Source organism: Diadema setosum, chromosome 15, assembly GCF_964275005.1.
Source record: "Diadema setosum chromosome 15, eeDiaSeto1, whole genome shotgun sequence".
NCBI lineage: Eukaryota > Metazoa > Echinodermata > Echinoidea > Diadematoida > Diadematidae > Diadema > Diadema setosum.
The window spans coordinates 3,814,268-3,886,356 of record NC_092699.1 but is presented as its reverse complement, the minus strand read 5'-3'; the positions used below and the strand labels follow the sequence as shown (position 1 = coordinate 3,886,356).

The following is a 72,089-nucleotide window of genomic DNA, read 5'->3' as shown; positions in this document are numbered from 1 at the left end:
CGCAGTTACGAATATTCTCGTCGCCATGGGGGATTCAGCACCAACGTACAGATACCAACACACCCATCAACCCCCTCCCCACACACTCACACACAAACACACGCACACATACAGCATGCGCACATACACGCATATTCGCATACGTATTCCAGCATTTATAGCGAAAGTTCAAAATACGTCACCCAGAAAATGAATGGTAAAAGTTGTTTCGTGCATAACTTTTATTACAGATAACAATTTCCGAGGTCAGATATTGCAGTGAAACCAGATATCACTAGATACAAATTTAATATTGCAGGATATATTTCTTTCTCTAATGTTCTATATTTCTTCTATGTATTTTTATGTATCTCTTTGCTGTTCTCTTTCTTTCCATCTCTCTCATTCTTTTTTTTTTCCTTTTGATTCGCTTTTTACAGCACATTATACTCGACTGCCATTGACAAGGTGTCGCAATCGTTTCCGGAATGGGGATGAGAAAATTATAAAGAAAATACTTTATTCATGGTGTTGGTTAACAAAACTATGAAAGTCTGATACCCCCATACTTCCGTAGGTGACGACAACGTAAGTGAGATATAACTTGCTCGCTCAGGAGCCGAGAACGTCTACATCGCAGCAAAATTATGAGTTCGCGAAATCCGACGAGTTCCCCCTAAAACCGTCGAGAGGTGTATCCGGTGCTTCTTTAGTGTGTAGATTTATGTGGATGATGAGTTCCTCTCTTTGGAACCAGATACGAGTGAGTTAAAGAAAAAACCAATACCCAGATCTTGGCGCTTTCTTGAAAAGCCCGTTCTAATTCCACAAAATCCCTACGTTGCCTTTGTCGGCTATTCAAGTTACTCCAAAAAGTGCGCTCCATATGCAGTTGTGACGTCAATCAAGAGTTTCCGCTGTTCTTCGTCTTCTACCACCCAAACCCTTATTATTCCCTACATGCAGGGCATTCATAATGTAGAACATTATTGTCCAGCACGACCTCTTCTTGTCCATTCTACAGGTAGTGGCGCGACGGCAACGTATTTTACTTTTTATTATTTTGTTGTTTGTTTGTTTGTTTATCTATTCATTTGTAACACAAAGATGTTCATAATGCCCAATGCCGATCTCGTCGTTTAGCCTATCATCTATCAGCTATGAGTTATCAGTCCGCAATCTATTACAAGGATTACTCCACCCTCGGGCGAGATGGAACCACATTAATATCACATCATTATCCTCTCTCAACAAAATACTTATTTCGACACACCTGAAAGAGCGCGCAAGAATCAATACCTCATTAACAACCTGTCTCTATAGAAGATGGTCAAATGATAGCGACACTAATGCATGTGCCCTTGCTGGGGAAAAAAGGTAAGTGGGGTGTGATTTGCCGGCGACTTTTCGACAAAAGTCACAGTACTGTAATATATGTAAACAGGATTACTACCACATAATGATGATGGCTCATAATTGAGGATTGTCTATTATCCGTAGACTGCTACTTGCTCAATTATGTCAATTATTTCGTTCACATGATGGAATGTAGTGACAGTTCTCAGGGACCGAGGCAGGATAGCGTCACTTGTCATCAAATCGAAGCTGTGGTAGCCAGGAGGTGAAGGGATTGGTATGAGATCACGTGCTTCAGAACGTCTTGCATAAACAGTTGTGAAATTAGATATCAGAGTTTGTTTGTTTGTTTGTTTGTTTGCCTGTTTGTTTGTCTGTCTGCTTGTTTGTTTGCTTAGAGTTTGATAAGTTCTAGCACTTAAGGGTCGAACATCATAAATGATATAGTACTTACTCTTCAAGATAGAAAAAGTGGCAGACTATAGAGACAGACGACAGACAGACAGACACACAGACAGATAGGGAGAGACAGACAAACAAGCAAGTGGAATCTCCATCTTTTCTCGAGCACTCCGTGAATATGTTAACTATTACCTCTTGTCCATCCCCTCACGCTGTCTATCTCTTTCTTCTTGGCAAATTGATGAACCAAACCGTTCTCGAAATCACACAAAGACCCGTGCCTGAAAAACACCCTGTATACTTTCGTTGGAAATGAAATGCAATGAAATGACATGACATGACATGACATGACATGACATGACATGACATGACATGACATGACATGAAATGAAATGAAAATTGAGCTTGACAATTTGTTCTGGCTACAGTAGCTCCACTCCGTGTTTCTGTTGGGTTCTATATGTGTGTATGTATGTGTGTGATACATTATAGATCTGATTTTTTTTTTTTTAACAGACATGAAGAAAAAAAAATTATCCCACTGGGATATACATCAAACATATATTCATCTAAACACAAAGTACATCATAATATTTCAAATAAAGTACTTTAAAAACAGACAATGAAATATCGTGACTCGGACCATATCAAGAGAACAGTTGTCTGAACACACACTATTTTTTTTCTGAAACACTTGCAACTTGTGATTATTTTTTGCAATATTTTTTCCTTGTCATAGTATTCCCTTATACTATCTCTATTTAAATCAAAACGAGGTATTATTCTTTTTATTTTACAAACATACATTTCATATCTCACAAGCATAGTAATACAAATCAATGCCGAAACCAAATAGTTTATTTTCGGTCGTAAATGTTGTTTATAACCTCGCATAAACATTGATCCATTCTCTTACTTCAACCCACAATCTATCAACATATTGACACTCACTCTAAAATGTATTAAAGGGGATGGCTAGTAACCGATTAGTGGGAATCAGTGGGAATGCTGAGGGATGATTGTTCCAATCCTTGTGGGATCCATTTAAGAGTACACTATATATCTACTGTTGTGTGAAAATCATTTGCTTCAGAACAGTCTCATATTCAAGTAATGTGCAGATTAATGCCCTGTCACTGACCAGGCACGTTAACCTGGAAACATTAAACTGCACATTACTTGAATATGAGACCATTCTGAAGCAAATAATTTTCACACAACAATAGATATATAATGTACTCTTAACTCGTTGAGGACGGTTTGATTTTGCTACAACACGCATTTCCCACAGACACCTGCCCTTCGAGTATACTCGGGACTCGTCCTCAACGGGTTAAATGAATCCCACAAGGATTGGAACAATCATCCTCCAGCATTCCCACTGATTCTCACTGATCAGTTACTAGCCATCCCCTTTAAAGTCTCAGCATACACATTGACAAAACGGACATTCGTTTCTTTTAACCAGCCCAATTCTACTTAATATCTTATTTGTATATAAAATTGTATTAACTATTTTAAACTGAAACCACAGTAAATTAACATCCGCCGTGCTCTTGAACGGGGCCAACGAAGAAGATTGCCATCTCTTTTCCTCAAGTTGTATTAATTGCCGACATTTTAAAAATCCTTTACATTGATATGCATGTACTCTATTCTCTAACAAATTGGAAAGGAAACATGTTTGTGATCATAATGACGAAAAGGGAAACTGGAAGAGGGGGCAGACGAAAAGCCAAAAGACGAAAAGAAGAATAACGGAGAAACAGTTTGAGAAAACTATCTGGTCTGGCGCTTTTCTCTCTTACGTTTCCATGGCTACGCGACGCCAAGACGCTTCCTAACCCTCTTACGTACGCTATCCATCATTCTTCTCAAACTTTTCTTTCTTTCGTCAGATATAGCTCATTAGCCGCTTTCATTGGACACAGATGAGACTTTTGTCATGTGATACTCGTAGTAGAAAACTTGAGACGAGAGATTAGACAGAAAACATAAGAGAGAGAGAGAAAAAAAAAACAGAGAGAGCTTGTCTGTGTGTGTTTGCATGTGTGTGTGTGTGTGTCTATAGGAGGGAAAGCGATGAAGAGTCAGAGGGCGGATGAAAGAAAGAAGGGAAAAGACTTGAGCAGTAAACCTTGGTGCATTTTACTTTTAGTTGGGAGAGAAAGAGAGAGAGAGAGGTAGATACTTTATAGAGATATATATAAACATAAAGAGATAGAGTTAGAGAGAGAGAGAGAGAGAATACAGTAGAAGTCCTAAGTGAAAGTTAAAGTGACAGGAAAATTGTTTTGCATGGATCACTGTTTGAATGGAGTAAATTCCTCGTCGTGTGTGATTGTTGTCACGGCAATTTTCGGCTCTTGTCGCATTTTCTCAGGCGCCCCCTGTCGGTCTCTTTCATTGAACAACAAAGGATAGCATCAATACATCATGGTTATCAAGCGGGTATGACTTACATAACCTCACATTCTTAGGTGTGATAAATCGGGATGCGACGGCTTAGCCTAGGCGTCGGTTACCATTTCAATGAATGATACAGGCAGTGATTTCACGTTCTATCTCTTCTCAACGGTGGAATAAAAAGGGCTTTTTACACTTGTAAATTTTTGCTTAGCCCCGGACTATCGGTGGGGCTAAGGGGGGGGGGGGGGGGGGGGCCTTAGCCCCACCGATAGTACGGGACTATCCTTAGCCCACTTTCTGTTTACACTCGTTTTTGCCAAAGTGGGCTAGCCCCACCGATAGTACGGTACTATCTGGCCCTGCAAAATAGCAGGGGTTAGCACCGCAATTGCGGTGCTAGCACCGCAATTGCGGTGCCAAGCAAGTGAGTGTAAACAGAACGAAAAAATAATCCTGGGCTAAGCGACGGAGACGAAGTGCGACCCTCACTGACCAATCAGAAACGAGGTAATCAAGTGCTGCCGGTGCGTGCGTGTACGTGTACAGTACACAGCGTAATTATGAATATTCATGTGGTTTGGAAAGTCCGGGGCTAAGAAAGACGAGTGTAAAAAGGTCAGTTTTCTCCTTAGCCCCGGACAAGAGATAGTACGGGACTAATTGGCGAGTGTAAAAAGCTGAAAAAATTGGTACGGGACTAACGATAGTCCTGGGTCAGAGAAAGTCCGGGGTTAAGAAACACAAGTGTAAAAAGCCCTAAAGAAGACACATACACAAATCGCATTTGCCTCTGCCTTTTCTTTTCTGTGTCACACTTACAGAATAAAAATCGACAAGTCTCAGCCCTCTGTTAATTTGACTTGTTCGTGATTTGATAGAATATACCGTATGCCCCCCCCCCAAAAAAAAAAAAGATACAACGGGACCCTCCGTAATGATAACTTTAAACATAGAATCGATCCAAATACAATTTCAGAGTATGAAACTATAACTTATCACCTGCATCTTACAGAAAAATCCATCCGATTTGCTTCAGTGGTCAAAGGGAAATCTTGTACAGCATGTCAAGAATCCCTTCCCTCCGAGTTCTGTCCAATGTGTTCACACATTAATGTGCAGTTCCAAGTGCATCCAATTGCTATACTTGGAAGAAACAGATCCATGACATGCTTTACAACGACCCACATTTCTCTTTGACCACTTAACCAAATTGAGGGGGATTTTCTGCAAAATATTGGCAAGATGTTGTGTTTAAGACCCTGAAAATAACATTCAGACAGTTTGATCATAACATTAAATGCTATCTATTTGGAAATCTGATCGTATTTTTTTTTTTTGGGGGGGGGGGCATATTGTAGTGTGCACGATGTTTGAATACACCCAACTTTGAATCTCTTGTGCGATATGGAGAAAAAAAAAACATGTGGACACCAACGTATACTCAGTTTTCCTCACTTCTTCATTCACCATTCCTATTGCACTCAGTTTTGAAAGATGGGACGAGTTTGTGAAATGAAATTATGATACAATCATTTACTTCGAAGACCACCGGTCTTTGTGGGTAGTTACAATTACCATGAGGTTTGAAATGTTCACTTTTATTTTCAGCACACAATCATTGGAATAATTCCCTACTTATAACTCTTTGTGCATGCTTCTTGTTTTATCTCTTTTGAATTGTATTAGTGTAGAACAATTTCCATTGATACACATGTAGGTTGGCTGAAATTAAACATGTTTGATATCAACCGGACTGCCTCATCAATTGTTGTTGAAATGTTGACAAAACGTTATACACTAAACTAGGGAATATTAGCGAAAAATTGACGAAAAGATATCAACCTGAGATGATAATGCTATCTGTCTTCTTCTTCTTGGGGTAGAGCACACAGAATTATGCTTACCATTTCAGTGAACTCTTACCATTATGTTTTGTTTGTTTGCTTGTTTGTTTGTTTCATTTCAATAGCCGTAGCTGTGGAGCGTTGATGTAAACCAGCAATTGATAAAACTGTGTTAATTTGAAACCAGACCTAAACGCAAGAGTTGAAACTACACCCATTCTTTATTGTTTTACCGTTAGGTTTCGAATCCATGAATCAGAATCCTGGCCACAAACATATAGGCATATTACCTTTGGACCACAAAGTCACCAACGCAGGGAAAACGCCATGACCGATTATAGTGTTATCGGTATCGTCTTCCAGCATCCCTTGCGTAGCGGGGGGTCTTCGGCTCTGCGCAAAACACAAAAAGTCGGCGAAATAGTAAAGAGATCCCGCACAAAAGCGCACAGCGATGCAAGAGTGTTGAAATATCCTTTTTGTTCGCAGAGATCGAGTCGGATAATCACGTGAAATAAATCAGGGTTCGATGTCCATTGTGTGTTCGAAGAGAGACGCGGGAGTGAAAGCGAAGCCGGCCAACGTGATTATCTTGGGTACAATGTGGCAAAAGATGCACATTTTGTGCTTTATTTCGATAGAAAAAGGGCAGTTCGTTGAACCTTGATGCCGGTAACTTCCACAACACTACTCTCCTTTCGTTCTGCGTTTACCTTCGTCAGATTATCACAGCTCTCTATTCACGTTTTCTGTCCCTTTGCCAATCACTACAGGAGAGACAGAAGAAAAGGATCGCTGTCTTGACTTTAAAAAAGAAAAAAAAAAAGAAAAACAACACTTCAATAATCGTGTTAAGGTAGAGTGCGATCAGACAGACAGAACATTGACAATCTAGTGAAATCGGAAAATAGAATCGGAAAGTTAACGATCTACCGATTTTTATATGTTTTCGGGGAAAGAATGACTCAGTTGAGATTACTTTTATGAATTAGATGACCTGGCGGTCATTGCCTCACAAGACTAGTATACTGTTGGCTATAATGAACACTTTCACTGATTTTTCTTTTTCTGTTTGCTATGAATGAAAAAGAAGAGAAGGATTGTATATATTGTATGGAATTTATGAAGAGTTTATACCAGTTAGCACGGATGATTTTTTTTTTCTTTTTTTTTTTTTTACTGGGAAGGGGAGGTATTTCGTAAAATCTCTCAACAACAAACAACAACAAACAACAACAACAACAACAACAACAACAACAACAACAACAACAACAACAACAAAAATATGGAAAGTTGTGCGGCGATAGCATTATTCTTGATTGTCACCAATGTAATTGTTTGTGAAACGAACTGGAACGTTTCTGGTTTTTCGCTTTCAATGAATCTCTGTGTAGCACACCCTATTATCGCTTGATACAGAATGCACATAATTTATTCTACTCCAATGTGTACGTTCTCCTTTATTCTTGGGATGAGTCAGGATCATTCAATAATCTGGAATCTTTCATACCCTCACATATTCTTCTTCTCTTTTCTGCTTCATCTTATAAATACCATCATTATCACTGGTATTATCAATCTCATAATTAGCGTCATCATTCCCTGACTTGGCACTTCGTGAAAAATTTACAATGATTTCAGATCGACGTATTTGTAGCTTGTACGCAAAATTTCACCTTCCGCGCAGTCTTGTCTGCCACGGTGCGATGCAATAAACGTATTAACTATAGTCTTCGAACATATATATGGCTCCTCCCAATCACAACCATGCAGGCCTATGTGAAATATGATACTAGTATGCAAGATACAAAATGTAAGGAAAATCTTAGCACTATGAAAAGAGAACAAATCGAACGAAATGTGGCTTGCGATTGTATTTACCCCGTATAAGCAGAAGAATGAAGAGAAGTAAAAAGATAAAGAAAAGACGGAAGAAGGGGGTAACAACTCCAAGCATAATCACATGTATCTCGGAAAAAAAAAGAAACATAAGTTCTATAGTCTCCCTTTAAGCATGCCAAGTATGCACATTATCACAAATCAATTTTGTAGTATTGCAGAAATGACTGCGAAAAAAGGACCAACGCAACTTAAGCAGGGACGTGCGCTCATTGTCTGATAATCAGCTCAGACCTAGAACAGAAGAGTTGATAAGAAGCAAATCATACCATGCCGTTCGCTCATTTACAATTAACCAACACGTTTCGTCCTCATGTCTGGAACAGTGTCTTTTGGGTCGTTCTTTTCGTAGTTCAGATCTGCACGGTTTGCGGCCATTGTTTCGTCAAACAAGTGCGACTCTGTTGCCCCCAAAATTGCGTTTTTGTCGTTAAGTTTAACTACGTGCTATTGTACAAAAGATTGCTATCATGCGTCTGACTTTTTGAATGGCCTTTTTTCCTTGTGATCATTCTTATGCATGACTCCATCCCAAAAGATAGAAACGAAGAGAAAGGGAAAAAAGGGACAGAGAAAAAAAAAATGAAATGAGATAGGTGGACATGCTTCATGCACTCAGTTGTTTGCTAATGGTGACGCTTTCCCCAAGATATTAGCGCTTAAAAATTAAGTGAACGTGAACAAAGGGAGCCACATGACTCATTATATGAAATCGTTTGGTTAAATAACGTTTACTTGCTTTAAGATATACAAATGAAATGGTGGCATCGTTGTCATAATAGAACCTGATTGGACACGGTGTTGATTACACGTCTCTATTATCATCCGCATGGTTACGGACCAACTAGCGTCTCTTGAGATAAGAATGGAAAGCATTCACGCAAGACTTACTCCGTCAGAAAGCGTGAACACCATGCACAGTGGTAGAGGGGTGAAAGACACGACGCTCTCTGCAGTAGGGCCGCTGCGACAGGCGCCGAAAATTAGTGTAGAGGATTACTATCAAAGGAAACCCAAACCCAAGGAGAAATGTAGATTGAGTGAAAGCAGCAACATTAGTAGAACAGATTAGTGAAAGTTTGAGGGAAATCGGACAATCGATGCAAAAAAAAAAAAAAGATTTTTTTTTTTTTTTTTTTAAAGTTTTGGTGTTGGAACCGCTGGATGAGGACTCGAACTACAGGTTACGACGTCATTGTGGACAACAATATGAAGAAAATATAAAGGGAATTCCACCAAAAAAAAAAAAATAATAATTTTTCATGAAAATTACACATTGGATACTGACATAACAAAGAATGCTACAGGTATAGTAATTATTCCTCTTGCTTTCTGAAAGCGGTTAGTCAAGTGCTCTTTCCTTATGCTAGAAGAGCATGTTGGATTTCATTTACATTTTCTTTATATTGTTGTCCAAACATATGTCATAAACTTAACTATTCTCCTCATCCAGCTGTTCCAACACCAAACCTTAAAAAATTCAGTCACAACTTGTGATCTGATCATGGGCCTATCCACCTCTCGCCTGCGAGGGCGCCGTCCATTGGACGTCTTTGTAAATGAACTAAAGAAGCAAAACCTTCCAACGATAACTAGCGATGACGCAAAAAACACATGATATTTGTGTTTTTTTTAATTGATTTCTACAGACGATAAAACAAAAATATAACGTATTTACAAAAGGTCAAGCGTAAACATCTGTTCTAAATCTTTGAAACCCTTCTTTTCACGACCTACGAAATACCACCCCCCAAAATGGGGGTGATGTTTGTTATTTCGAAAGTTCGTTTATCCAAAAATAGATAAAGTTCATTATTCCGAAAGTTTATTACTCAGAAACACACAAATTCGGTATACCCATATTCGTTAATCCGAACATTTGTGTTATTATTCCGAAGGTCAGTTATTCCGAAGGTGCATAATTCCGAAAAATATTCCGAAGGTTCGTAATCCCAAAAATTTAATCCTGAAATGAAATAAAGTAACATAGTCCCCAAAAAAGAGCGTTTCAACGTACCTTTGGAATAACGAACTTATTAAGGAACCCTCGGAATAACGATCCATACATGTATTTTACCTTTTGTTTGGGGTTAAAGAATATGGAACTGTACTCCCCACCCCCTCCCCAAACCTTCTCCCGTTGATCTCTTGCCCACGCAAAAAGTGCGAATGCTTAACCTTTTTCCTACAAGATGGCGCTAGAGCTATTCTGTAGCCAGGGTAGTAGCCGGTGGCGTAGCAGTGGAAAGTGCCCCCTGTGTTGCGCGCCCGCCCTTACAAGACGGATTCCTCTGGCACGGCATGGATGCCCAGAGCCTGGTACTCGTGAAAGATGTGACTCTCCAAATTAAGTTCAGACTTGTGCTTGCTCTCTGAAAGGTTACTGTTAATTCCCTCTCAGCGACAACATGTCTTACACAAGACACCTTTTTCTGAACCCCCCCCCCGGTTCTGTCGCAATTTAATGCTTGGTAAACTTGGTTTATACTCAGTACTTGGTCGGGTTGGCCGTCTTTTTTATGTTTTCAGGATTTGGCTTCACACAATATTGCTTCTTCCTTCCTAGAAAGTTCCTACTGCTTCATAATTTCTGATGTTCTGTGTCAGTTGCAGACATTGTTATTAGCTCTTCTTTGTATCATTCTGTGGTGTGAACATGTATCTTCTCTTATTCCCCTCTTTTATTGTAGTTTTTTTTTTTGAATGAATCATTTGATCAAATATTGTTGTATGCTGAATGTTTTTTGTTTTCTACAGTGAGAAATGGGGAAGTCCAGTATTCAAACACGTTCAAACTATTTTCCAGACTTTTTTTTTCACAAACGTTTTTTTTTTCCCTTTGTGCATCAATTTATTTTTCTATTTGACATTCTGTACCTGAGGGGCCCACATTCTACAAGCTTTGTCTTTTTAGGGGGTCCCTTCATTTTTCGAAGTTTGCGTATTGTTATTATTCGTCTTTATCACTTCAGTTCTCACGACAACTTATTATTACTACAAGGTTTCACAATCATTATATTGATTTACTTTGTTTTGATTATGCAACCTTATTCTCTGTTACCAAGGAAAGTGAAATGTTTATGTTCTTTTTGAAAAAATGAAATAAAATTTGAATTGAGTTGTTGAAATTTTTATCATCTATACGGTGAGCGCCCTTGACTATAAAATCGCGATCATGTTTTGGTAGGAGAAGCGTAACTGCTTTTGAGAGATTATGTCTAATGTAGCCTAAAAGAGTATGGATTAGGTTACTAATTTTGATTAGGCATATGCCTTTTTTTAATAGAATTTATTCATGGAAATAAATGAAATAACAAAATATTTTTGCAATAATGCAAATTATATTCAAGCCCTCTCTTCTCTCTCTCTCTCTCCCTCTCGGCATTAAATACATCATAACAATACGGTTACTCAGACAAAAACTAAATAACTCATTATTTTCGTGTTTGTAGTTATATTTTTGTCGTAATTTATTTGGAACGTCATGATAGTATTTACACAACATTGTCATTCTAAAAATAATGTGCTCATGTTAACACAGTTTCGAAGCACAAAATACCACATCAACTTAGTAGTACTTCGTAGCTTTGTCGTTACGGTTTGTGCGGACACTGTGGCAATGATATTAATTTTGTATCTTGGTGTACGTTTGTTATAGCGACACCAACGATGCCATTGATATCAGTGTCAATCAAAATAATCTAGTAATTCAAATGATCTACGTATCTCGTCACCTAAGGCTTCCAGTAGAACTGGAATCGTTACATGAAACCTGAGTTGGGTGTTGTTGGTCCGTCCAATCATTAAAAAAAAAACAAAAAAAAAAACACGAAAATGACACCACAGAATGTTATTTAAATTGTTGTGACAAAACGACTGGCAAGTGAGGCTTTTCATCTCTTTTGCGAATTAACATCTTTGAACAATCTAAAAGCGTTGAACTGATTGTCAAGGTAATATTCTTGAATTTTTATGTGACGTCATCGCAAGTAGAGCATAAATCTTAAAGCAGTATCGTTAAAGATGTCGTAACGAAAAGAAACATGACAGAGTTTGGAGAAGACAAAAATGAACTGTAAAACAAACGCAAGTGAGAGAATAAAACTGTGACTGTCACTAACCTTTTTATCAATTGATGATTCTTCATAACCCCCCTCCCTCCCCCATAAAACAAACAAACAAATAAAACAGATAAAAAAAAAAACATCGCTGATGACAAATGTCATTGGGTAAATGTTAAAAGTCAGACACTTAATTAGACCTTAGACGCTAATTTGATGGCAGAGGGAGTTAATGACGAAAGAGCGCCCGCTAACGTTCAAAACCGCCCAGATGGCAAGTCTTGCTTTTTATGGCTGTGGTTACAGTCATGACTCTAAACGTTGACAAGTTTTTGGAAAGTCCTCTACTAACTACTGATGGAAAGTCGTGCTCCATGTTACCAGGAAGATTGATGGATTTTTTGATTCTGTGTTTTCCGCATAACAAGACCAGACTTCAAATTTTCACGCTTCAAACTTTCTACCCTATTTCTAGAAATTTGAACTACTAGATTCCATTTCAACTGCAAATGTGTTGCTAGTTTGGGGTTTTTATTTTTTTTTTTTTTCGGACAGTCATTGTTCTGTTAGCCATACCCTTTTCACCCCCCCCCCCCATCTTCTCTCTCCCCTATCCCCTCAACTTGCACTAGATGATGAAAGCTCTTGGTAGAATGTATACAATAAACGATGGCGTATATTAACTCTTTATGTGCCACGTTCGCACGTCCGACTCAGTCGACGGCGCGCCAACTTCGCATATTCTGCTCAACAAACAAAGCCGCCAAAACCGATCAATAAATCGCTAATCACTGCTAATCCCGCGGTACAATGAGAGCGTTTCTCGTGCTTTTGTTCCTCTCATATACGGCTTGCATTCTATGTGGTGATCGACTATCAAGTGGTGTTCTAAACTAGATTTGCTCGTACATTCTAAGTTTCTGTCACGGCTTTATGTGCAAAAAACATGCCTTTACAGTAATGTAGCAACTGGTCATTCAAAAGAAAAATTGAAAATAAGTTCTTCATACAATTTATGTCGAAACAAAGCTTGGCATTCCTCTTTAAATTTTCATACTATTATGCCTATCTTAACGGAAATTTGTAGAAGTTATACAAATTGGAAAACAGAATTCTTTCTCAAAGCATGACTACCTTCGCGTCTCAGAATAACGTGGCACACAGGGGGTTTCTACCATGGCACATAAAGAGTTAATAGGAAAGAAACCATCAACCGTCATTTTGCCTTGGCTTCAATTTGACTGTCTGTCATCCTTACTCCTTCCTAGTCCGTGGCAGTTTAAAATTCATGAATTCTATGGTGTGCTTCCATACCTGGCAAGCAACATGTTAAGACACTGATACAAACAACTGAAGAAAAGGATTTCCAGTTTGCCCTCTCGTCGATGACGAAATTGTCGTCAATGACTACAGGAGGTCCAGGTGTGTTCAGAGGCTGTCGTTCAACCCATTAAAGTTGTCCCCTTGACGGTCGACCAGCGCGAACTGCATCACCACGGCGTCGTGGCCGCCCGCGGTCACGAGCTGGTGGTCGCCGCCGTGCAGGAACTGGATGGCCGTCACGTGTGAGCTGTGGTGCTTTATGTCCATCGATCGAGCCTATCACGTCCAAGACACCAAGGAAATCAAGGGTTATTGATTAAAATTGTCTAGATTTTTTTTTTCTAAATTTCCCGACTACTCTTATTACAATGATATTCAGTTATTATGATGAATGAAACTCCTGATATACATACATGCAGACATAATAGATTCATAAATTGAGTGGGTACCTCCACTTTTTTTCGCAGAATGTATGTCTGTATGAAAAATACCTAACTTTGTAATGATTATTGACAAATGTTATTCTTTGCTATCTATGTATCATTCCTTATCAAACGCATGTCGAATCTATATTTTTTGTACATTCTGTTGAAAAAAGTGAAAATAAAACCTTTGAAATGAATTGAATTGAATAAATTCAAAATTATGCCAGTGTACGGACTGGTTATAACGACCGCTTTCATAAGTTTATGATATGCAACATATCTATGGGGATTTTATCACATTCAACATTAAGTGTAAACGAAAAAAAAAAGTTTAATTCGCTAATCCCACTAAGATTTTGCTGTAACTACTGGTAAATTCACAGTCGTTGTGACGTCACTGGTGTGCTTTATCATCCGCTTAGTTTCGTGGCTTTTATGGTTTTAATTCATATCTCCACCCTTGCCCCGAGCCCTTGCCAAAAATAATATATATACATATATACTATTCCACATACTCAAGAGTAAATCGTACCTTGACAGAGACGCAGGGGTATTTGTATGTGGAGATTGCCCCCAGATTGTCTCCAGCCACCAGGATCCTGTTGCTAGGCGACCTCGCCACCGCATCCACATCCGTTCCCTTGTCTCGCTGCGGCCAGATGCCTGGAAAAGAAAGGGAGAAACAATGCAAACACTGACTGTAATGTTAGAATGAACACATTTTTGTGACTTCTATACCTTACTGCTAAATGACAGCAATACCGTATTCAGTAACTGATCCTTCTCCGTAGGCTTACTGTGTAGGAAAGCATACAGTTATCGATTTGTAACTGCCACAGGTTTTACCTTTAATATTTTTCTCACTTTCGGCTCTGTTTGTGTCGACTATACCGAAACCATGTCCTATAATGGATCAAATAATCCTAAGTACCATTCCTACTCTGTTTAGTTGGTAATACTGTCACCTCACGTGTATCCAGTGTGAAAATAATTTCTTGTCATTGCTTCTTGTGGACAGTAACAACTCATTTCACTATCCCTTGTATGGACCTTTCTTCGGGGACTTTTCTTTTTTTTTTCTGGAGGGGAATGTGACATTGAAAAATATGTTGTTAAATGCATGTTTAAGTTCATGCACCTTGGATAATTGTCCCTCGGAAATGACATAAAATTTGACGTGGGTGAGAGAGTCACAACTCACTCATGTAAAAGATCCCTCTTCATTTATTCATCACAAAGGGCAGGCATGGCAGGGTGCATAACCCGGTGAAGGGTCTGCCTCACAACAAACTGGAGCCCATGGAAAACCAGCGGGTGCAGCTGAATAAGGGCTATCCAGGCATCTTCACCGATAGAAAATGAAAGAAGCAATCAATCAAACAAACAAACAAACAAACAAACAAACAAACAAACAAACAAACAAACAAACAAACAAACAATCGCATGTGTGTTTGTAATACTATTCTTACCCATTACTGCATATCCCAGAATGCAGCTGTGTGTGTTCCATTCCACGTCCCTCGTGATGCTATTCTTAACCCTCTGCATGCTGTCTACGTCCCCTGTAGGTATGAAATAATCGTCATTAAACATCATTAAAAAGAACCCACCAAAACGCGTTTTCACTGTTGTCATTCTTTTTTCTGTGTGTGCATTTTGTAATTTTGGTCGCACACATTACATGTATCTTTATCGACCGTCAGCGAGGTATGTGAGTATTTTGAGTTTTTAGGAGCTCTGCCTGCTATCAGTCAGTTATCCAGTACAGGTGTATCTGTATCTAATTGTAATGGGCAATGTTAACAATGACAACTTGATATAGTGCGTGTGTGTACATTCATTTTTCCTGCTCTTTTTCATGGATGTAAACCTAATGACATGTGCGTACACTGAATATACGTGTTTAACGTGGAAGAGTGTGCCAGTGTATAATTTCATATACACTTGTAGGTGAAAAAAATGAAGTGAACTTGAACTGAATAGTATTAAATTTCCATACGACGAACACACAATTACACAAAAGCATTTTCAGAGAGCAAATTTGTGTAACAACGAATGTTATGAACAAATTAAGAGAACAGAACATTGTTTTGTATGTAAGCCGCTACGGACGTTGTTGGCAGCGTCTGTTGTTGCTTCACTTACAGAAGAGGAGATCATAATTCCCGGAGACGCTCTGGAGGTAGGCACCGTCAACAGACCAGTCCAGGTGGGTGACGAAACTGGCATGACCCTGCAAAATGAACAAGCCATTTATATCAGAAATTGAGAGTGGGTTTAATCTTTATTTTAGACGCATCTAAACTCCTTCCTTCTCATCCTCCTCCCATCTGACTATACTTTCTTCTTCTTCTTCTTCTTCTTTTCGTCCTCCTGTTTCTTCTTCTTATCTTCATCTTCGCCTATGTACATTCTCCAGATCATTCCTATAGATTTAACAATTTCGGCGCGTGTCTTTTTTTTTTCCATCGATCTCATTCTCTCTCTCTCTCTCTCTCTCTCTTCCTAATAATTGTGTACAGTACTTAGTGTTGAAGCATTTATTTAGCACCAAAATATATCAGCAAGAACACCTTGCGATAACGTGTTTTTTTTTTAATCGTTCATACACATTCCTTGTACGACGGCTTTGAAAGCGTTATTTATTTCGATTATAATTCTCTTGCTGTGAGTACACCTATTCCTAAGTGTATCTCGTGAATATCCTCTTAGAAGAAAAAAGTTATTTCGTTTCGCTTTTTAAATGAACAGAATCGAAATCATAATAAGAGGTTTGATCAGATGCGAATAAGCAGCAGATTATTTTGTTTTTGTCACGTTGCGCTTTTGAGAAGATGTGAGTTCACTGACCTCCAGTACCCCCAGCTTCCGGTAGACTTGACCCTCGTCCATGACAGAGAAGACGTAAATGAAATGATCATGTGACCCGAGAGCAAGAAGAGATCCGTCTGTGGAAATGTCATTATATTTATCAAATGTATTCGATTATCATTTTCATTCTTAGGCATTGGTGAATACACATCTCAATGTCAATTTTACCCATTTTCATATTTCTCAAGAAATTGATAATATAGGTATACAACAGGTACAATTACATGACAAAATACAAATTACATGAAACTTTCACCCGAATTTATAACTGCCTCCACGTAAAAATGAACATAAATATTCTGCTCTGTGAGTAGTATTGGACAACTATTTTACAAAGTAGGAGAAATATGAAACAAGATTGCCGTTAAGCTAGGAATTACAGTAGAACTGATCATTCCGCTGTACATTAATTCATCCTTCTTTATAATCTTTATGCAGTTACTTAATCTTTACTGCTATGTATTGTATCTCTCATTGCGTTAATTTATCGATCTAATGATAATGATAATACATACATACTTACAATTTCTATTGCGCCATTCTCCACTCTGATTAAATGCTCAAGGCACTTTACATCAAAACCAAAAGACTGAAAATGCATACACCATAATCTACCAGTTTATCAAGCTATATTCATTACATCAACACACCATCGGGTCTTTGGGGAGTATAATGGACTTTATATATATATATATATATATATATATATATATATATATATATATATATATATATAAAGAGGCGTATAGCACTTAAAAATTGTGAAATCCTAGTTGACATACTAGTTAGCACACTCAACCTTGTCTATCCTGTAATACCCTTACCCGCCGAGTACTGGATGACGTCAATTTGTTCCTTGCCGACCTGCACCGAGCTCACATGCATACCGTCGGTGGCGCTGTGCACCATGAATCGCCCAGCAGTCGTGCCCACGGCCAGCACGCTGCCCGTCGGGTTGAAGGCACAGCACACGCAGCATTTCTGTGTAGACGTCAAAGGTTAGGCGAGTCAGGGCACAGGGTATCCACGTGCACAGATTATATAGTTTTACTCTCGGAAGTTTTAACACGGTATCGTTTGTCCATCCTATCCTGTAGATGGGTATTATATTTTGGTCAACTATCAGACGAGTGATAAGAAAGACCGCATCCTTAATTTCATAGAAATGCAAATCTTACCCAACTTATGAAGTGCTTGGTATTAGTTTGGTTTTCAGAAATCCTCAAATTATGAATAAGATTTTCATCAATCGAATCGTCCAAATGTAATTGCAAATCCATTCATTCATTTGTTTATTTATAACATAGAAACATGACCGGTTGTCTACACTTGAAATCAACAATCTTCAATCTTGCGTGTTAAGTCGTCACCTTTAAGATGCCTGCATGTGGAAATTGCTATATAACTTATGCATAATATAATGCATCCGGGTCCTATGGGGAACCAACCAGGTAAGGTAAAGGTCACTCACCTCTGCATGTACCTTCCAGAGCACCTTGTGTGCATCGGCTTTCCACGTAATGACGTACTGGTCGTAGCCCGCCGTGGCAAAGATGGGTTTTGTGGGATGCGCCGCCAACGACCAAAGTTCTTCACTGTGACCCTGTGCAGTGACGAAAGTATGATAAGAGGGTTCAGCACCAACTGTCTTATGAAGATGTGAACATACGAATTTTTGCTTATCTGTTAGATTGTATATTCGTTTGTTTTCCGCTGTGGTCTGTCCTCTCTATGCGAATAGAAGAATGTGTCTAGCTTCTATTTTGATTGCAGTATGCTTTTTTTTTCGTGTGTGTCATGTCTGTTGATTGATTTTGTTGTTGTTGTTGTTGTTGTTTTGGACTGTTGTACATTTTAGTTCGTCTATATTGAGGGACACTGAGTAGTGTGCATGACAAAATAATACACGGAATAAGAAGAGAGAAATCAACTTTTTACGGAAAAGTTTTGATTAATCAAATGAATGGAGGCTTAACAAACTTACAAATATTGCTGTGACAAAAGAAAAATAAATCCCGAAATAAACTTATTGAAAAAAAAAAGAGTCGACTACATGAACGACAGAAAGATTTCGTCAGTACTAACTGAAAGGTGAACGGCTGCTTGTATTTGTGTCACGTAGGTATGTATTTCTTCATGTCTTCAAAGTTATGAGCAAGCATCGATGTTACTTAAATCTTGATGTAATTCAGACAACCAGGACGTGCATCACAAGAAAATATCTAACCAACCTGTAGAACGTATATGAATTTCGTCTGTAGTGACCCCTCCATGATGTGATTCCGGGTCGTTCCTATGACGATCTTTCCGTCCGGACTACCCGGGTTGACAGGCGCGATGGTCCGGATGCCGCCCGCACTGTCGGGGAACTGAGAGGGCGAAAACATAGATTCGGTATAACGATTTGAATTACCGTGATTGAACTGAGTGTGGTATCAAGATGACGAGAAATTAATGCGACGGTGTAACATTGTCAACACTACGTATCTTCATACGACCCAAGTTTTCTAATACATGTAGGCCTATATCTCGATAATTGTAAAGATTTTTTTTTTCTCTATAATACTAGTTGTCATGTGTGGGCATCACGATAGTCACTTATATTTGGCGTTTCGTACACAAGATCAACCTGGAACCCCTCTCTCAATCATACAGACATGATTTTTTTTTTTTTTTTGGCATAGTACGTATGGCTGTGACGTCAAACGGAAATCTAGGAAGCAGAGTTCCATGTCACATCAACTCTCTTCTGTTCCACACATGGTGCTTAAAGCATCGTCGTTTGATTGGTTGAAAGAAGCCGTTATCTGCTTAAAGATTGTTAGATCAAAACCGAATCAATAAGAGTGTAGTGATCTTTTAAGCCTATCTTTCGTCAAATAACTGTTTTTTTTTCTTCGTGTGTGTGTGTATATGTGTGTCATCCGTTTTAAAGTGTCGATTTTAAAGCATTTAAAGGACAAGTTCACCTTCATTAACATAAGGATTGAGAGAATGTAGCAATGTTAGTAGAACACATCATTGAAAGTTTGAGGAAAATCAGACAATCCGTTCAAAAGTCATACTAATAATTTATTTCACGAAAATAATATTTTGAAAATTTATGACCTTTATCGTTTGCAGTTAGGACAATTCATGTATAAACTCACCAACCATTCTCTCCCCCTTGTGTTTGATTCTATGTTTTTAAAGAATGAAACTGTTCATGCATATCCAACCCGTCAATCCCATGAATATCATTTGCCTTTGACTAGGACGGTTTTTGCAAAATCTTCATTCTCCTTTTCTGGACCAAAATTCTGGAATTCTCTTGATAATAATATAAAAGAAGCTTTAAGTTTCAATACATTTTCTATAAAGTTAAAGAAAATGTTTAATAATGTTTGATAATAATATAAAATATAAAAAGAAAATGTTTAATAATGTTTGATAATAATATAAAATATAATATAAAATATAATGTTTGATAGTAATATAAAAGAAGCTTTAAGTTTTAATACATTTTTTTAAAAGTTAAAGAATTATTTAAAAACTTCGTATGCAGCATAATGATTCATTCTTTTTCTTTTTACTTTTGATTTTCAAAACTGTTGTTGCTCGGTAATCTCACTACTCTTTGTTTATCAGTGAGCCCGAGCTTCGGTGCCTCCAGTGCCCTGGTTATGACCCATCGTTTCCCTCTCCTCTCCCCCCCCCCCTTCTCCACCTCGGACTTACTACCTTCCTCACTATCTTTCTATCCTCTCATCAATCTTTCCTTACAAGAGAGCCGCCTTGTGCTTGTCAATGTGCGTTGGTATGTGTGCATGTATGTGTGTATTACTCTGTCTTTTTTTTTTTTTTTTTTACTACCGCTTAGGGAAATTGTTGTTGTTTTTACTACTATATGTTTTTTTTTCTGTATGAGGGGACTGCATTCTACAAGCTCTGCTTTTTAGCAGTCCCCTCCATTTCCAGCAATATTGTTTATGCATTTACCACAGTGACATAACAGTTATTTTTTGTATCTCTGTTGATAATTTACCTGTATCTTTTTTACAATGTTATTTCTGTTCATCGCATTGTGGTACTGATTTTCTGACATCTGTGTATATGAACGTTTCATTGTACTTCCAATTATTTTGTATGTTGGAAATGAAATAAATCAACTTGAACAACTTGAAGTAATGAATTTTTGAAGTTTTTGTGCAGTCACCGCTGGATGAGAAGACTACTGCAGTGTATGATGTCACATGCGTACAACAATATAAGGAAAATAAGAGAATTTCACAAAATTTCATCTTTTGAAAAAAGTACACGTTGAAGAGGCTGTGGTGACAGTTTAAAAAACAGCAGCACAAAAACAAATATAACTATCCTTTAGTCTACTTACCAGCCGCTCGACATTTGAGAAAGTGTACCCGCTCAGGGAATCCCAAGCTAGTAGTCTCCGGTCAAGACCGCCGCCTGATATGAGAGTGCCGTCTTCCAGCATACAGAGCGCAAAGACACTGCGCTCGTGCGCGTGCTGCACCTTGTAGCGGAGCTTGAACGAGCTGTCGTTGTCTGCAAAGGAAAGAACAGTGATGAGTTTAATGATTAATGTGATATCATCGATTCATTCAAAGCTGAACATTATCGAAAAGTAAAGAATTGAATGGATTGTTAAGTAAGTGCATAACTTCGGGTAATTTGAAAATGAGCATTCGAACATTGCTGTCAAAATATGGCAATAGCACACATAAAAAGAAGTGCATAAAAATCCTGACGGCATTCAGTTTTCGGCTAAGATTTTGATTGTGCAGATATTTTACACAAATTGAACTAGCGGCTGAGTGAGAAAGCTGCTTCTGAATGCATCGTATGATCGGGATCATCCTACGAGACAGACACCAATTCAAATGAGTCATACAGTCCACGAGTCATACAGTCCATGAGTTCGACACTAGGCGAAAACAGCCGGAGTTCGACATTTACAGCACAGAGCTTAATGTGTCGGTCTCGTGGGTCGTGTTTGCTTAGTGTCAAAGACATAGGTTGTTTGACTCGTGGGCTGTATGATATGATTCGTGGGTGTCGAACCGTAGGAAATAATTGACAGCGTTTACTGTCTCAGTGGGTTAACTGACTCGCACTCAAAATCAATACAACGCACTCACAGGAATGGAACACACAGTGAACAGAAGTGTCAGAAGGTGCAATTTACCCTTTTCCCACACGGTTATGTTCCCGCTGGAATCTCCGGTAAGCACGTCGCCCGTGTGCGAGAATTCCAGACAAGTGACGTACGCAGGCTTGTCGCTCTGTGGACACAACGCATTGAATCAGTCTCATTGTTACATCACGTTTTTATGAATATTATTCAATCTTCTGATGTGATGTCATCACATCATATCATAATCACACCAACGCTCCCTCATCACAAGCCTCTCAGTTATGTCGTCATAGTAACGGTATAATATATAATCATCATCCGCAAAAATTCGTAATAGCAGAATAATTGGTGTAGCCATGGTCAAAACCAATCAGCTCAAAAATAATTCTCCCCGTCAAATCTCGTAAAGATCACTGGCATCATCAACTTCAGCCACATCTAATGTCACCACCTTCAACATTGTCATGATGTGATCATTCTATCGTCATTGCTATCTTCACATCTGTTATACTACTTCCTCCTCTTATAAGTCCTTATAGATCTATTCTGATGTTCATCATCTCTACCATGTTGCAGGCCATAATCGTTATCATCATGTCGGATTGTAAATCTTCATTTTGTGATCACCATAACAACCAAAAAAAAAAAGAAAAAGAAAAGAAAAAAGCCCACCCCAACCAACAACCTCCGTTACATGGAATACAATTTTACATCCCACTTTCATTTGTAATCACTTTAACTAATATCCTTTTTTTCTGTCAACGGAAACACAATTGCAACCATTGTTGGTATAATCACCATTGTATCCACCCCTATCATGACTATGATCACAATATAAACCGTCTCCTTTTTCAATCTCCTTCGTGATTTTCATCGTGACGGGCAAAGCTTTTATCTCTATCATTAGTCAATAATGCATTGTGTGAACGTTTCCAAGATCAGCGACTTCGACTTCGGAGACCATATGCCAAAGTCGTCATCCTGACGACAATCCAACCAATGTAGCGTCGAGGAGTACTCGTATGGTCCTCATAAAGGACTATTTTTTTCATTCAAGAACAAGTTCGTTCCATGGTAAACCGCGAATCAACTCTGCCTTATTTCCTTAGTAGGCACCACTGAATGTCATCAGTAACATTAACGCAATTGTCATCACCACCAACATCAACAATTGCACCATCACCACCATCGTACTTTCATTCATTCATTTTCATGTTCATTACCAAGCAATGGACATGTATATTACAAACAACAAAATAATGTTATATTCTTATAATCTTATATTGCAACATGATATATGTTATGAATATACATGTAAATCACCATTATCATCACCTTCATCATTATCATCATTGACTGATTGATATTGATTGATCATCGTCGTCATCCCCATCATCTTCGCCATCGTCAACAGCAATGACGTCATCATCATAACTAATCATAACCATCAGCCACCAGAATAAAAACATCTTTTTCGTCATCATCGTCATCATCATCCATACCTAACTATTCAACTATTTATTCTTTACCACAAGCTACACTTTTGTGGTGTTTTATACAATCATTATGCTCCACTCACTGTTTTTCTTCATTCAACTGCACCCACACCTGCGACTGCACTCAACCCATCTGATGACTCAATTTCCCCAAACAGAGGTGTGTTGCTGGATAGTCTTTTCATGAGGCTCCATCCACTTCAAGCTTAATCGCTAACTATGGCTGTCTCCTGCATTCGATTATCTCTGTTATTTACTGGAAATATTTACTTTTTATCTTAATGTGAAATTGTATATGTTTACTGTACAACACTGTTCCTTATTCTTATCTATTTGTGAAGTATTATGTTATCATTTTCAATCACAGCACTTGCTATTCTTCGTCTTTGTGCTTTTGAAATTTAATGTATATTTGATTGAATGCAGAAATGATAAATCATATCAAACGAACAATATCTCCGGCAGTCAGTTTCTATAGCACATTGTACTCACATCCCAGACGCCGCTTCTCTTGTCCCGCACGAGCCGGTTGTCGAGGAGCGTCCAGAAGTAGAGATGATGTCGACCGGCCGTCACCACCGTGGAGTCGTCGAACGGATGGAAAGCGCCGCATACGATCGCATCCGTGTTTGCCTGGAAGCCGATAAAGATTTATCATTATTATCAAATCTTTTTAAAGAACCTTCCATTTTTGTTCTCGTCCTCCTTCCTACTTTCACTATCCCATATCACCAAAGATACTACTGTTTACCACTTCTCACTGGACAGTGACAATCTAACTCTAGCGACAGGTTTACTTTGTGGACCAATGGCTTCATAGTTGATTAACGATACAATCGGCTCTCGTTTACCTCAATTCAATTCAATTTATTTCCACAAAATGTCGCATCATAGCATAAAGGTACGTGAAAATTTACAAAACGTAGACTTTATATCTAAAGAAGTGGAGGACTCAACATATAGGCTAAAAGCAGCCTTTCAAGATTAGTCTCAAAGAAATATCTTGTAACACTATGCCAATGAAACATCTTCACTGGAAATCTTAGAGGGTGTCACTTCATTATTCTCCCCTCCCACCATCTTCAATACCGCTGTAATCTCAGTCTTGTGACGAGTTTACTCAGTGAGTTATAACTTCGATTGTATTTTTTGAGATATCAACGGTTTCTAAAAACGACATAATCTCAACACAATCGATTGCCGACGGCAGCCTCGCGATATTGGGGTGATATTGGGTAGCAACCCGTTGAAGACTAGTCCCGAGTATAGTTTGGCAGGTATCTAATGGAAAATGTGTGTATCAAAATCAGCTCATCCTAAAGGGGTTAATGAGTCCGTCCAGGTCCATTGTAGGTGAATCTAAATGGTACAACAGTGCGTGTGTTTTTGTTCGTTCAGTAACAGTTCCTCCCCTGGGGCACCCTTAAAGTGCAATCATGACGCATATCATAGGCCTACTAGACAAACTTAACCTGTCCCAATAAAACAGTGAGTAGAACGAACCTGTGTTGATGCTGCGTCGTGTAGTTGGTACTCCTGAGAAAATAGCAATGCGAAATGAAAAAGCAATACTATAATAATTACGTATGATCACAACTTTTTATAACGGGTCAGTGGCGTTTGGTATTATACGATCATCCATACTCCTCAACAAAGGAAAAAGCGAAACCTATAGAGAAGTGGCAGAAAAATAAAATGAGACCACCTGACACACACAGAAACAGGTCAAACCACGAACATAATTGAAGAGAAAGGTGAAAATGACTCCACATTCCAAAATATCCAGCACATTCTATACATTGGGTTGTAAACCTTATTTGATTTTGTTATGACAACAGCGGCATTGCAGATTATCATCAACATACGATTAAACTTTTTCCCATACAGAATATCCAATATCTATCATTTTACTCAGAAAGCTGTAAATACTATCAATGGAGATGACTACGATGATGATGACAAGAGTTGCGGTGATATGGTGATAATACTGATTATATCTTTTTATATGAAAGACATTCGCTGAAGTTTATTGACAGTGGTGAAAATGCGCGTACTGCATTGTCATACTGTCGTAGCAGTAATGAAATAGATGAGGAATACGTTTAGAATAGGATTATGCTGACAACTGGTATAATTAGCCTCCCTATAGAGCAGATACTCCGTTTTAAAGGGATAGTATAGTGTTGGCGTAAACGGGACTGCAGATTTCCAACTTTTTGTGTGTATTTGTGAGATGATGACAAAACCTCTTATGAAATACGAAAGAACATGTACAGTAATTCTTAGAGGAACACACAGTTTATTTGATGAAAGTTGGTCTTAAAATGGCCGATATCAAAAAACGATCATGATAAAATGTAACATATTAGGATCTCCTTGTTTCACCTTGCTTTTGGATATCTCAGACATTTTTAAACCAATTTTCATGAAATAAACTTGTATTTGTAATTGTATGCTCCTTAATATTACATTGAGGGGTTTCTAAATATCTCGCCAAACGTTACAAGCTGAATCCTCACCTCAACCAGTACCGTACAGTCCCTTTAAATGAGCAATTGATGAGAGAGAGAGATAGGAAGATGGAAAAGGGACCAAGACTCACGTTTGACTTGGTGTGTATTCTGTCCTCTTGCCAATGCCAGACACTGATCACGTGATCACCTCCTTGCTCGACCGCCAGCAGCCATTCACCATTATTCTGGTAAACAAAATCGCAAAGGTGCATTTTTTTAAAACATAGTGTAAAGCAATAAAATGCGGAAGTAGCATGTGGTAAATCATCAGGCAGTAGTCATGAGGATTGATTCCTAACTCGTCAACCCCGCGTGAGAGATATCATTAAAATAAACATTGAAAAGACAGAACATTGATCATCGGTGCAAATATAATATCCAGAATTGATCTAGCTCGAAGTTGAAGGTCCAGCGTACCCTAATGTACGTTGAGAGTGATGTATTGTGGTGTTCATGGAGTTTCCATCAAATTCGGTGTAATGACTGATTGTTTGTTTGTTTGTTTGTTCTTTTTAAGCTTTGGTCATTATGTTTCATATCTATAGTTGTTTAGTCATGATTATACCGTGTTGTAACTACAGTCGCCATGATGATATTTAGTAGAACATACTCACTTCGTTCGAGAAGCTGAGACAGGCGATCCCCTCGGAGAAGAAATCCAGACCAAGGATGGCGTGCGTGCACAGCGATTGCACCTCCCAGACTCGCACGTGTGCCTGCAGGTATGACCCGGAAGGAAATGCGGTGACTCGTGAATGTACCACTGAACTCTATCAGTGGAATGTAGGTCCCTACATACAGGCGTGAGAACATTCACGGCTTCGTTTGGATCCCTACATGTGTTTTGGGTTCCGATTGAAATAGAAAACCCCAAAGCATTGTACACACTGGCGAACGTCCCTGGTACAGAAAGGGTTCAGGGACCGTGAAAAATTTCATCATAATGATCTTGGATGGTTCTTATGGTCTGCTATCATAACTATCTCGATTAGGTGAACAACGTCTTTTATGAAAGGAACAAAATGATGATTGTTTGCGTCGATTTTATTATGTTAAAAATGTATTTCATGAAAGATGTAACAAGGATAAAAATTGTTTGCGTTAAAGGGGATGGCTAGTAACTGACCAGTTTGAATAAGTGGGAATGCTGGGGGATGATTGTTCCAATCCTTGTGGGATTCATTTAAGAGTACATTATGTATCTATTGTTGTGTGAAAATTATTTGCTTCACAATGGTCTCACATTCAAGTAATATGCAGTTTAATGTTTCCAGGTTAGCCTGTACAGTGACGGGGCGATTAAATTGCACATTACTTGAATATGAGACTATTCTGAAGTAAATAATTTTCACACGACAATAGATATATAATATACTCTTAAATGAATCCCACAAGGATTGGAACAATCATCCCCCAGCATTCCCACTGATTCCCCGTGATCAGTTACTAGCCATCCCCTTTAATCATATTGTTATGTCCACTGGAAAGACACATTTTCTTATATTAACTTGTCAGTGAAAGCACGTGCTTAAAAAGGCATCCCACGTGACTAAAAGTGCGTGTATGTTATTACGCAGCATCCTCGTCTTACATTCCTGGTACAATTTATCAATGCTCAAGTGATATTGAAAGGCCTTGAATTAAAGCATAATAGAGGTCTAACAGCGCCCATCTGACAGTTGCACAACAGAAACCAACAATTAATCATTATACGAAGCAACATCTACAATTTTCAACAAAAATAATACTCAGGCCTAAAATGTCAAACGCGCATTTCGTGAAGGTCATTAGCTGCAATGAAATGTATACCACTCATCATCATCCGAAGCAGTCAAACTACATTCTGATTTGACTAAGGGTGCATTTCTAATCGAAAATATTATTGGAGTTAATGTACGACGCTGGCAGAGTAGGTGAGTTCACTACATCGAGGTTGAGACGAAACAAAAACATCGTAAACAAGCACTTATTCATACTCTCTCTCTCTCTCTTTCTTTTTCTCCCTCTCTCCCTCTCACACACATTACAGCCCTTTTTATGGGGGGACTAAAAGTTTTGTTTTTGTTTTTTTTTTTTATATTCGCTTTCAACGATAGAGTCAGATAATGTCCGTTTGTTTGTTACTTTAAATAGACTGATTTGTGACCGGTTAAGTTTTGCAGTTGGTATGGCGCAAATTGAAGAGGGAACATAACTGAAAAATCAAGCTATTTGGACAAAAAAAGAGAGAAAAACAAAACTAACCATGAATATGTGTTCTCCAAAGGTCCATTAAGAATAATGGTATGACTCGCTAAATGGGTATAAATCAGAGTTGCCTAACAACGCATGCGCCAGTGACATGAATAAAATCCTAATTTCTCAAACTGTTTGTTAGCTTTAGTCATTTAACACTGATTCTTCTCTGTTTAAGTGCCTCGGTTGCAGATGAGTTGACCCCCAATCAGGCTCTTGAATGTCTGATGAAACTATAGAGCTCTGTGCTATGTGTTGAGTGCTCAGTTCAAACAGTCTGTGTTATAGAAATTACACTAACTGGCAGTTGTGCAAAATATCGTTGAGACACAATCAAACTTGGCAAAAAGGTACACCTATTATAAATTTCAGAATGATGATAACGCAGGTTGGACTATTTCATTCAATACAGGGGCAAATGGTAGTAACAATTGTCTGGATATCCCGACGGCTTGTCAGACAACGATATATCTTATCCGGTGTATTGGTGTGTGTGGTCGTTCATCAACAAATCTACACCGGTGTATTTATAGTTAGTAGCTCATTATTTCTGACGTCACGGCGTCATTCAGTAACGACAACTTCACACACTCCACTGTTTCTTGGGTGCCAACAAGTTCTGAATTCAATAATGGTATGTATAATATGCACAGATGCAGGGCGCTAAATGATCCGTAGAATACATTATTACTGAGGAAAGACTTTGTGTGTAAGGACGAAGAAATTAAAATTAAAATCAAAATCAAAATCTACCTTTCCTGTAAAGACAAATACAACCAAGCAGACAGTGCAAATTATTGAAACACCACACACGTTACAATACTTTGTGAGAATGCAACAGACGTGTAAATAAGTGAAGAAGAGAAAAGGGTATAGATACAAGATACTTACGCAGTGGCAAATCGCAACGTCTGAGGGCTACTCTCGTGGAAATAGCAAAACAAATCTCAATCCTTTGAATTTAAAGGACATTATCGTATATTCTACAAAATCTGACACAACCCTATCATTGTATTGGAAATAGTTGTTGCGGTTGTTTTTTTTTTCGTGAACTAGCACGGGAATCACTATCTCTTATTGGTTTGTTATTTCTTTAAGAAATTAATTAACTATCCAATTGACTTAGAATATAAAAGACTGCGGAAATTAAACTGACGTCACTGATGTAACAACAATTTCTTAAATAACTTTTTAGTATCCGCAATAACTACTGACATAAATGACACACACACACAAAATATATTTCTATACATTAGTTTCTCTCAAAGCTTCGCCACCTTGGAGATAAAAGACATCGATTTGCTGACGCTTGTAGAAATATCCATACTACATTCAAGCTGTGGTTTTATTACTAGATAAAATAGTTGTTTTTCCTTTGTCTTTACAGCATGATATGCGATAGCGACGGCTAACTGTTCGACATTAAATTGAAATTCTTCTATCTTTATTATGAATTCTTCTTTCTTTTTAATAATTCATTCAAGTGTTATTAATGAATCATTTTAATCAGTCATTCATTAAATCAAGTAGTTGAGATTAAAACTTAATACCTTGATTCGTTCAAATGGTTAAGCTACGTTTGTATTCATTCATTTACTTATTTCTCATTCATCCATTCATCTATTTTATCAAGTAATTGATTAATTATTTCATTCATTCATTCATTCATTCATTCAATCATTCAGTCAGTCAGTCAGTCATTCGGTCTTTCAAGAGGCTTGTCTGTTGAGTGCAGGAGCTGGGTATCTTACCGTTGAATCAGGGAGTTGTCCAGCCATTTGGCCCGTTGCTACGTATGCACCACTTGGATGGACAGCCATGCTTTGGTGAGAGAGAGAGAGAGAGAGAGGGGGGGGGGGGGGGAAGAGAAAAAGTAGCCATGAATGAATGACTTTGAGACAGTAGGCATCATACTGAAGGTGCATTATTTGGATCTTGTAACGGCGGTAAGACGACAGGTGTAAAAATGTGTCAAAAAGATGTCTTTATTACATTACTTTCGTAATCTCGACAAAATATTACTCAAGAGCGACACGTTCTGCGTTGTTGTTTGGTCTAAATCATTCATAGAGCATGCAGAGGCACAGACAGAAAATGTAAGGTTCATGGTTTAAGGAGTCAATGCCATTTCAGTTTACTTATTTCATGGGGACATGAAATATAATCTATTATCTCTAATTCGAGAAAGAAGGCTGTAATTATGTCAAAGCTGTTCAAATTGCAACGCTTGTATATAATAACGAGTAGTTCACCCTCTGATCAGTTCGTACCTCGTATACTGGTATAATTTTGTGTCTCTATATTCATTTTTATTTTTTATTTTTTTATATCTATTTTATCATACCATCGCATGTGTAGGCCTATAAACTCATTACATCATACTGACATGTGTGTGTGTGTGGTTGTGTGTGTGTGCGCGCGGTTGTGGGTGTGTGCGCGCGTGTGTGTGTGTGTGTGCGCGCGCGTGTGTGTGTGTGTGTGCGTGCGTGTGTGTGTTGTGTGTGTGTATCTCTACGGCAACGATACCTCTGAATGTCTTCGTTGTGACCGAGGTAGTGCCGCTGCTCGCCGAGGTCCCGGTCGAAGAGGATGGCGATGGCCCCGACGAAATAGAGCAGCTCGCCCGACGGCAAGGAGAAGAGGTTGTTTCTGGCGTCGAAGCCTCGATACCCATAGCTATTGGTAGCAGTAATTAAGGTCAAGGAATGGAGGGGGAAAAATACACATCTGATGTTGCGTTACCCCTTAAAAGCCACCATTTCAAAACGCCTTTGAAGTTGTACACAAACACGTTGCTGAAGGTAATAACAGAGTTAAAGGTGCATGGTTCCGGTGGCGTGTTTTAGTCAAATGTGTACGCGGGCGCACGGCGCAAGTTTCCTATAGAGACCTACGCTATCGACTTCTCTTTGGCGCTTACGCTTTGGCCCACTTTCCCGAGTCCGAAGAAGTCCGATTCACTGTAGTCAGTGGTCCGATCACAGTTCGGCTCATGATTCGGCTGAGGAGGATGACAGCTTAAGCAAACTTCTTTTGTGATGTCATAATAACAAGCACATATGCACGCACCCTGGCATTACTACAGACTGCGCGATGCGCAAAGAAGACAACAAAGGCAACGTTAGGCCAAAAAAAAAAAAAAAATTGTTGCATTGGCGTAACATGAGATTTTCAAATAGGGTCGGTCGGGCGGATTTTTTTTTTTTTTTTTTTTTTTTTTTTTGCTACCTGCATTTTACGTGTAAAACTCGTGCTCAGCTCAGTAAACAGTTACAACTGCTGCACCGAATGTGCTGTGTTCATCTATTCTACGAATCATTTATGAGGCCGATATTACTGGAATTATACCCCCTTCACAGAATTTAAAGATGTTGAAATCCCTATCCTGAATGTTTTCACTTCATATTTTACTATTTTGACTTAGATAAGATAGATGCAAATTGACCCATATGTCCGATCTTTTCATCGCACACGGCGATCTCTATTACAGTCCCACATATACAGATTCGTGTAAGTTCTCCACACAAGAAACCTATGGCAAAACTGTGCACAATACATCGCAGTCTGAATGCTACGTATACACGGAATAAATCTTGTTAGAGTACGTGTCCCTGTTGGAAACAGATGACGTACTGATCAAGGAAGGCTTATGCGAGGCGCTAGATCTCTCCCTCGAACATCTGATATCCCCAGAGCCGTTTCCACTTCCGGGTTTGTGCGATCGCGATCGCAATCAACAAGATATTTGATATCGATAGCACAAAAAAAATAATAAAAAAACATGGGGTCGGCGGAATTTTTAGGGTCGGGCGGGTTACGCCAATGCAACAATTTTTTTTTTTTTTTTGGCCTTACTTAGCAACACCTACGCACTTTACTCTTGATGACAGCTCAACTTCGGTAACCTTCGTATCAATGCTAACGGTGATCGGCAGTATCATCAACAGCGCCATCTATACTACCGGGACTATGCCCCTTTAAACGGTAAACTGAAACACCATAATCAATGTGCCCTTCACGCACACAATACATATACGCGTATGTCATGTAATACACACATTATACTATACAAACAAGTTTAAATTACATACATTTTTCAACATAGGATTCGCAATAAACGCACACACATACTCACTGCATATCTCGTCATGCACTGACATGTAATTGGAAAAACATATTTTACCGTTTCAGTAATTATCAAACACCATATAATGCAAAGTTTTCTTCAAAACTATGATGCCTTGGAGAATTATTTATACAAGACGACATGTCTTCGGGTCATATCTATAACTTCGAAATCTATTCCGTTTCAGATCACCCTATACTACTTTATAGCCTTACGCAATAGTTGACAATTTGTTCATTCAAACAGCCCCTTGCCCACTATAATATGTAGGCCTACGTTATAATGATATGATATAGAGAGGTAGTAAATTCCTTCAGATTACTGGGAGGTAAGCATGCAGTGTGCTGTACTAGGCTAAGATAAAGAGCATAATATTTCAAGTTTATTTATACCTACATCATTCATTTTAAAACGTGAGGTAATAATCATTCGTTTCATCAATACACCCTCGAACGAACCACACACACACACACACACACACTCACACATAAAGATAAACAAAAGGATACACCCAGTCCAGTTTGAGTTTCTTGGCGGGAAGTTTATCGCTGTGTTTGGGTCCGTCGTCTGAAGGCGGGAGAAACTCGCGCAACTGACCGTGGATTTCGACGCTGACCGGAGCTGGTAGGAACTTTTGACCCTTGGTCTCTCTCTTCTCTTTCCGGCGGGCTCCGAGCGGCTTCTGATTCTTGACCGGCGACAATCCTTCTTGACCGTCGTCCGAGACGATCACTTCCGGTGAATTCTGCAGCTGTAGGATGTTCAGTGGATGAATGATAAATGTAAAACATAAACATTAACCAACAATTTTAATAGAAATGTTCTTTTAGTCACATTTGCATTTGTTACCTTACTTAAAGGTTAATTAATAATTTCACATCTAGGTGCTCTTCCACAATGATGTTTCACCGACCTTCTACACAATTCAACCCAAACGAAGTGGTGAATAACATGGTGCACGGATTATGACGCTACTTTTAAATATCTCAAGCTGAGAATGACATTTGTCGGAAATCTCCAAGTGGTAAATATTTGAAATGGATTATTCAATGACGGAAACTAATTCATCTGTGTTTGACTTGACTAGATAGGTCAAGTATACATGATTAATGCAGTGTATCAGCAGAAGATGCAAAATATATTGCATGTAAAGTTGGTATAGCTACACTGTGGCATTCGAGCTTCGCTGCTTACCGATTGACATTTCATTTCTGATTGATCTGGTACATGACTATTGCTAAATCTCATACTAGTAAAAGTGATATTTTAAATATATCGAGTAAGACAAATAGTAATGGACTTACTTAGTATTTTATTCATGTTCTTCTTTTTTGCAAGGGAGTCTTAAGTATATGTATTTCATCCATGCTGCAATATTCTCCTTGATATACTTTAGATTTTCCAGAACATTGGATGCTACCTGTACGTTTATACACATTGATCTCCAATGGTTACCTGAACGCGTTTGTCTAGCAGTCTCTGCTTCCTGTCGCGCAGGTTGTACGGCGTGCGGCCTTCGATTACGTGCACGCCACGACCGCGTCTCAAACCATCGTCGTTGCCGTTCTGCTCCTCGAAGTCCATCAGCTCGAGGCTCTCGTCCGTCGAGCTGCCCAAGCTGTTCGCCAGGGCGTTGCCGGTGTTCGTCTGGAAGGCCTTTCGCGGTCGCATCGGTGGAAGGGGATCTTCCTTCGACGGCAGAGCTCTCCTTGGGCTGGCAGGGTATGCTGTAAAAGACCAAAGTGACGAGAAACAGGTGATATTGCAACTTTGTTTTTTTATTCAGTGTACAAAGATGACAAATACATGGACATAGACAAGGGGAATACATGGTAGCTTCCAGTGTGTGGTGCAGCAAAGATCACTTTTCGAAGAGCAAAGACCTTATTACATGATTGTGGTGCAGTACAGAACACTAAAGGTAGATCTTTCAGTATGTTGTGCAGCAGAGATTACTGTAGGCAAAAAGTTTTCCACGTGTGGTGCAGCAGAGGACACTAAAGGCAAGGACCTCAAAATATGTGGTGCAGCAGAGATTACTGAATACAAGGACCTCCGATATGTGGTTGCTGTAGATATCACTAAAGACAAGAACCTTTCCGAGATTACTAAAGGCAAGGGACCTTAAAATATATGTGGTACAGCTGAGATCACTCGAGGCAAGGACATTCCAATGCGTGTTACAGCAAAGGTCACTACAGAAAAGGACCTTTCGATTTGTGTAACAACTGAGATCACTAAAGGTAATGACCTTATGGTGCCGCAGAGAGCATCAAAGGCAAGGACCGCCTATGTGTGGTGCAGAAAAGATCACTAAATGAAAAGACCTTCCAATATGTGGTATAGCTAAGATTACTAACAGGCAATTAAGGATCTTTCAATGTGTAGAGCAGCAAAAATCACTTCAGGCAAGGACTATCACAATTTATTCCAAAGTGTACACGGCAGAAGAAAATAGAAGCCCAAGATTGATCACTGATTTATCAATTAGAATTTAAGTTGTTGCTGCGCACGGCGGTTTCCACATTACTGCCACTTATAAGTCATCGCCACTGATAGGACAGTATTGGTGCAGACAACTCTAAGTTTAATCTGTTCTTTTTACTTTTATAATCTTTAAGGATGTTTAATTTTCAAAAATAAGTTCTGGGAAGCATTTCATGAAGCATTTTGCCCGACAAAGTTGTCAGACATATTTGCTTTCAGCCAATCAGATGCAAGGATTTCAGTAGCTTGTAACAGTTTGTCAGAAAAAATATCCGACCAAAGTGCTTCATGAAATGCCCCCAGTTCCATTGCCAATTCTATCTACTCAGCAAACAGTCAGTTGAGCTTACGCCGTTACGTAGTAAGTAAAGAATGCAGTATTTTCAGTTTTCTGACAGCAATGATTGTTAAAGTGATATGATATGTCACATCAAGACAGGACAGAATTATAATATGGGGATTGTGAAAAAACAAATACACAAAACAAAACAAAACAAAACATGATGCAACTAGGGTAATACCCCACCTGTGTTATTATCGCTACTGGTTAGATGTTATCTTTTTCTTAAACCAAATCGCAATGATTTTCATTCTTTTTACATCCCTTTCGCTCTCGTCGTCGTCGTCATCGTCGCAAGTATGCTTCTACTCACCTCGCTGTACTTCGGGTTCATCTGGCCGTTTCCACCGCTTCTCCTTATACCTCTTCCAGTCCTGGTACATCGTGACGTACCGACCGACTTTCGCCATCGCCGGCTGCCGCTGTGATCGTGGGACGTCGTCGAAGATGTCGTCCACCTCGAACCTCTCCGCGGCTGGTGGTTCAGGATCCTCGGACTCGCTTCGCGCCTTGCCGAGATGTGACGACCGCTTCAGCTGCTCGATGCCGCAGGCGATGAACATGCTGTGGTCCCGGAAGTCGCGAAAGAGTTGTGTGAAACTGAGGACCTAGAGGGAAAAGATTAGTTGCCATAGAGAATAATGCTATACCATGAAAGTTCTTGTGACATAAATGGTCGAGATCAATTGATATCGTACATGTAACGTCTGCCTATCACTACAGAAACAATAATGGTATTTGCAGTCGACCATTCAATGTTGGGATTAACAATCTTGTTTTGCTCGTGCAGCGCGTTGTCACCAAGAAGAAACACATTAATGATCTAAAAACAACAACAACAAAATCTGTCGAGATCCTTTTTTTTTCAATCCATACCTTTACAGTTTTATTTAAAAGAATCATTCTCCAAGAAAACCCATTACGAACAGTTCGCCAGTTTTCTGAACAAATTCAATCATTTTGAACTACATAAAGTTAGATGTGCGGGAAGATTGCAATATGAAAACCTCAGTTGCTGCTTGAGATATCATTCCCTGAGCAATACCAGTGACTTGTCATGCTAGGAAATTGATGAAACGAGCATGACAATGAAGACAAAGTAACAGGGAATGTAACTGTTGCAGGAGTGTTCGTACTTCTTGATATACAGTGTCTTTCAAAATGTAAAACACAGCAGCAAACATACACAAAACAAAAACACCAACTAACATTGCAATTAGGTGTCTCTTACCTCTTCCTCGGTCCTCCACGTGAAGAGTTTCCGAACAGGTGGATTTGTAAGCATGATTGCTGGACTCATGTCCTTCAACACATCATCGAAACACTGCGAGGTTTTGGGGTTCAGGAGAATCTTTGCCCTGCTCGACCGATGGGTGTTGCTCACAATTTGGATGACTCGTGGTTTGGCCCACTGCGCAACCAGCGGATCAATGGAAGGGTTCTTGGAGACAAGGTTCAGTGAGTGCCGACGTGCAATGTTCCCGAACCTACTCTTAGGAAAGTCCTCCTCGAGGACATTAAGAGTGTTGCTCGTGCTATCTTTGGTAAACAGATTAAGGTCCGATCCTCGAAGTCCGTTTGACGGCTTCTCCGTGCGCCAGTGCTTTTGCGTGTGATCGGCTCTCCCATAAGGCGTCCGGTCGTTGAACTGGCCACTGGCACAGACATAAGCGCGTCCGTCAACAAAATCCTCGACGCTTTGCACTTCAATACCGGCAAGGGAGTATATCTTTCTCACGCCGTAAGGCAATGAAACTTTCCCCGTGAGAAATGTCTTGAGGACGTCCATGGTGGCGTACTTGCGCACGCTGAGTGGCAGCGTGACGCCTGGGAAGTGTTTGTCGCCATTGCGGTAAAAGGTCACAACTTTCGTGGTAAACCTTCCCTGCTTAGATTGCTGCTTCTTTGGGGGCGCTTTATTGAGGCGTGTCTGGGGCGGGGTGAAGTCGAACATGGCGTCGCCGCGGGGAGAGTAGTCGTCCTCCTCCGCCACAGGAGGACGACGAGTTCGGGTTGGCTGCGGCTGCTGGACGATGTCGTCGTCCTCTTCGTCCTCCCAGTCTTCCTGATATCCGATGTCGTCACTTCCAGAAGACACCTATTGTGAATACAAAACAGGTAGTGTATCTAATGAAGGAATTGAAACATCATTGTTGCAGTCCTTTCACACATGACATATTGTACACTTAATGTATGTAACGTAACAACACTAATGTAATAGCTGCAGAATGTCATGTCCTATACATTCTTATTATTCTGAGTATGAACTTCAGTTGGCTCACGGTTTGAGTACCAAACAAAACCATTGTAACGCTTACCAAACTAGAAGGCATGCACTTCGTCTGCGAGAAAAGCAATTTTCATGCACAAATTTTCCTGCCTAAACACACAGTTGCAGCGCCGTTCATAAATTTCTACATCCTTTTCAAATAAAACAGTTGATGAGTATGTCTTTTCAGTAGCTGTCAGCATGTGCTTCCATTTTTTGACTTCATACCGATGTAAGAAACATGAGGTTGAAAACAAACGTATAGAGAAGACTTCCCAAAAAATAATACCGTGATAGCGACATGATCAGTATACGTTAGCCAATGCAGCCAGACAAAGTTAGAAAGCGTGATCACAATATCTTATCGATAGAGATTTCTTCTCGATAGAGAGCCTCTCGGGTGAGAATAATCGATAACGATATCGATCCAACGACAATGTGTTGCCTGGACCAGGAAGGCAAAGTATGAAACAACATTCCCTGCGGACAAAGGGAGGTGGCATGGCTGCTGTAGGTTTATCGATACGCCGTTGTAGGCACATTGTTTTCGAGTGAGAAAGGGAAAATCATGGAACGGGCTGATTTGAGTGCGAGCTGGTCTCAAACGGGGAAATGGCTTTGGCCATCATGGACCAACAATACCATTCTGGTAGGAACAGGTACCAGCGAAACCGATCGGTGGTATATTTGTTGCACTAACGTATAGCTCCTTCCTCCTCTCTTTTCCTCTCTCTCCATCTCTTTCTTCCTCATGAAACATGCAAGTGTTGTTGAGACTACGAAGTCAGTGACATCACGAAGGTTCTTTGATACTACTCAGTGGATTATGCACGGGATCCGAAGGCATTTGTAATTGCAGTCTCTGTGAACCATTACCACATTTTCAGCTCTCTCAGCATTTTTATATCGACCTATCGATATATATCTGTTCATCTACATAACTTTTCTGCACATCTCAAAGATCATGATTCGACGTAATTATGTCACTGCGTGTCATCATATTTGGGGTAATTTCGCGGAAAGTAGCAATCTAATCCGAATAGTGTAGGCTTAATTAAGATATTTCAAGGCGTTTTTCTCTTTTCTCATTGACCCTTGACCACACCAATCCCGCAGTCCCCCACCCCTCCACACACACACACACACACACACACACACGTTTACACAAACGTTCTGTTGCAATCTCTGTATATCAAATCAAGTATGATAGTAATTGCTTGATAGTAATCGCTCTGATACAGAGGCCGTCCTTGATGTAAAATTGTGAAAATGAAGTGAAGATGGAAAATAACCAAAATGTAAAGTTTTACAGGAAATAGTTCTGGGTCTCTGATCCTTTTTCCTGAATCAGTGTAATACATTACACAAGATGCAATAGCACTAGGTACTAGATAGCACTAGATAGTATAAAAGTAAAGCACATATTAAAAAAAAACAACAACAACAAACAAAACAGCACGGCTTGGCCACTATATAGAACTTAAATCTATTCTCAATTTTCAGATATTTTCATTCTGTTGATTTCAACAATTTATACAAAACCCATGCTGAAAAGGATTGTATGAATTATATTGTTATATTGTGCTAATATGCTTAAAGTATGTATATTAGTAATTTTTTTCTAATCACGTAAAGTGTCATTGATTATATTACCACCCCTTCTCTTTCTCCGCCATATTGAAAAATGTCATGTTTTTCCTTAACTTTTATATGATTTTGCACTTGCTTGAAAAAGAACAGACCACTGTAGATGACAGGTTTGTATTTTATCATCAACCCATGAGTAGTACAGGCTGCAACGAATAAGAGAGAGAGAGAGAGAAAGGAGGAAAGAGACGGGCGGGGGGGGGGGGGGAGGAATAGTAAGATGAGGTGACATTGAACATCTCATCAGCCTTTTATTGAGTGGTATACCAGTGGACAGCTTGTGGCATAAGGAAAATACAATACATCCTATATAAATTTATTATACGCATAAACAAAGACAACGATAGCGACAGTGACGTAGAGCAGTAATTGAATGACGGATACATTCAGTGGCACGCAGACGCTAACAAAGAGGTATAGATAGCAGCAAGGACAAAAGTAAGGACAAAGACAAAGGCATTGATAAGATGAACAAAACCAAAACCATATGGCTACTGTTGTGTATTAAACAAAAGAAACAGTGGACGAACCATAAGACGGTGCTGCACACGACATTATCGACAGAAATGATATCTTTGGTGCTCCGACTAGAACTGAAAAGATGATGCCGACAATGTCGACTTCATCTTTGAAAGCATTTTGGCTACTTATGTCGTTCATATGTCATTTTGAAGAACCCCATATTTTGATTGACAGTTAGCTTAACCGAGATTATCTTCATTTTTTTTTTCAAATGTTAAAATTATGCTAAACATAATATGCCAACCCATCGGGAGTGTGTTGGTGAAATATTTACAGATGTATCATTACATTGAACCAATCGATTCACAATCACATTCTTGTGAACTAAATTGAATGAATGAATGCATGAATGAATGAATGATTTATTACCAAATTTAAGTTCAAGTTTACAATCACAGATAATTTATACAATCATTGAGGATACAATGATAATAATACAATTAACAGGAATACAAGACATGAAAGTATAGAATCAAACTTATCAACAATATGAATATGAAAGTAAAAACATATTTAAATTGACGAGGTATTTCTCATCTGAAGAGGTTTGAATGCAGGAGGGAAAATGAAAAGATTATATGCTGTTAGTAGAAGATGATTCCGGTTGACAAGAACAACGGGTCAGGAAAGAACCCTTTGCGTCTTTCAAGACAAATAAATGATCTAAGATTAAAGGATAATTCACCTCCCCGTCCCAGATGCACTTGGATGTGAATATCATATTTTGGATAAAAATTATCCTCCAGAATATAGTGATTGGTTGAAAGAGATTCACGTGATTGTTGTATAGGCATTTCAGCTATCATGTCAGAATATTGGTATGTTTGACACTCCATGGCGTACTATTTGCAAAATGGCGTCACTTTTATGACGACATTTTGAAAATATATTATTTGCAAAATGACAGAAAGCATTTGTGACATCACAAAGCAATTCTGATATTGCGCACTCCATGCTTCGTATAGTCACTAGTGAAACTAACATGTAATAATTTCTAACAAAAGAATAATTGTAACATCACAAAGCACACTCTGACATCGTTCGCTGCTTCGTACAGTCAGTGTAAGAACCCTCCACAACACTGCATCCGCCACTGATGACAAGACTTCTCGCCCCTCATTTCCCCCTTCTTTTATTTAAATCTTTGATTCAAAATGTAAAATAACCACTAATAAACTCTGCCTAATTTCGAGTTTCTGGTTAAAACTATAGGCCTCGGTGCCTCCAAAAGTACTATTCACTGAGGGGCGCAGCCCCAAATCGAATAGTGCTATTTTGGAGTCACCTCTGCCTATAGATTTGCGACCATTTTCACGTGTAAAATGTAACAAGTATCCCGTTCCCAAAATTTTCACTTTTATTGCATGGATACTAAAATAATATAAATCGCAAAACTTTGGGATAAAGTGGTGTGCAAAAAGCACAGTTTCTGACTATTAGAATGTAATTGAGCATGTCATATACTATAAAAATACCACTTTAAAAGAAATCAAGATGAATGCTATTTACTTTTCTTGTCATATTTGCATATACTTCTTGTTCGTTTCTATGTGTGTTTTTCTTTTGTGTGTTTGTTATGTTACATTTCAATTAGACAGGAAGGTTTTGGTATCATGTATTTCATTATGGCTTTCCTGTAAAATCCGTGAGGATATATACATAATATTTCTTTTGTTGTTGTTGTTGTTTTTTTTTTGTTGTTGTTTTGCCTTTTTTTCCTTATCATATTATAGCGATCATTAATTCTCTCGTATAACAGGAAAAAGTCCCATAACGATACTAGTTACCTTGGGGTAAATGTTCGTAGCGCATAATTCTCACTTACTTAACGAACCTCCCAATTCTCATATCCATTTAGTACGTCACGCCCGACAAACATACCTCGTTTACGTTATTCCATCACAATACTCCTCACCAATCATCTTGATCAACACAAAGTAAATCCAACACGGATGCCATAAGACGACAACGCTACATGTCAAATCGCTGAGTCTGTTTGAAGATAAGTATGATATCCTCGATATTTTGTCACTCTGATAATGCTCGTCCAGATTTTCCTGCCATCCTCACAACAAACTCTGTATTTCCGACATCCCCACGTTTTATGGAAAGTAAATTCTTAAAATGACTTCAGGTCTGGTAGGCCGATGGCCGATCAATGGAGCTTCCTTGAATCTTGAAATGGAGAAAACAAAATCGTGTTCAAATAGGGAGACAAAAGGATCGTACAAGTCATCCGCATCGATCTACCGGGCTTTGTGTCGATCTTCGATCGGCACCGAACTGCAATCGATCGCCGTCCGTCTGCTTATTACACTCAACCTCGTAAAGTCGCGTTCTATCTCGCTTGGGACAACAACATGACGACGTGACTGAACTAAGAAACATCCATGGACTAGTTTGACTTTTTGTTTGTATTCTATGATTATGAATTGAGGGGATTGCCACTCTGTTTTGTCTTCCTATCGTATCTCAAAGCTGCCGCCAATGCTACAACTACTTAGTATTCAAGTTAGTGTTATTTGAATCAATTCAAAGTTACAATCCTATCAGCTTCTACAATTCCTCCAAGGGAGACCCCTGTAGATAGCTATTATCTCACCGTGAAACTGAAAAGATCCAACTTCCAATTTACAGTTATATAAGATGAAAACACAGCGAAAAAAAGGTGAATGTGATGATTTTATGAAGCAAATACCAACGTTTTCCTTGAAAAGGCGTGCAAACGAACATAAGATTAAAAAAAAAACACATATACGCCCGTCTTTCGCAATTTACGATTCAATTTGAGATATATCAGTATTTGTGACAATGCTATGATCCACAATACCTATATTCTAGGCCAGAACAGAAAGTAAACGACAAATTGGAAGGGCAAAGAAAGTAAGTTTTTTTTTCTTCTTATTTCGTGATCAAAGCTTGTCAACACAACTCCGAATTAAAATCCTACAGAGTCAGGTTTGGATATAAACTCCGCGTGAATTTGTCTAGTGTGGATATTAACGTGTTGAAGAAGTTCGACTGCTGGAGCGGCTGCCGGTTTTGTTTTTGTTTTCAAATCCAGTGGTTAGTAGGATCATCATTGCTATGGATAACCATTTTCGACTGACCAGGTAGATTGTATAGGAGGTATCAAGTTCGACGCCCTCACGAGATCAACAAAGCAAAATGCTGCGCGTGATCACGCAGACTTTCTGCATGCTATGCACGCCAATCTGATCTTCAGCCGAAGTCCTGGTGAGAGAAAAGCTGCAGCAGGCGTCAACTCTTCCGAAAATAAGCAAAGATAAAATCTACATACGCTAAAGGAAATGTTCAAAGTCGGCTCTGATCGTTTAAACATCAGGTCTTTCGTTAAGGCATCTTCTAAAGCCGTCTTACCAATTTAGTTTCTCAGGCTGCTAACAAAAGATCCTACTTTCTTTCGCTATTGCTTAACTTTTAACCAGGGTAGGGACTAAAGTACTTCGCTCGAAATGAAAATTTCCCAAGCGTATGGCCATTTTGTGCCAACTTCAGGACAGTGTGGCGCCAGCCCCTAGAGAAAGAAGGAGTCATATACGACGCACATAAAAGATCCAGCTATAATTCACTGTAACTGAAGCAGGATGCAAATCCGGTAAGATCACGCACACACTCAGGCACGTGCGCACTATAAAACGAGTGAAGATACCAACCCCTTGTGCTTGAGGATCTCCCCGGGTGAATGGCGGTGAGTGAAATGTATCATCCGGGCTCACTTCTGGTTTGTACACCGGCAAAGAGTATCGGTGAAATCATTTGGTCTTGAGGCGCAAGTGCTGATCAACGATGCAAGGATACTAACCATGCTAACTGCGTTACACAATGAGGTTGTTATGACCTTGATTTGCCCGGGATTCGTTAAACACACCCCCCCCCCCTCCCCCACATACACACACACACACAAACACATTCACACACAGAGAAAGTGTTTTCTCTCTCCTTGTGTATCCATGTATATTATACAAACAGTGTAATCATAATTTTGTGGGTATGTGTGTTTATGTGTCTGTGTGTGTTTGTTTGTTATGTGAGCTCTGTTTGATCTGGGCACAACTGATGAGTCATGATTTTTCAGACACTGTAACGGATGCAAAATGCCTATGCGTAGTATATTATGTAAAGCTAATCATAAAGCATTATATGATTATATACGTGGATACCACTTACATTGTCATTACCCTTAATTGATTACCACCAGGAAATTAAGTAGGAAAGGGTCTACGAAGTAAGGACAGTGCATGCTCTCTGACATGCAGAGAAATACTTTTTTTTTTTCAGGGGATTACCAAAAAAAAAAATGTAATCTCCGTATCCTGTATCCTTTTCATTATCAAGGTCCTTTCTCTTGCTGGCATTCAATTCCTAGCAATTAGTACTTTTCAGTCTTAGATTCACTCTTTCATACCATCATTTCGTTGTCTTATCATATCATATCTATCATAGTCATTATCATTATTATTATCATTATGAATATCATATCTAACGACCAAGTAGGATGATAAAAAATAGATTAGTCCACCACCTATTCTGTGCAAATGATAATGTGCTTTCTGCTTCCATTAAAATTTATTTTTCCCTCGTATTTAACTGTTCATTTCCGCTGACCAATTTCGTGTTGTTGCTTAGAGACGACAGTAACTACCATAACCCCTTTGCCATCATGATTCTTTATTGTTGCTTTACCCCTGTGTTTTTTGTTCCTATGAGTAAAGTAAAGTGGCCAGAAGTTCGTGCCTCAATAGAATATGAACATAGTATGTTGATCAAAGCTTTCGTTTGGAGAACAGTAACTAAATTTCATATTATGATCCAAGTTACCATACCACAAAAAATGCACCAGATACTATCTTTCCCTTTCCTGCCCACCCCCACCCCCACCTTCCCCAATGACAGTCATCATCATCATCACTAAATTAAGGCAACTCCCCCATACCCCGTTATTCCCCCCCCCCCCCCAAAAAAAAAAAAAAAAATGACACCAATGTGGTGGTGTCCTGTCACATACAATTTATTATCAGTGCAATTATGGACTGATTCATAATCACGCGGTTAAAATGATAGTATTTTTTAACAGCTATGTCGATACATTTGTAATTCAAGACTTTTACCACCACCAGTGGCGTATCTAGGAAAAACGGCGCCCGGGGCAAGCACGAAAATTGCGCCCCTGATTTCTGAAAAAGTGTTCAACCCCAACCCCATCCCGGTAGGGACTTTAAACAAAGTCCACATGATGCTTTTTCAAGCACTTAAAAGGGATCTTTTGAGGGTGATTTAAATGTAATGAATTTTGATAGATTTTGGCGAGCGAGCGCAGCGAGCGAGCCGAAAATTTTTGTATTTCAGCTTACAAAACATGGAATTCTTGTCATTTTTTGCTTACCAAATCTTACAATTCTAAAGATATAGTGACAGCCTTATAGATATCGATTTATACCCAAAAACTGAGGACTTTAAAAATACTCTAAATTAGTGCGCGCGAGTGAGCCGAAATTTTTAAATGTCCTCGTCATCATCACGTATTGTTCTTATCTTTTTTTTAAATAAATTTTGGCGAGCGAGCGTAGCGAGCGAGCCGAAAATTTTTGTATTTCAGCTTACAAAACATGGAATTCTTGTCATTTTTTGCTTATTAAATCTCACAATTATAGTGACAACCTTATAGATGACGATACCAACAAACTGAGGACTTGAAAAAATACTCTAAATTAGTACGAGCGAGTGAGCCGAAATTTGTATATTTCTGCGTCATTATTACGGTTTTTCTTCTCTTTTTTTGATTTTTTTTTGCGCCCCCCTCCCCCGTATGTTCGAAACCGTTGGCGTCCTCTTTTGATCCAATCGCCGATCGCTTCAAAACGAATGAAATTGCAGTCGCTGCTAAATATAAAATGACATGTGTGAACACAATAGACACTGTCATTTTGTCATCATCACGTTTTGTTCTTACCTTCTTTTTTGTATAAATTTTGGCGAGCGAGCGCAGCGAGCGAGCCGAAAATTTTTGTATTTCAGCTCACAGAACATGGAATTTTTGTGTGAACACAATAAACATTGTCATTTTGTCCGCGTCATCATCATGTTTTGTTTTTATCTTGTTTGATTTGGTTTTCTGCCCCCCCCCCCCTCCCCCCCCCCCCCCCCCCCCAAATTCTCCCTCCCCCTTCCGGGCGATTTTTTTTTATTTTTTTTTTTTCTTCTTCTTCTTCGTTTTTTTTTTTTCGTTTTTTTTTTTGTTCTTCTTCTTCGGGTTTTTTTTTTCGTTTTTTGCGCCCCCAAGGAGTGGTGCCCGGGGCACGTGCCCCCCTTCCCCCCCCCCCCCCCCAGATACGCCACTGACCACCACCCAAGACACACCCCTTTTATAGTTCACACGAACACGCTATTCTTGACCAGAGAAATGTACATTGTACTATACTAGACTATACTAATTTTCTTCATTCATCACACTACAATATACAATAAGATGTTGACGTAAAGACAGTATAGCAAAGTCATCATCATAGTGCATGGCTTAGTCATGTAAATGACTTTCTATCTCGTGGGAGTTCAAACAAAGAATGTTCAATTTGCACAAAGAGTCTCTATTTTGTGTGACCTCGTCACGTCTATGTAGTTCATTTTCAAATAAGAGAGAATTTAGCACTATTCATTTTCGGAATGCTCATAGATTACCTTTACGGTTACCATGACAACCCCTCAACATGACAGATTGAGAACCTTATCAACCTAGCAGCAGCTGATATTGTGTATTGCGGGACTATGCAACATGCGTTATACTGATCATAGACAAACTAGTAAACTTACGCTTTTCTGCAAGTACAGCTGATCTTGAGATTAATGACATTATAGATAAAGTACAGTCGCCACTGCTCAACTGGGACAATTCCTGAGAAAGCACTTTGTCCCGATTAACCAACTGTCCAGATCAAAAAGAAGTTAAAAACTGAGTCGCTTGCATACTCCACAAAATTCAGATATTAATTGCGCTGTAACTTGCACAAACTTAAATACAAACTTACGGGCAAGAACTACATTTTTAAGCCTGTAGGCCCTATGTGTAATAAAAACAAGCGAGCTGAAGATTGGATTGCAAAGTTAGAAGTAACGACCTTGTGAAAGAAATTTGCATGAAGCAAATGTAACGAAGAACATAACTATGTATCACATTAATCTAATTTAAAAAAATGACGTCGTCTCCCGGGTGACCTAATGAAATCCGGACAGTGGTCTTACTTGCATGTCACGAACAAACGGAGGCAACTGTATGATACGAAAGTAGCATTGGTCTACGGCTATAAAATACATTGTAAGTAACATCCTCCTTCTGCTGCAAGCATATTTATGAAAATCTAGCTGGAGCGAAATATTATTGTTGCTATTCATCTTTTCCTCATCCTACAGGTATGTCTTTCTGCTTTATTTCCTTATTTCATTTATTTTCATTCCCAACCAAGAATAGGCCCATCATTATACAAACATGGCATGTAAAAAGAAATAAGCATAATTATTCTACATTCATCGAATAGTAATTTTGTTACACTAACCCCTCCTGTGTCAGGGACTTTGGACAGTGTGCACAAGACTATGGGATTTACTGTGTCAAAGCACACAAAAGGTTAAACAGGTCATTGCTTGGACTCAATCACTGTATACTAAGCATGGTAATATTTCTGTAATTTTTAGAAGTATCTCATTCAAGTCTTATCCAACAGTTTTTCAGCCGTATTGAAATGGATAAAACAATTAAAGAAGTAACAATCCGTTTATTTCTCCTTATTGTCGTAATTCTAATCTTGCAGACTGATATTATGCTATCTTTCATTGAAGATACGTGTATCAATGTAGTCAATGCTCTTTATTCTGATCCCAAACCCAATGTGCTATAGGAAAGGACAAGGTTAAAATGTGTGAATCAAATGTAATCATAAATAACAATAATAGCTGCCGCAATCAGCAACGTTGCATTTACCTGTATATTACTGAATAGATGTATGAATTGAAATTGAAATTGTGTCTTGCATTACGACAGGTGTCCTTTGAAATTACACAAAGCACAGCGAAACCGACCTTCCAAGGTACAAAATATCATTTCAAGGGGTCTCTATCATAAATATTTAAATCGATTTCTTGTGCATTCAGTGTCATTTCCGAGCGGTACTCGTTACCTAGCAACAGAAAGCTCACGATTGCTGGGCAGCATGAGGGGAAAAACACACGCAAACACAGAGCGACGGAATTAACAGTGTTATTATGGAAATAACAATCTCAGCGGTTGCTACAGCAACGAAAACAAGTCACAAAATGATAACGGGAGATCGAATCAACAATCACCGCCTGGTTGTGAAGTTGTCTCCTTTGTTTAGAGTATAGTGCTTTTTAACTCCATTATAACCTGTGGGAGATAATTTCCAATCATATTCAAAGTACCCCTTCATATGTTCAGCTCGATAATGTTGATGTCAATGCATGTGTATATTAATCAACACATAATATAGGGCCTATGCAGATGAATATGAAACTTATATCAAACTTTGCTGACAGTGTTATACAACAACGCTCAAAAGAATGAGGAAACATTTAAGGACTATATAAGTTTATCTACATTCTAAGTTGACAAAGATTGTATTCACATTGACGAACTGTTCCCCATGGGTGTAGGCCCTATTCTATAACATGATTATCTGTGGAGAAAAGGCAGTTAAGTAAATCACAGATTCGTAACTATTCTTTTCTTGAAGAAGTTACGGAATATTTTCATAATCACCATAGACACATCAGAGACACCGGTCACGCGTAGGACCAAACAGCGGCTAGATGATTTCGTATTAGAAAACACACTGCCTTTAAATAGCCGAGAGGTGATATTGACATTGAGGTGTTGATCGTCGCAGTAATTTGCCCGATGATAGATTATTAATTCGAACGTGTCGCCTTTGATTGCTGAATCATTGATCCTAATGGAATCGACCACTTTACGGACATGATCGGCAAGGACAATATTAATGAATAGTCAAGCGACGAATTGATCTTTTCTAATGAAAGGCTGTTAGCATGTCGGCCTTCGATTTTTTTTTCAGCAAATAATTTTCAGCAAATAATTTTCAGCAGAGCTTCACAAAGTTGCTAGTTGGAAAGCTAATAACCATTAACATATACGGGGAGTGATAACAACGTGCAGGGAATCAATTCGTAAGACTTTAGCACGCACTCATAAGGAATGTTAAAAAGACACTAAATAAAACAACAAAGTATAGTGCCGATTGGTCCGTGCGCACATTTATAAAGTAAGTTAAAAGATGTGCTACGTAAGAAACGCGACAACATTACTGTAAAATGAGATATGTTCGCGTGCATTTTAATTTCGCGAATTTCGCGAGCGCCAAGATTCGCGAAATTAAAATGCACGCGAAATTTCTTATCTACACTATTTATGCATTGAACGCAAGAGGCAATTCGCGAAAATTTCTTTCCACGAAAAAGGCCGTCGGCTTCAATTCACGAAAAATTCGTGCCGCGAATATATCATGTTTTACAGATCTGACTGTCTTACAGAGAAGAGGCATGGGATTGTGGAATGAACACACTGCTCCACTGCTATCCCCAACCCTCTCGTAATTTGACCACATTTCTTTGACCAATAGTGCAATTTTATGGAGCATTGAATCCCTGAGTTTTACCTTGAACATCATAAACTATTTTGTACATTCCGTAGAGTTTATTATAATCTCGACATACCGATTTTCGCTTGTGTTTCGTCATCTTTCGTAATTAGCATGTTGTGATAAACGCTTATATTATTCCTTTGGAACCTACATCCTACAAGCATCGGTTTTTAGTAGGTTCCTCATTTACACATAATTTTATTACATGTCCTTATACATTTGTGAAAGTATGTCTAAAATTGAATGTTGTGTTATACATATTTTGCTCCGAAATCAAATGGAATATGAAACCTGAATATGGAAAGTGGAATATGGAACTTGAATAAAAAAAAATCAAGCGTGTTTGTGTTCATCATTCAAACTATTTATTTCATACCATTATTACTATGTAAAGAACGCTTAAATCTGGCTCATTCACGGCTATATGCACCACTTAAACCGCCTTGGCAAAACACCTATTATTTCCCCAGTTGACTTCTTCATGCTCTAGATCAGACACTGAAATTTACCCCATCCGAATTTACCCCGATGAGAGTCTGTTTTGTATCGTTACTAGGCATATTCAGTTTCAATTCAAAATCGCGTCTTGCTGCATACACTGTATATAACTCCCGTACTATTATAGTCACGATTATTGTCCTTGAGATTACTAGTTACGTGCTTGTGATTGAAACAAAATTTTTATACTGAAAAAATTAGAAAAATCCCGATTAAAGAGATCTCAAAAGAACGCACAGCCATTCAAAACTATTCCAAAAGAATGCGCGCAGTGACGTCAGAACGCGTTATTATACGAAACTGCACATAGCAGTATGTTTATAAGGGATGGCGCTATATACACCCTTTTTTTTTGGGGGGGGGGGCGGGATGCAGGTGTAATGGCCTCGAGATCTTGGTTAATTCGATACAACATGTACGCGACGAGTTGTACCCTTCATCACATAAACTATCACCATTAAACTCCCTTGATCAGATTTGACCTTCATCACATATCACTATCAGCTCAATTGATGAGATTTATTAAGCTTCATATCTCTACCTTATCATTTGACGGAAACACGTACACTGTGAGAGTGCAACCTGTAACTTGTGCATTTTGTCTCCCCTGCAATCCTATTCAGCAAACTATCTCCAGCATGATATAGGGTCTATATGTTGAAACTTGGGCTGTCGACTGGCAAAGGAAAACGAAATGTTTTTTCCCCCACAGTCTATTCATTTTGTGTGTTCATCTTGAACTGAGACATGAACACGTATATTTGCCTTTTTCAAAACCTTGCAATTTACATGCATCTACACACTATGATAACGTGATAGCGTTTTCTACAAGAAAGTAGTTGCTCAGAGTTAAATATGAACATGTTTATGCTGACGTCACAATATCAAATGTACTAGTAATCTAGATGACGAAATATAGAAAAACATGAAATGCCTCCAATGTTAATGTTTTAGAAGCCTCCGAAATGAAACGTAATTGCGCGGCATTCTCGAATTAATGGCGCATTCGTAACTACCATGAGATACTTTAACGCGTCAAAGTGCTGCACCCTTTCATGGGTATTTTTCAGCAAATTGTGTCGGTAAAAGAATAGACTTCTCTTTTTATTGACGTTCTATTTTCTGTTGTAGTGTAGATCATGATGTCTAATGGGCTGCTTCCAGAGCAATCTGCTCAATTACGCACAAATTCGAACAGCAAATAGTTCAAAATAATGTATTGTATATTGATAGCAGACGGTGCCCTCGTTTTTTTCAGTCCCCTTCATGTACTAGATCAGAAACCGTTGCTGGGGCATGGAAGCATGAACGTAATTGCTAATCACAAGTTGATCGCAGGTGATTATTCTTCAACATTTCACGCTGTATACATAATCCTACGACACCAGTCGTTTATGATTAACGGTAATCTGATATGAACTGTTGTGAAAAATAGAGAGATTTGGGAGTCGGCAAATTGAAATTTAATGACCCGCATTATGATTACATCATAATTGTCATATCTACATGAACAGCATCGCATTATCCCACATTGACGTGGCTAATGTGGCTTATGATACTGCAACTGGTCGACTCACTGTTACAATGACGTGCACCACATGTGTCTAATACCCCGTTCCCACTGCCGATCAGATCAACTCGATCAAGCGAGATCAATCCCGATCACCTATTTTTACCAGAGCAATCCCGACCAAATGCTCGAGCGTCCTTCGACACGATCCCTTCCCGACCGCTATTCGATCTTGTACGATCCACACCCGACCACACTCGACATCTCCAGAATCTCTCCTCGACAACCACATCGATCTCTACCCGAACATCCCGATCTACACACAATCAATACACGATCGCTACACGGTCAATACTCGATTTCTACTAGACTTCGTAGACCAGCTCGACATGACACGATCTGTGTAAGATCTAGCATCGAACGGGTCGGCAGATTCGTACAGTGATCGAGTGAAAGAAAAATTGGTTACAGTTATTCGTTTGGTTATACGAGACAATTCAGTATTTATACTTGAATACGGCATTGCCCAAAAGAGTGCTATAAAACTGACTATTAACTGCAAAAGCATGAATGAACGAAAGAAATTATTATCTTTGGTATAGGTTTTCCCGGCCAATTTCGCACTTATGTCAGTCCATTGTTGATAAAAGGTTCATTCAATTTAGCGAAATCCTCGTCACTGCACATTCTGTCATTCAAAATTGCAAATTGTTCGTTCAATTAGCATTCCGATCCATGAGATTTGCACATGTGCCTTTGGAATTCTTAAAACGGGCATTCAAATTGGCACGTGCTCTTCAGTCATTCAAATTCGCCAGCACTGGCGAAAGGGGTACTTCAGTCATTTAATTTTGCGTATGGGCGGTAAAATTCCTAACATGTTCATTCAAATTAATGTCATGTTATTTCTTTTTTGAAAAGTTGATAACATTTAAACGCGTATTTCTATGTGACTTATTGTTTCATCCGTGCACTGATAAGCAGTAAAAGTATCGTATTTTTGACCATTACTCGGGTCTGCTGTTCTGTAACGCCCCTTTTCTTTCATACGTGTCATTTTAGGCCTACATGTACCAATACTATTATATAGTTTAACTTCATCTTCTTCCTGTCATGACGGCACAAGTTAGATACAGACGTACTACAATTTTTCTCAAGGGGACAGAAAAAGAATTATAGGAATATTTGATGATCATAACCTTGATGTCCTAGAACTGGCCGACACACGGAATAAAGCGCTCAACGGCGAGATAAGTTGTGGCCATGCACATGTTGCATTATCTTCGGACTTGAAGAGTCACTAAGCACATTAAAGAAAATGTTGCCAAAATGTCTAAAATGAGTACGAAAATATGAAACGTAATGACGCTTGGAGAACAATAACTAAGTTATAAAAAAGAAAGAACCAAACCATAAACATGCGTGCTAAATTGACTGCAAAAGATGTTAAATTGATTGCCAAAAACGAGAGCAGCATGTCCGTGATCACGTGACTATATAATTCTAAACTGAATGAACGAATAACGAAATGGTGCTTGTTTTACGAATTTCAATTGAAAAAGTGTTAATTAGAATGAGGCTAAAGATAATTTGAATGCTCCAAAATGAATTTGAATGAAGAGATCATAAAATTGAACTTCCGAACATGTCATCTATGCTATATTTTGCTAAATTGAATGCAGCAATTATGAATTGGACTGACAAAAGTGCGAAATTGGCCGGGAAAACCGATAGTTGATAGAAGAACACTTCCTATTTTGAAACCACAATTATCAATTCTCGCGCAGGCGTTTCGATTATATAGTCATTTTTCCTGAAAAAAACTATGATAAAGACTGATCACTCTGTTTGTGAGCCACTCAAAAAGGTACCCCCTCCCCCCCCCCCCCCCCCAAAAAAAATGCATTCACTTGTATTCATTCATTTTATCTGTTTTCAGTAGTTACTTTTGGACGCATTCGTTATCAGTTTTTACGGCTTCACTATCGCTCAGTCATGTAGGATATCAGTGCCCAAAGTTACAGATTTTGTAAATCACAAATTTTCATGGAGATCAAAGTGCCTGCATGAAGATTGATTATCATTGTGTCAAATAGAATTTGAGGTCTTTCTTCCTATTGAAAAATATAACGATTTCATTCAGTCGCTCATATCTTTTTTAAATAAGAGACAGTTTTGTAGCACTCTGTCTGCCGGGACATCATGTATGATATAATAGGTTCGTTCATATATACATTCAATATTTGCATTGGATGTGAAGAATAGCAAATCAAAGTTTGATCTCTCATGAAAAACAAAAACCAAAAAAAAAAAAAAAAAAAAATTACACCGCCACGCTTCGTAAGTGCATTACATAAATTATAGGTGGGCTGAAATTAACTTGGTCTAAAATGAAACATAGGCCTATATGCCCATAAATGCACCATTATATAGAGTTTAAAAAATGACTGTTCTACAACTCCATTGAGTCGTGTTATCTTTGTCATTATTGTTCTCATTATTTAAGAATGAAAAAGTGAATGAAAAATATGTATGTATTCATTGATAAAGTATAAGCCCAAGAGTGTGCAAAAGAAAATACATGTATCATATTAATTTCTAAATTCATGAAGTGTGCTGATATGTGTGGAACAGAGTACACTATTATGAAAATTAAAACAATATAAAATTTTACATTAGCAACAATGATGAAAATCTTGGTTTTTTATTTGTTTTTTGGTCAACTCATCCCAGCCAATCGTTATCAAGGTGGACTTCAAGCAATGTACATACAACTCTCAATAAAAAAATATTAAGCAAAGCAAAAGTGTAACATCTACGTAAATAAAAGTAAAGTAAGTCACTGAGCATTTATGAATCTAAGTTACAACTACCGTTTTAACACGTCAGCGTAAGATATAGATTTTATATCAACGTAATTAACTTCAACTTTGAAACAGACAAGCTAGCAATAGAATTCAAGACACATTTCTCAGTTTATAACTAAAGTAAATAATCTAGAAATTTTCCTTTCACGTTACAGCCATATTGCCAGAATACCGAATTTTTCTCAGTTTCAGTCGTGTTTCCTTTCTTTCTTTTGAAATTTTTGTCTGGGAAGTCTAATTCTGCCATTGTCTGCTGTTTAGGATTTGTTGCCTTTTCTCTCTTCATGGCCCTTTTCTTTTCTTCAGTGGGCCAGGAGTGGCTGAAGATACTGACGACATTTAACTTTTTAACGTGACCAAGGACTGCATATATTTTTCATGAACAATAAATGAGTGCTAAGAAAGTATGTCTGCACCTGCATGCTGCAACCACTGTCAAAAAGTGCTCGGTATTTGATCGAGTGCCGGTCGAAGCATGATCGAGTTTAGTCGAGTATCAATCGACAGCAGTCCTGTATCGGTCGTGTAGCGGTCGAGTTATTCATGAAACAGATGAATCCCGGATCGAGATGATCTGAAATCAATCGTGTCGCATTCGAGTATAATTCGAGATGATCGGGAACTGAGCTCGGGGAAAAATCCGTCCCGACCACACTAGATTTCTACACGACCGATTCCCGATCAGCTCGATCTCTTCTCGATCACTACCCGAGCTGTTGGTGTTCGGGCTTCCTACTCGAATATTTTGGACATGTCCAAAATTATCGTGAAGGAAGCAGGAGCGATGCCGATCAAGGTAGATCGACCCCGAATACCAATGCCGAGCGAGCCCGACCAGGCCAAAAAAGCTTGATCGGGATTGATCGAGTTGATCTGATCGGCAGTGGGAACGTACCATAAACTACACTTCAAAGACTCTTAGATTGATTGTTGACCCTCTCCTAAAATAATTCACGAAATGCAATATTATGACGCGTTATCACACTCCCATCGCGTTATTGTAAATTGCTAACACGCGCGCACATAAGTGATGATATAGAATAGACTATGAATGAAATGTAGGTACATGATGTATTCGGATCGGCGAGGCAGAAAAAAAAAAGTGCTAGTAGACTAACCAGTCAAAATGAGCATTCAAATCACACTCACACTGGTATACCAATTCATGTGATTCCTGCTTTGTTACCTCAGCTGGACAAATTTTACAGTGCGTGCCGTTACTTTGTCTGATATTGATATTAAAAGAAAAATTTGAACATGTTGAAGGAATGGTTTTGAAGAGGAAAATGGGGCTTCATCATTATCTCGTAAAGGCCGTGTCACACCATTCCGGGCAAGCTACGCGGGCTTGTGGCGAGGAGGTAGTTTCCAGCACGTAGAAGATTTTCAGCGGGCGAACAAGAATGTTTGCAATTTTCATTCATGCCTTGCCATACCGTACGGGGGAACTTCTGCGGCTTGACTTGCGGGGAAACAAATTTACTCTCCGGAGCTCTCCGCAGTTGGTCCGCACCTGACAGTATCTAGCGCGTAGTTGCCCGGAGGTGCTCACGCAAATCCGATTTAACCGCAGCCAAGTTTTGAGCATGACCAAAACTTTTTCCAGGTGAGTCGCGGGAATGCCCGTAGAGGTCCACGCAGAACGCCAGTAGGAGACCCTTAGCGGCAGTACTTCCCAGGCAATTCCCACGCAGGTACTTCGCAGTCCCGTATGCAGCCAAGATAATGAAATTCTGTGAGATTTCAGCCATTCCATTAGAGGAATTCCTTCACTGAGTTGTCGGCCCCCACGCGACTGGTGCAAAGGTCACACAGTATACTCGCAAGTATAACGCGTCCAGCAAGTAAGACACATACTAGTCCATGGGCCAAGGCTCGAAAAATGGGTTGTTGGTACCACCTGAGGTGGCAAAACCTTTTTGGTGTCATTTCGTTTGTCGGGCATAGATATGCTTATCAAGCTATGATAGCATTTGCAAATGAGTAGCTTAGTCATAATAAATGATTTTTTTTTAACCAATTTGGTCTCGTTTTTATATCCCTATACTTCTGACATCGAAACTAACCGCTATACAAAGAAGAGCACTGTACTCTGTATGTTCACAGGTGTTCTGTTGTAAACGCGGTGCGCTTAGTCTTTATTCAAGGCAGCGAAGGGAATATGCAAAGGGTTATGATGTCCACAGCTGTCACGCGGTGCGCTTAGTCTTTATCTAGACCAATGTACCGTTATCATATCTAAAGTTCCTCATAAAGGGATTATCTATACTGTTTTTATACTACCCTCTCAACAAATACATCAGTTTTAAACAAAATTCACCCTGTTCATTTACAGTATTATTCATTATAATGTATTGTAGTGTACCGGTACATTGTTTTTGCATTATCGTTATTGTTGGATGGAAATAAAGCGACATTGGCGTGGTGTCAGCGTTTCCACCGTAGCGTTTTCACCGGAAAATGATAAATAATTGAAAAATACGGTAAAACAAATTGCTTTTGTTGTTGTTGTTGCTTTTAGATAAAATGATATACACTGTATCACAAGCTCTGGATATTCCCTTCGCCGTCTTGAATAAAGACTAAGCGCTGTGGACATCATAACCTTTGGATATTCCCTTCGCTGCCTTGAATAAAGACTAGACGCACCGCGTTTACAACAGAACACCTATTCTGTGAACATACAGAAGACAGTGCTCTTCTTTGTATAGCGGTTAGTTTCGATTCAGAAGTATAGGGATATAACAACGAGACCAAATTGGTTAAAAATTCATTTATTATGACTAAGCTACTCATTTGGAAATGCTATCATAGCTTGATAATATTAAGCATATCTATGATCGACAAACAAAATGACACCAAAAAGGTTTTGCCACCTCAGGTGGTACCTATATCTGGCCTGGCCCATGGACTAACATGCGCTGACTCGCACAAATCCTTTTCCGCCCTCAGGAATGTCCGGTATGCTAGAAAATCCCTACACGTAACAAGCCCGAGTAGCTTGCCCGGAAAGGTGTGACAGGGCCTAAATACGGTTGCGGGTAAAAAAATATGCGTGCGCACCTCCGGGCGACTACTTTTGAGATACATGCTACTGGTACTGTCATGTGCGGATCATCTACGGGGACCTCCGGGTAGTCAAAATTCTTCTTTGCAAGTCGCACGCAAGGCTGGTGTGACACGGCCTTAAGAATTGAAACGTTACTCATGAATATTCTGTCTCCCTCTATCTTTGCCGAAATGGAAGGAAATGGCTTTTAATAGGTAAGACGAATAATCGCTGTATCCAAATGAAAGGTTAATGAAAAGAAAAGTATTACTTTTTTTGAAGTTCATGTAAATTTATAGAACATCATTTTGTCAATACGCCAAGTTTACTAGATAGATTATTTCGTATGATTTCACGTCTTCATTGTCTCCGTTTAAGGAATTATTCCTATCATACTTCTGGTACTCGTTATAGAGTTTGCTATAATTATTTTCGATGTATAATGTTCTGCTGTAGAACGAGTTCCTCTGCTCAATTTGGGGGACTTAATGTTTTGTGTTTGCAATTAGTAGTTCTGGAAGTTGTGTGCGCAACAACGTTTCAAAGAAATAAAAACTGACCCAAACAAACAAACAAACAAACAAACAAACAAACAAACAAACAAACATACATACAAACAATAAGACATGGAGCAACAACCATAAAAATCGAGGAAATACTAAAAGAAAAGTTCACCTAGCCAGCAACCACGATTAAAACCTTCGACAGCAAGGTAGGTTTGCAAGAACGTTGCAGTATGGGTTGTTTACTGTCGAACGTCTATCTGGTAGACCTACTTAACATACGGGCATGGGTTGAAAATCGTTTCAGTGGCGGTCTTAATCAATAAATGGCCCTCGTCTTTACTCTTTTCCTTTAGTCCGATGCCTTTTGTCATTTGCTGGGTTGGCCATTGATTTTTTTTTTCAGTTCTATATTGCGCCTCAGTATACCGTTCTGACTGTTTGAGCGTTACTGAATACAAAAAACGCGTTGCAGCTTATGATATTTGCCAAATTTGACGAGTTATTGAAAATGGTAGGCTATTCACAGAATTGCCATACTGATGCCAGTGATTCTTCATGGAACACTAACGTCGAGCAAAGTTCATTCTAAATTGCATCGCTAGAGGCTAACCCACGATTTGATACATTTTTTCCCCCATTACCAATCAAACATTGTGGATCAGGGGTGGAATACCTCCCCCAGCCACGTTAAAGGCGTCATTTACCATTTGCAGATGAAACAAAACTCAAGCTTTAGTGCTTCAAAATACTTCTAAAATGTGAGTTAGGGATGGAAACAACCGATGTAAAAATTTGAATCAGCATAGATAATGTTAAGTATTGTTGAATATATGCCCTATAAAAACGTGAACAATAGTTGTGTTGAAATGTTTCTAGACTAAACCGTCTATAGTGTTTAGTGAGAAAAATATTGATTTCTCCTTGTCATGCAAAACATCCTAGATACCATGTAAAAATTTTGAAATAAAGCCTAAAATATAACGGACCGACACATTGCATCAAATGTGATATCTTGAACATTTGTTTTAATCACTGCTCCCAATGGTAAACTGTACCTTTAAGCTCGTCAAAGGGATTCAGTTTTGCATCAATACGTCTGCGAAAAGAAAAAGCTATTTGAAATGGATCTCATACTCATTATGGCGCCTGCTGCTGCCATTGTCGGTAACAAGACTTCCTTGAGCTATCAACAGCTATTCATAAACACACGCTCATATGATGAATGCGTAAAGACCTTTTGCAGCAGACCAAAGTAAATCTAATAAAAAAACTTCAGAATTATGGGCGAAATCTAGTTGAATATCAGTCCCTCGAGGAGTTTTATCATCCTCTGTCTCTTCGCATAATTTCAAAAGCTCTGAGCAAAAACAAAACAAAACAACAACAACAACAACAACAAATTTGTCAGCGTATACAACGTGATGCATTTTCTTTGCCTTGGAAGTTTGTGGCTAAAACTATGGGCGGTGACTCCAAAATAGTACTATTTACTGAGGGGCGCATCTCCGAAGTGAACAGTAATGTTGAGGCGCCAAGTCCCATGGTTTGAACGAAAAACTCGAAATCAAGCAGACTAGAATCATTGTTGGATATTTGGGACAAAAGCAAAGAAGAGAAAAATGAGGCGAGAAGTCATGAGGTTAGATGTGATGTTGTGGAGGGATCAGACAGTAACCGCACTGCGAAACAACGTGTGATGTCACAATATTGTGTTGTGATATCATTCTCACAAAATAATAACGGTGTACTATATGGAGAATGTCATAAAAAGTGACGTTATTTTCCAAAGAGTATTCCATAGAGTGTCAAATAGGCCTACATTCTGAAATAGTTAAAATACATGATCACGTGCAGCTCTTTCAACCAAGCACGAAAGGACTTTTTTGTCTAATCCCAAATATTATGTTGTTCATAAGTCATCTTGATTACTAGTGCATTCAGAAATGTTGGAACAGCTTCCGTTAAGGTCAGGTTAATTAGATAAATAAGGTTAAATAAGGTTAATTAAAACTTGTTTGACATACCCATCCCTGCCTTTCATAACCGGGCGCCACCGGTGACAGCTTGTAGCGACGTCTGCCCGGTGACACGGTGTTGTTGACCCGCTGGTCGTTCACTTGCAAAAATTGAGGGTTCGACATTGCGAACACCGACTATCTTAGACCGCAAATGAAACAAAAAAAAGACTTTTTCCAAAAGAACAGTGTTAGAATCGTAGGAAGAATTGGCCGAAATCTCGACTCTAGTTTGTCGAAGGTGCTGGGACCGGAAATAGGTTTGTCTCGAGTTAATAGTTTTCATGCAGCCGTCGATGGCCCATGATGTACTGTTACAGGACAAACTTGACGCAGAAGGTCAAGAAAGCGATACAATGTATGACCAGATGACATAATTTCAACCTCGAGCTTCATTCACCTTCGAAGATACACTTATATAAACATAATTTTTCAGCAGCCAGTTTTTCCAAGCCCTTTCATTTTGTTTCGATGTAAAATGGAAAAGGAGTATCGATAGAATACAAAAAAAGTCAGCTAATTATATTCACAATGTAAGTATGACGAGTTAGTCACTTTGGGGATTCATGCCCCGCCTCCCGTTAGGTTCTTTGAATCCACGATCCAAATAATGCAGTCGCTGCTGTTACTATTTCGAGTTCCATCCATGCTCCAACTTTCCGCAAATATTATCATGTCGACGTTAATACGTTAATCCACGACAGACAAGCATAGCAACATTACACCGAAGAGCGCTGTAGCCGCCTCCACACCAACGTTCCTGCCGCTTGCAGCGTTGCTATTTGCACAGCGTCATAGATGCAACTCTCGGCCACATATTGCAAACATTTGTGATCATGGCGATGTCACGTTTACGATTCATGATATCGAGACAGGCAATTGATAGCGGGAAAATCCATGTAAAGCGCACCAGAAATTATGTTTGATCTCTCGGTACTGCGATCACGCATAAGATACTGTACACTCAGTATTATGACTTTGCGCTCGTGTACTACAAATACAGCAGCAACTTCGGTCTCCTTTTTTTTTTTTTATGTCAATCGATATTCGTGAATACGCATTCACCGGCAATGCATGAAACGTCATCTCGCATTGAATGCCAAGAAAAGAAACGCAGGTTTGTTTACTACAACGGACCCCACCACAGAATAAGTCGAATCCTTTGTCCTTAACATCTGTTTATGTGAATCAGAATGATGGACCCGCAGATGGCGAGCTCATTACTAATGTATCACTCCAAGTGTACATCCCTGCACAAGGCACCTGTACGATATAAGCTGTCCAAGTCCAAGGATGGCAAAGTCAACGCTAATTGGCTGCTAAAAGCATTCAGTTTGTAGTATAGTGATTTAGCACCACTTTGCTTTTGCTATACAATTTTTGAATAAGACTGCAGCGTGCATCAAGGCTGCTCCTGTATGTGGAGTGACATCACGGTGTATTGGGGCATCGTACATATTTTATGACTTAATCCACGTAATAAGCCTAATGACCTCTCATCCGCGCTCGTCTCTGAGAAGAAATGGATCAATGGTCATATATTATCTCTAGATCACTGTAATTAAAAGCGTAAAGTTTGATTAAAATTAATGATTGGCATAGGGCCTGCTCGAATTGCTCCCAAGATATTTGCAACCTATACCCTCTGAAAGGCTCTGTTTACCATTGGGAGCAATGGTGTAAAAATGTGGAGATATCACAATTTGATGCATAGTGTAGGTCAAATGTATCACAAAAACACCCTACCATATAAATATTTCACAACAAAGCCTGAAATATAAGGAGGTATCACTATTTTTTTCTGAATAAACCATGACTATAGACGATTTAGTCTTGAAACATTTTTTTTAATCATAACTGTTGTTCATATTCTGTGTATTTAACCATGTAACATTGATTATAGGCCCTACTGATTCAATTTTTTTGCATCGGTTGTTTCTATCCCTAACTCACATTCCTGAACTATTTTTGAAGTACCAAAACTGGATTTTTGTTTCAACTGCAAATGGTTTGTAATGCCTTGAACGTAAAGTTTTTATAGAATAAGCATTTTGAAAAAAAAAAAAATGTGTTGTGACAAATGATAATGTGCGCTATTAACATTTGATGTTTTAATTCAATTAAAGACATAATACAGTAGACCTGGACTCTCTGCGAAAATATACAGCGTCATTTTAGGTATCAAGACCCCTCAACCCGACCCCCCCCCCCCCGACACACACACACAGACACATTACAAAATGGCAAATTCTTATTCTTTATATTTTTGCATATTTTAGCTTTTTTTTTGCACAAATAGAGGGATTTCTACACCAACAACACTGCTGATTAGTGTTAACTTCGCATTAGATCAAATGAAATCGTTGAAGCTGAATGCAATTTCTTGATTATCCCCCACCCACTGGAGAGTCATTTCGCACCCGATATTCGAAATTCAGTATGGAAGATACACACAAAGCTTCGTCAGATTAGACTGCAAATCTCAATCTTTTAACAATGACAGCGATGAAGAAAACGGCATACTTGTTTCAATAATCGTCGTGATAATGATAGCGATTATCTATCACTTTTTTCATTGTCACTAGAATCATTACAATTAAGTATGCACTTTATTGGTAAGCCTTGTTGTGGTCATTGCTGTTGACACTGCCATGTATTCCTGGGTACTGTCATCATCGCTATTCTCCTGTTCCTGTGTACATACACACCGTCTAAACCATAGGTCAATACATGTATGATGACACCATAGGTCAATAATTGCCCTATTTTGATTATATTCATAGTAATGGTTCATACATTGTGCGCAAGGATGTAGGTCCCGTGACTAAATGGTACGCAGGAGGGTGTTTCACAAAGATTTTTAAGTCGAACTTGAAATCTAAAATTGACTAAAGTTATGGTATGCTGTGTGTGTTTTCAATGTTGCTCAAGTTTCTAATGAAAATGAAGATTTTGGAGATCTTTTTCACACAGCCTTTGAAAATACAATGTAGAATAAATAACAATGGAATTATTCTGCAAACATTACTGATAATTTGAAGTGGTTGATGATTAGTCTAATGAAAATAAACAAGGAAACCAGTGGCATATCATAATCTTTAATCAAACTTAAATCAAGTTCGACTTCGTGAAACATCCCCCACCTCTTGTGACCAGACTTTTGATATCAATAATATTTCCAGAACTCTCCTACATCCAATTTTGCTCGGGTACGAGTCCGACACTAACGAGTCATACAGCCCATCACGAGTTAAACACGCCACAAGCTCGTCACTAGGCGAATAAGGTCCATAATGGCGACTCTAGACTAAAAAGGCCCTAGAATCTGACGCTCATTAGGCTTACACCATGCCTACAGTGTCGGCCTCGTTTGTCCTTGTTTGCCTACTGTCGGAGGACTCTGGGATTATTTTCCTATAGTTTCGAGCTCATGGGCTTTATATTATTCTTCCTTGTCTTATCACGGACCTCAGATAAGCAACAAAATCGGTGATTTTTATTCAGTTTCCCTATTTCTGCCATAAAAACAGGTTTAGTGGTAGTATCTTCATTCCGCTGACGTACCGATATAATATCTATCTTTAAGTGTTTCAGTACACGTTTTAAGATTTTTTTCTTTTCAATGCGATATATAATCTCGGATTGTTCTCCTCTCATTTTATTTTTTAGAATAGTCTTGTATCAAGCTCATTCATAGTGTAAGTTTTAAAAAAATGACGTAAGTTCAATTTTGTAGGGGAATTCTGATTTAGAGCACAATACAATTATGGTGTAGGAAATGAAAGAAATGATTCCATCTAGTTTGTTTCAAATAAAAATTATCTGATATAACTGGATCTTACGATTTCAGTTTGAATTTTGATGATGAAAAGAGTATAGAGAGAGCGAGAGAGAAACAGAGAGACAGACAGACAGACAGACAGACAGACGGAAAGAGAGCGTGAAGAAAGAGAAAGATGAAAGAGAGAAACTGGATGCAGAACGCTGAAGCTTCATTGTTAAACCGCTAAGTAATAATTAAGGTACATTAATCAGTTAAGTATCGAATTTAACAGCAAAAAATGGCGTTTCAGTTTATGATTATGGCCAGTCCACACACTGACAACATGTAAGGAAAGCCCTGTAGTTTATAAAGGATTTTTATCATTCATGATAGACCGGTGTCTGATTTCCAATAGGAGAGGCATTACAAACTACTAAAACCCATTAAATCAGGGGTCTGATTGAATTATTTCTCTCACCTTTCTGTTGTGTCGCTTGAGAATGGCTGCTTTCTTGTTGATTTGCATCTGTTTGAAGTGAAGATTGGCGAGTATCAGGGCTCGCTGCCGCTTCCACTCCCATTTTGCCTCTGAGGAACTGTTGCTCATGGTGACGACAATAAACAGTCACAGATCATTCGGCGGTGAAACTGGAGAAAACTTTGGAAGGTCTGTCCCTACTGCATTACCGTAGCATATCCCAGCATGTCCATGGCCCCCGTGGCAGACGACATGTCCGAACCACGGGCGACGATTATCCGAATGGCGCCGAAAATGCACTCATGATGAAGTGCGAAGGAAGTGCGTTCATCCGACGCACGCTCACATCGAGGTATGAATATGATGTTGACAACACTTTTTATAGTCCATCTGTCAACGAAAAGACACATCACTTTCCATTACCAACGTTATGGCTACGCTCTTAAAAGTGTGCAAGCCTGAACAATAAAATCTACTTGATTTTCCCTCCCCTGTTCGGCTTGTTCATCGCGCACCACTCTGCATGTGAGTCTCATAACCATAAATACTGCACCTTTGCAGGACTGGTGTATGCTGTAACTCATACAAAAATGAATATGAACAGAACTTCCAACCAGGAGCCAGTATTAAAAAAAAAATCGATCTCTGTGTTTACACCTACTCTTACATTATTTTATCGATCTCTCCGCATCCCTTGTTCATTTATTTACCTACGTTCCATTCTGCACGACGGCCGGCTGTAGATTATAACAAAATTCCGCTGTTTGTTTAAGAGTTTTTTTTTATTCCGTCGACTGATGAGTTGTCATGACAACATTTCTCATAAACAAAATGTCAGAGTTGATGCGAAGTACGGAGTCGGCATTTAAAGCACGTTGGGTGGCGATCACCGTAGATTAATGGGCAGCGTTATGGCAGGAATGATTAATAGACCATGACTTATTTTGTCCCCTCACATTAATATGCTGTCGTAGTGGGAGGAGGGGGGGGGGGGGGGTTGAGTGGGATGGGGAGGGGAACCTGAATATATTTTCCTCTCGTCGCTAACATTGCAACTTAAAGGGATGGTAGAGTATTGGTGAAGATGAGGATCAGGCATATAACTTAAAGGACAAGTTCACCTTCATAGACATGTGGGTTGAGTGAATGCAGCAATATTAGTAGAACACATCATTGAGAGTTTGAGCAAAACCGGACAATCCGTTCAAAAGTTATGAATTTTTGAAGTTTCTGCTCAGTCACGGCTGGATGAAAAGACTACTATAGTTTGTGATGTCACTTGAGTACAACGATATAAAGAAAGAATAAAGAAAATTCAACATATTTCCATTTTTCTCGCATAACAAAAGAACACTTGACCCTCTCTTTCAGATGGCAAGGGGAATAATATTACCCTTAACATACGTCAGTAGCAAGTCGAAGAACTGTGCACTTTATTCAAAAAGTAAAGTTTTGTGAAATTCTCTTTTTATTTTCCTTATATAGTTGTACGCATGTGACATCATACACTGTTTTCTCTTCCAGCAGTGACTGTGCAGATACTTAAAATATTCGTAACTTTTGAACGGATTGTCCAATTTTCCTCAAACTTTCACTGATGTGTTCTACTAATATTGCTGCATTCTCTCAATCCTATTGTGTATGAAGGTGGACTTGTTCTTTAATCTTTTATTTTGCGAAAAATTAAGAAACCACTTATAAAATGGTACAGAACATACCATTCTAAGAGGAGTTTAAAGTTTATTTGATGAAACTCGGTTTTGGAATGGCTGAGACATCCAAAAACAAAGTAAAAGAAAGCGATCGTAATAAAAGTTGGGTCCCGGCTTTTATTAGGATCTCTCTGTTTTGGATGTCTCAGTCATTTTACAACCAATTTTCATAAACTAATAGACGTTGAATTCCTCCTGAAATAATATCCTTTTTCACATTTCGTAAGAGGTTTCTCATTATGTCAGCAAAAAACAAAAACATAAAATGTTAAAAACCTGAAGTTACGTCTCAACCAAAACTATACAATCCCTTTAAACAGTGGTAAGGCAAGAAGTAATAATTGCAACAGAGAAGACTGGGGTATAGTGAACACGAAGAGACCCATTATCGCCTCTATTTCATTGAAGACACTGCTGTCTTGATTTTCAAGAAACACCAATTCAATATGGCATCCGGCCACTTCTCTCATCGGGAATTATTGCCTTCCCTGACCCCACCCCTTCCCCAAATATTCATTATGATCCCAAGTGATATTGAAAGTCAAATGCAGGCAAGTGTGGTAATCATAATAATTAGTGTGGACTATTCGTTATGCGTCCTATTGTAAATAAATACACACACATGTATTTTGTGTCAATTGCTTTTAATAACTGCCTCGGACAGCTGTTGGAGGTATTAACTCACCTTTTTTTTTTTCTGTCGTCTTCACCTCTGACACAGTAGTTGTTCTTTCTTAGAATGTAATTTTGCAAAAGAGCTTGCAGGCATCATCAACTTATACAATCAATCCCTTTACAATGTACATGCGTATGATTCATTGAAAGTGTACTGAATCACGTCGGTGTTTCTTGCAACTCAAAATACATTTGTCATATAATATGTTACGAATGTACATAAGAACATGACATTGGATCCTAGACGAATTAAACGATTAAGTGACTGCAAGACTCCTTATAGAATTCAAATTGAAATTCAATCAAATTCGATCAAGTGAAACCAATATTTTCTTTTAATGAAAACTGAACTCCCCTTCTAAGCCTTCACTGCTTAATCTGTGTGAGTTGTATAAACCATGGATTTGTATACTTATATCATGGCATGCACTGATTGGTATAGAAAGTCAACAATGCAGGTGAGACTGTTATGTAGAAGTGACCTAAATGTTCCTCCTTTACGTATAACTCGTTTATTGTCATTAATTTCAAGCTTCGTTTATTTTACCCTCATGAAAAACAACAAAGCCAAGAGAGAGAGAGAGAGAGAGAGAGAGACAAAATCCAGCAAATGAACATATTTCATTAAAGTTTCCCACTTCAAAGTCCTCTCCCTGCCAGTAGATTGGCTCGTAGAATTACATGCACTTCAACGATTAAAGAAATTATTATGATAAACGATTGAACGACTCAATTTGCAGCGCACACTCCATTTTTTTTAGTGGAATGTTCCCGGTGAGTTGTAGCTGCTCGCAGACATCATGAAAATAACGAACTGTATGGATACTTTAATATAATATATTAATCCGTCACACACAATGAGCTGTCGTTTAATATACCTACCGAAACAAGTCGCTCCTGAGTGCCGCATTTTGTCGCCCACAAGAGGAGGGAAGTTACGAAGCATCATGGTGATTATCTTGGCTCAAAAAAAGATCCAACCTTTTTTTTCTTGCTACTTCTTACAGTGTCATTGACATTACAGATTCAGCAACTTTGTCCACGCGATCGGTTTCACTCGGACGACCATTCGCATGGGGGAAACCATGCTTTTAATTACTCCACTGGAACAAGAAATCCGCGCAACGCTGCTTTTCTATATAGAACGACAAGTTGGTAGAAACACAGAGCGATTATACCAGGAGATGTTTAGCCCAACAATTCTTACGGCTGCCTCAGTTTTAGGTCGTTTTAGAGGGGTGAACAATTAGAAGACAAACATGTGGTTGGTTTGTTGGGGAGATACGCCTTTTGTTTGAATTGCGCTCGAGGTGCCTCCGCATTCTGTGTGTTACAATGGAATGGAACTCCTCGAAATCAAAGGAGGTAGTGATTGTGTATTAGCAAACGAGCCAGTCTCCGCTATATCCACGTTGCTTCGTTTCTTCTCGCGCCATTCGAGGATACAAACATCATTCCATTAAGGCATGGTTTTCCCTCGATCAAATAAATCATTGTTAAAGGATACAAAAGAACTGAAACTGGCATCACGGAGTAAACAGAGTGCCATCGACATAACGCATTATGACTTTTATGAGAAAATTGAACGTAATGTTATAAAAGAATGAAAACACACAGTCCAATCAAATGGACAGATTAATGACAAAGATCGAAGGAGAAAATCTGGCGCAAAATACAAGACACCAGAATACTTTAACAAAGAGTAAAAAATCACGAAGGGATTGCAATCAACATTATTATTACAATAGAGCTATGCACTTCGGGTAGTAGGCCTACCACTAACGCATTCCCCATTTTTATACGGTAGCTATCTATAGGGAATGATGATTATAAACCCCCTGCCAAACACTGCCAGTAGAAAAAAAAATGCAATTCATGAAATCCGTCGAAAAACACCGGTCCATGCATGTGTGTGCCTGTATGTGTGCATGTTGTGTGATATATATTTTTCTCTCATTTTGTTTTCTTTGTTTATCATAGAAAGGTTGGTTTGACTTTGACTAGAGCAAATAGATAAAGCTCTAGCTCACACAAGTCATGTGCCTTCCTGATCTGATTTTGCTTAACGTCGACACTGCGTCATAATTTGTATATCATTTTTGTCATTTATCTTGTAACATAATGAAGACTAATGAAGCCCCCCCCCCAAAAAAAAAAGAGAGAAACAAACAAACAAACAAACAAACAAACAAACAAACAAACAAACAAACAAACAAACAAACCCGTAATTTCAGTGATATGTATATTGCAGATATTGCTTTTTTTTTTGGGAGGAGGTGGGGGGACCATTTTGCCAAATGATTTTATGTGCTAATCTGAATCAACTTATGAAACCTTGCTGGTAAATTGAAGTATATAATGTAACAAACACTTTGCCATAACACTCTTACTGGTCTGTAGCTACGCTCTAATGGAAAGACTGTTGAAAAAGTTGTTTCACAGGATTAAGAATTTGGTATATTAAGAATTATTACATTCTTATCACCATTCACATCTATAACACTTACTGAGTACAACATTTTGGTCGATGACTATTTTGTGTGTGTGAGCAGTTGGTTGTTGAGGCTATCACTGTTATCTCTTACAAGTTAACTAAGCTCTACCTCAAACACATGGAACATCAGAAACCGAGGTCGAAATATCGGCTGATATACTGTACTATACAATGCATGTAACTATGTTATAATGCTTTATCCCTCAAGGATACACACTGGATTTATATTGATTTGGTGAGAAACATTGATTATTATTGTTACTATTGTAATTACTGCGATTTCTAAATGTCTTTTAAAGGAAATTATATTATGTATACATGCATGCTGGTCACATTCTGTGTATTCATTATCGTATGCATTCTTATTTTACCTTGTTTAATACTAGTATGTCAGTGCTAAATCTGTGAATCTAAATGTCAAACTGTTCTCTGATGATAATACATTGTTATTGTTATTGCTGTTAAACACCATTATTTTTATTGCTGTTATACAAATTAACTTAAACTCAAACCCAAAATCAGAGTTTCTTGAGTACATACAAAATAATACACTATTGCAAGGAGGAAAACGTGTGAATCATATACATATTTTTTGATGTACTACAGCTGCTTTCACAAAACAACAACAAAACGAACAAAGATTTAAGTTTTTGTTGTTGTTGTTGTTGTTGTTGTTGTTGTTGTTGTTGTTGTTGTTGTTGTTGTTGTTGTTGTTGTTGTTAGTTTCCCGTCTGGGAAAAGTGATTTAAAAAATGTTCAAGGTATCACTTTTGATGCATATGTGAAGGTCAGTAAAGTATCACAAAACATCCTACCATATAACATTTTTTGCAAGAAAGCCTAAAATGAAAGGAGATATCACCATTTTTCTCATTAAACCATACTTACTGTAGACGGTTTACTCTAGAATTTTTTTTTTTTATATTGTAACTATTGTTCACATTTTGTAGGGATACTAATTAAACAATATACTTAACATCGATTATACTGGTTCAATTCATTACATTGGTTGTTTCTATCTCTAACTCAACTTTGAGAACTGTTTCGAAGCACTAATGCTGTGTTCTTGTTTCATCTGCAAATGGTAAATGATGCCTATAATGATGGAGTCTTTGAATGCCTGTCGAATGTCTGTCTGACACTCCTGGAGTAGAAAAGTGAGCTTCCTCTTTAAAACCTGTTGAGGGCGAGACGAGAGTATACTCGGGCATTGGTGTCTAAGGGAAATGCATGTTGTGGCAAAATCAGCAAAAATATTTTTTCTCTCTCTTCTTTCTTTCTTTGAAACAACAACAACAACAACAACAACAACAACAACAACAACAACAACAACAACAACAACAACAACAACGACAACAACCACAACAACAGCAGCAGCAGCAACAAAATCAGTCCCTTGTATGAGCAACGAGTAAAAGAAAATTAGCATGTGCGAGTCACTTGAGAACACACACACACACACACACACACATACATACACGCACATACACTACATTTCTGAAGTATGTGAGCATCCTATGTTATCATCCTTGTTCAGTGTAATTTGTTTAAGATTTTACAAAAATTAGCATGTTCGAGTCACTTGAAAACACACACACATACACACACGCACATACACTACATTTCTGAAGTATGTGAGCTATCCTATGTTATCATCCTTGTTCAGTGTAATTTGTTTAAGATTTTACAGAGTATTGGTTTCTCTGCTCAAGGACCACAATAAATTCCGCAAATCTATACATGTAGATGTCGATTTATGTACTACACGATTTGAAATTATGAAAATCGTCTGGAATGCCCCTTTAATAATTTCTCATATACCAAGAAGTCAGAGAGTTCTATAATACAATACAACGAAGTACTCACATTCTCTCTCCGGAGTACCGGGATGGTGGGGCCTATTTTGGGGGCATTCTATCAGAAATATATAACTGTAAAGAGCATTGTAAGTTCTTTTTGAATGTCTCCTTTTGATAGGAATCGTTCAACTGAGTTTTACAACGGTTCTGGCTAACACATTACGTCGTATTAGTCTTGTCAAAGGTCCTCTTTTGCCTGCTTTAAAAAAAGCTAAGACAGCATGAGACAGGTCGGAGTAAAGCAAACAGCGAAAGGCAAGCCCCGGGATGGGCTCGCTATGCTCTCGGGGACAACAGCTTGAGGGTCTATGAACAAGACTATCGCATCATATGATCGGGGCGGATCCAGGAATTTCGTAGAGGCGTCTTTACAAAATTAAAGGGGGCGCACGTGCTCCCCCATTTTTTCTTTTTCTTTTTGTTTCAGCCAAAAAAGAAAAAAAATGAATAAAATAAAATAAAAAATAAAGAGGGGGCGCGCGCGCCATGCGCCCCTTTGGATCCGCCACTAGGCCTACATGATGTTGAGAACTCATTTCAGGACAATGAAGTGAAAATGCTCATTGACTGTGCACACAAAAAGGTTACCTATGGTCATGGCAGAGTTCATGCATAGCAGTATTTTGAGCTACAGATGGCGCTCACTTCATGCCATTTGGAACAACTACAGCTGTAGGAGGCTTCCGCTCGGCATAATTAATGACATTCACTATTGCCAGCTCAATCATCAGAATCATTCCCTGGTTCACGTCCCTTGCATTATTAAAAAAAGTGCATGTACAGTGTATTATTCTCTGTAGATGTTACTCGACACAAGCCGTCGGCTAACTTTCTGGCTTGCAAGGGGTGGGTAGATAACTTAGGCCTACTGGAGCAACTCAAAATTTTACAAACGGATTCATATTGATTATATCATACTGTCCAAATGAAAGATTTTATGGCACAATGCGTGACTCACAAGGTAATGGGTAAGAAACATATTCAATATACAATAAACAAATTGGTTTCAAGATTGTTTATTAGCATGAAATTGGGAAAAATCACAATGATTTATAAAAATAGAGTCTACCGACGCATTGGTCACATTCACTTAGAAAAAAAAAAATCTGAATGGAAGTTTACTTTCAAACATAACTTTCCTGTTTTCACTACTCCCTTCTTTAACATGTACAGTACACACACACACACACAAATCATGTATGATCCACCTTTATGAATAAACGATGGTGAGTTGTTACCTAGGCATAAACATAATCTTAATCTCAGGATCACACCAAAAATTTTCCTTTGAGCTGTGAACTCATTTAAAAACAAAATTGTCTAAATTGTGTTTCGGTGAATAAGTGCAAACACAATATTTGCCATAGCGTGCAGAGTGAGAAACTGTGACCAAAATGATGACACAGATGATAACTTCTAAAACTTACTGACACAGATGTAGATCTATGAGACCCGTAATAATTGCGTACCTGTATGCAATTAGTCTTTATACATGTTTGATATTCATGTCAACAAACTAAAGTCAAAATCTTGGTAATATTGCAGCTTCAGGTTCAGTTTTGCCAATCTTGCCCAGAAATATGCAATAATAATATTGCAATGAAATAACATGATAGTTTGATAACATCATGATATA

At 38.7% G+C, this 72,089-nt stretch overlaps 1 protein-coding gene across 1 annotated transcript; it reads right to left on the bottom strand.

Moving 5' to 3' along the window:
- Positions 1 to 13,378: 13,378 nt before the first annotated feature.
- Positions 13,379 to 63,842, bottom strand: LOC140239179 (echinoderm microtubule-associated protein-like 2). The gene is made up of 22 exons (XM_072319061.1): positions 63,714 to 63,842; positions 36,132 to 36,998; positions 35,214 to 35,508; positions 33,529 to 33,800; positions 32,583 to 32,824; positions 30,474 to 30,623; positions 29,699 to 29,768; positions 28,839 to 28,865; positions 26,327 to 26,428; positions 25,802 to 25,897; positions 24,703 to 24,735; positions 23,692 to 23,832; positions 21,755 to 21,851; positions 20,942 to 21,114; positions 18,801 to 18,938; positions 18,041 to 18,172; positions 17,394 to 17,550; positions 16,549 to 16,646; positions 15,844 to 15,931; positions 15,168 to 15,260; positions 14,231 to 14,361; positions 13,379 to 13,549 (listed from the first exon to the last, which is right to left on the bottom strand). The coding sequence occupies exons 1-22, from the start codon at positions 63,840 to 63,842 to the stop codon at positions 13,379 to 13,381; spliced, it is 3,702 nt and encodes a 1,233-aa protein (XP_072175162.1).
- Between the last annotated feature and the right edge of the window lie 8,247 nt (positions 63,843 to 72,089).

Coding starts and splice junctions, on each gene's coding strand:
- LOC140239179 (XM_072319061.1), bottom strand. CDS start 63,842: ATGAGCAACAGTTCCTCAGAGGCAAAATGGGAGTGGAAGCGGCAGCGA. Junction 21,852..23,691: donor AGAGAAGCGGCGTCTGGGAT/GTGAGTACAATG, acceptor TTGTGTCCACAG/AGCGACAAGCCTGCGTACGT. Junction 15,932..16,548: donor GGAAGCTGGGGGTACTGGAG/GTCAGTGAACTC, acceptor TTCATTTTGCAG/GGTCATGCCAGTTTCGTCAC.